This window comes from Oncorhynchus mykiss, chromosome 19 (assembly GCF_057628025.1).
Source record: "Oncorhynchus mykiss isolate SJ-2025 chromosome 19, ASM5762802v1, whole genome shotgun sequence".
Taxonomy (NCBI): Eukaryota; Metazoa; Chordata; class Actinopteri; order Salmoniformes; family Salmonidae; genus Oncorhynchus; species Oncorhynchus mykiss.
In genome coordinates this window covers 2,512,632-2,583,143 of record NC_143040.1, presented here as the reverse complement: position 1 = coordinate 2,583,143, position 70,512 = coordinate 2,512,632, and the positions used below count along the sequence as shown (strand labels likewise).

At 43.4% G+C, this 70,512-nt stretch overlaps 5 protein-coding genes and 1 long non-coding RNA gene across 8 annotated transcripts in view; 2 read left to right on the top strand and 4 right to left on the bottom strand.

Moving 5' to 3' along the window:
* The window catches only part of LOC110517048 (NACHT, LRR and PYD domains-containing protein 1 homolog), a 4,685-nt gene extending 3,357 nt beyond the window's left edge, over positions 1-1,328 (bottom strand). Inside the window, exons 1-4 of the mRNA XM_090211796.1 lie at positions 1,052-1,328; positions 705-919; positions 257-516; positions 1-90 (exon numbers count right to left, since the gene is read on the bottom strand). The exon at positions 1-90 is cut by the window's left edge and continues 39 nt beyond it. Of these exons, the coding sequence (XP_090067922.1) occupies positions 1-90; positions 257-516; positions 705-919; positions 1,052-1,200 (714 nt within the window). The 5' untranslated portion in view covers positions 1,201-1,328. The remainder of the gene's footprint in view (positions 91-256; positions 517-704; positions 920-1,051) is intronic.
* Positions 1,329-8,167: 6,839 nt separating this feature from the next.
* On the bottom strand, positions 8,168-12,116 carry LOC149974659 (neoverrucotoxin subunit beta-like). Its single transcript, XM_090211795.1, has 3 exons — positions 11,854-12,116; positions 9,051-9,097; positions 8,168-8,881 (listed from the first exon to the last, which is right to left on the bottom strand). Exons 1-3 carry the CDS (start codon positions 12,114-12,116, stop codon positions 8,319-8,321), a joined length of 873 nt encoding a protein of 290 aa, XP_090067921.1. The 3' UTR covers positions 8,168-8,318.
* A 165-nt stretch (positions 12,117-12,281) lies between these two features.
* LOC149974658 (protein NLRC3-like) lies at positions 12,282-17,428 on the bottom strand. 2 transcript variants are annotated; one of them, XM_090209792.1, is made up of 3 exons: positions 15,082-16,999; positions 12,539-12,712; positions 12,282-12,459 (listed from the first exon to the last, which is right to left on the bottom strand). In XM_090209792.1, the coding sequence occupies exons 1-3, from the start codon at positions 16,911-16,913 to the stop codon at positions 12,282-12,284; spliced, it is 2,184 nt and encodes a 727-aa protein (XP_090065918.1). In that variant the 5' UTR covers positions 16,914-16,999. The 2 variants fall into 2 exon arrangements, with proteins under 2 accessions (XP_090065918.1, XP_090065919.1); XM_090209793.1 differs by lacking the exons at positions 12,282-12,459; positions 12,539-12,712 and adding an exon at positions 17,268-17,428 and having other exon boundaries at positions 15,078-16,882; positions 16,984-17,150.
* Positions 17,429-28,210: 10,782 nt separating this feature from the next.
* Positions 28,211-59,842, top strand: LOC110530284 (protein NLRC3-like). 2 transcript variants are annotated; one of them, XM_090209850.1, is made up of 20 exons: positions 28,211-28,310; positions 40,660-40,974; positions 41,200-41,366; positions 41,468-43,268; positions 43,352-43,525; positions 46,046-46,219; positions 46,972-47,145; positions 47,225-47,398; positions 47,653-47,826; positions 48,407-48,453; positions 48,590-49,166; positions 51,329-51,372; positions 51,852-51,889; positions 52,487-52,551; positions 52,684-52,898; positions 53,071-53,327; positions 53,494-53,622; positions 58,588-58,714; positions 58,792-58,821; positions 59,254-59,842. In XM_090209850.1, the coding sequence occupies exons 2-20, from the start codon at positions 40,775-40,777 to the stop codon at positions 59,586-59,588; spliced, it is 4,902 nt and encodes a 1,633-aa protein (XP_090065976.1). In that variant the 5' UTR covers positions 28,211-28,310; positions 40,660-40,774; the 3' UTR covers positions 59,589-59,842. The 2 variants fall into 2 exon arrangements, with proteins under 2 accessions (XP_090065976.1, XP_090065977.1); XM_090209851.1 differs by lacking the exons at positions 28,211-28,310; positions 46,046-46,219; positions 46,972-47,145; ... (10 more) ...; positions 58,792-58,821; positions 59,254-59,842 and having other exon boundaries at positions 40,736-40,974; positions 47,225-47,402.
* On the bottom strand, positions 37,501-56,130 carry LOC149974657 (uncharacterized). Its single transcript, XR_016488718.1, has 3 exons — positions 55,996-56,130; positions 55,566-55,627; positions 37,501-37,576 (listed from the first exon to the last, which is right to left on the bottom strand). It is a non-coding gene; the product is annotated as an uncharacterized LOC149974657 (long non-coding RNA).
* A 6,399-nt stretch (positions 59,843-66,241) lies between the features above and the next one.
* On the top strand, positions 66,242-70,306 carry LOC149974656 (protein NLRC3-like). The gene is made up of 4 exons (XM_090209783.1): positions 66,242-66,376; positions 67,445-67,950; positions 68,211-68,377; positions 68,475-70,306. Exons 2-4 carry the CDS (start codon positions 67,472-67,474, stop codon positions 70,304-70,306), a joined length of 2,478 nt encoding a protein of 825 aa, XP_090065909.1. The 5' UTR covers positions 66,242-66,376; positions 67,445-67,471.
* The last annotated feature ends 206 nt before the right edge of the window (positions 70,307-70,512 follow it).

The following is a 70,512-nucleotide window of genomic DNA, read 5'->3' as shown; positions in this document are numbered from 1 at the left end:
AAAGGAACTCTTCAGTTTGAAGGACCGCTCTGGTCTTGTGTTGGGAAACCTTTTAGACCCTTGAAACTTTATTTCCTGTTGTTCCACAGCCTGCGAAACGAGGCATGGAATACCCAGCCAGTCAATGTATAGTCTTACTCAAACATTATTTAGAAAACTAGCAACACACTTATCTTCATGTAACAAGTGTCAACATAACTAACATAACGAACCAGTGGTGCAGTTTAAGGTCATCTCTATAATAATGGTCTCTCACCTGTATTTGGCCGGGGTTACTGGGGAACAGGTACAGGCGTGGAATTAATGTTTCCCTTTTCACTGTCAGATAGAGCATCAGCTCACAGTGGACATCTACGTTCCAAGAAAGGATATAGCTCAGTATAACAGAGATAGCTGAGAACTTGGGATGGAGAATCTTAACATGGAATCTGGTGACCTCATGCACTTCCTCTAAAGACACTCCATGTTCCTCTACATGAAGAATCTTCATCTCATTCCTCAGGGAAGGGTTGGTCCCTGAACAACACAATACAAAGGAGACAGAACGACAAATATTGTATTATTCATCCAACTAAAACACAAAGAATATGCAGTACCAGATCACAGTAAACTCAAACTCCCAGAACAGTTCATTCACTAACTCAGGAAGTGAAACTCAGTTACATGGAAACATCTTTCTGAATATTATTTCTATATGGTTTTACCCAAACAGAAACAGTGTGGCAGATGAACTTCCTCCAGTTCACCCAACTCCATAGTGATGTCCAGCAATGGACCACCTTGTGTGTACTGCATGTCTTTCAGAAGTTGACTGTAGGGTTCCCAGTTCCTGAAGTGATACTTCAGAATGACATCTCTCTCACACAGCCAGCGGAGCCCAGACACTGTGCACTCATAACTCCCTTTGGGTGTCCTGTGTCTGAGCGCAACAACAAGATATGGTAGAGAGGGTCAATCATCAAATGGAGAGGTTGGATAAGAAGACTATTCCCAAAGGTAATGAGGAAATACACTAGCAAGTGGAATGAAATGTTAAAAGTAGTTATTTTACCTGAACATTGTCACTCCCTGGACAGTGGAAGTCAAGGGTTCAATCTGATGCCAGTGTGTGGAGTCCTGAACAAGGACAAGCATGTCAGTAATACATATGGGGCCTGTTTCCTGGACACAGATTGAGTCTAGTGCTGGACTAAAAAGCATGCTCAATGGAAGTTTCAATAGAAAGTTCTTTAAGGTCCACGACTAGACCTAATCTGTGTCTGGGAAACTGGCCCATTAACCAAAGTAACTAATCTAATGTATTTATTCAATGTTACATGGAATGCTGGGGATTTATCAATTAAACTGTCTAATGATAAAATATGACAACAGGTAAAGTCCTGCATGCCTCCAAGCAGAACACAGGACTGTCTATATCCCAGTATGAATGGTTGGTCAGAACACACCTGGCTTTGAGACTGTGTTTATATTACTAAAGCAGAACACAGGACTGTCTATATCCCAGTATGAATGGTTGGTCAGTACACACCTGGCTTTGAGACTGTGTTTATATTACTAAAGCAGAACCCAGGACTGTCTATATCCCAGGCTCCCACGCTGAGGTCTGTCCAACGCTGGTCCGACCAAGCTGACTCCACACTCCAAGACTGCTTCCATCACGTGGACTGGGAGATGTTTCGTATTGCGTCAGATAACAACATTGACGAATACGCTGATTCGGTGTGCGAGTTCATTAGAACGTGCGTTGAAGATGTCGTTCCCATAGCAACGATTAAAACATTCCCTAACCAGAAACCGTGGATTGATGGCAGCATTCGTGTGAAACTGAAAGCGCGAACCACTGCTTTTAATCAGGGCAAGGTGTCTGGTAACATGACCGAATACAAACAGTGCAGCTATTCCCTCCGCAAGGCTATCAAACAAGCTAAGCGCCAGTACAGAGACAAAGTAGAATCTCAATTCAACGGCTCAGACACAAGAGGCATGTGGCAGGGTCTACAGTCAATCACAGACTACAGGAAGAAATCCAGCCCAGTCACGGACCAGGATGTCTTGCTCCCAGGCAGACTAAATAACTTTTTTGCCCGCTTTGAGGACAATACAGTGCCACTGACACGGCCTGCAACGAAAACATGCGGTCTCTCCTTCACTGCAGCCGAGGTGAGTAAGACATTTAAACGTGTTAACCCTCGCAAGGCTGCAGGCCCAGATGGCATCCCCAGCCGCGCCCTCAGAGCATGCGCAGACCAGCTGGCCGGTGTGTTTACGGACATATTCAATCAATCCCTATACCAGTCTGCTGTTCCCACATGCTTCAAGAGGGCCACCATTGTTCCTGTTCCCAAGAAAGCTAAGGTAACTGAGCTAAATGACTACCGCCCCGTAGCACTCACATCCGTCATCATGAAGTGCTTTGAGAGACTAGTCAAGGACCATATCACCTCCACCCTACCTGACACCCTAGACCCACTCCAATTTGCTTACCGCCCAAATAGGTCCACAGACGATGCAATCTCAACCACACTGCACACTGCCCTAACCCATCTGGACAAGAGGAATACCTATGTGAGAATGCTGTTCATCGACTACAGCTCGGCATTCAACACCATAGTACCCTCCAAGCTCGTCATCAAGCTCGAGACCCTGGGTCTCGACCCCGCCCTGTGCAACTGGGTACTGGACTTCCTGACGGGCCGCCCCCAGGTGGTGAGGGTAGGCAACAACATCTCCTCCCCGCTGATCCTCAACACTGGGGCCCCACAAGGGTGCGTTCTGAGCCCTCTCCTGTACTCCCTGTTCACCCACGACTGCGTGGCCACGCACGCCTCCAACTCAATCATCAAGTTTGCGGACGACACAACAGTGGTAGGCTTGATTACCAACAACGATGAGACGGCCTACAGGGAGGAGGTGAGGGCCCTCGGAGTGTGGTGTCAGGAAAATAACCTCACACTCAACGTCAACAAAACTAAGGAGATGATTGTGGACTTCAGGAAACAGCAGAGGGAACACCCCCCTATCCACATCGATGGAACAGTAGTGGAGAGGGTAGCAAGTTTTAAGTTCCTCGGCATACACATCACAGACAAACTGAATTGGTCCACTCACACAGACAGCATCTCAGGAGGCTGAAGAAATTTGGCTTGTCACCAAAAGCACTCACAAACTTCTACAGATGCACAATCGAGAGCATCCTGGCGGGCTGTATCACCGCCTGGTATGGCAACTGCACCGCCCTCAACCGTAAGGCTCTCCAGAGGGTAGTGAGGTCTGCACAACGCATCACCGGGGGCAAACTACCTGCCCTCCAGGACACCTACACCACCCGATGTCACAGGAAGGCCATAAAGATCATCAAGGACATCAACCACCCGAGCCACTGCCTGTTCACCCCGCTATCATCCAGAAGGCGAGGTCAGTACAGGTGCATCAAAGCTGGGACCGAGAGACTGAAAAACAGCTTCTATCTCAAGGCCATCAGACTGTTAAACAGCCACCACTAACACTGAGTGGCTGCTGCCAACACACTGACACTGACTCAACTCCAGCCACTTTAATAATGGGAATTGATGGGAAATGATGTAAATATATCACTAGCCACTTTAAACAATGCTACCTTATATAAATGTTACTTACCCTACATTATTCATCTCATATGCATACGTATATACTGTACTCTATATCATCGACGGTATCCTTATGTAATACATGTATCACTAGCCACTTTATACTATACTATGCCACTTTGTTTACATACTCATCTCATTTGTACATACTGTACCCGATACCATCTACTGTATCTTGCCTATGCTGCTCTGTACCATCACTCATTCATATATCCTTATGTACATATTCTTTATCCCCTTACACTGTGTACAAGACAGTAGTTTTGGAATTGTTAGTTAGATTACTTGTTATTACTGCATTGTCGGAACTAGAAGCACAAGCATTTCGCTACACTCGCATTAATATCTGCTAACCATGTGTATGTGACAAATAAAATTTGATTTGATTTGATTTGATTTGATTTGATGAATGGTTGGTCAGAACACACCTGGCTTTGAGACTGTGTTTATATTACTAAAGCAGAACACAGGACTGTCTATATCCCAGTATCAATGGTTGGTCAGTACACACCTGGCGTTGAGACTGTGCCTGACTCCTGCAGGTATGTAAAAGTAAGCATTGACATTATGACTTACCTCAACATGGTCACAAGTCTTACAGCTCTGAGGAATCCCTGAAGTCAAAAATAGTTTAAAATTGACAACATAACAATTAATTAATAATTATTATATAGACTTGTAATAAAAATGAATATAACTTATATAATATAATAATATATAATGTTTTGTAGACGTTGGGGTCTGATTTCTGGTAGATTCTAGGATGAGAGCTTAAAGGTAGAGTCAGCTAAATGATGTTGTACGAGCAGCACCACAGATATTGTGATGAGCAAGATGCCCGACTTCTCTCTCACACAGTCACACACAGTATCTGCCCAGGTGCAAGGGTTCTCTTCACTCTCTTACAGCGTGTTAGTCACGGGACCAAAACAGCAGAGAAGATTAGCCTTGCTCTCTAATGTTCTTTGTTGTTATGGAAGTTCACCCACTATGCTGTTTACCTTTGTGCGTCTACGTCGTATCGCTGACTCTACCTTTAAGTTCGTTTTGACCAAATAGATCATGATTGTGTTCCTTGTCTGGCACTCAAGTATAATGAATGCTTTTTATCGTATTTTGATTTTTAAAACAATTGTCAGTTAACTCACATGTCTCAGGTCCAGGCTTGATCCAACACTCTCCACCATGGTCGCTGGTGATGGACAAGCAGGAGGACAGTGATTAAACTAAATATAACTTATAAAGGCTTGATATAGCATACATACATATGGTCTAACTGTCTATAGGTCCAACAGAACACAATAAAACACACCACTACTACTAATATAACTGACTGTAGGTCCAACAGAACACAACACACCACTACTACTAATCTAACTGTCTGTAGGTCCAACAGAACCCAACACACCACTACTACTAATCTAACTGTCTGTAAGTCCAACAGAACACATTAAAACACACCACTACTACTAATATAACTGTCTGTAAGTCCAACAGAACACATTAAAACACCACTACTACTAATCTAACTGTCTGTAGGTCCAACAGAACACATTAAAACACACCACTACTACTAATATAACTGTCTGTAGGTCCAACAGAACACATTAAAACACACCACTACTACTAATATAACTACTACTAATCTAAGCCCATAGAAACACATTGAAGAACACATACATAGAAGACAGTCAAAAAATAAGGTTTTGAAGTGTCTTTCCTACATGTAGGAGATATAAGAAAGCTTTGGCAATATGTTTTTGGGGGGGTTAGTGAACAACACTACCTTCAAATGGAGAACACCATCGTGTTCGTGAAAATCGGCCCTTTTCATTGTGGGGTCAGATGAGTTTGTAGCCAAACCGGTTCTGACGCTACAAACACAAGTTGACGCACGTTGACAGTTCTGACAAAACGCTCTGCCACCTTTCACCGTGGATGAGGTGGATTGAAACACAGATATATCTATCGTAAACTGGCGGATGTGTCACACCCTGGTCTGTTTCTCCTGTCCTTGTGATTGTCTCCACCCCCCTCCAGGTGTCGCCCATCTTCCCCATTATCCCCAGTGTATTTATACCTGTGTTCTCTGTTTTGTCTGTTGCCAGTTCGTCTTGTTTGTCAGGTTAACCAGCGTTTTTTGTTCTCAGCTCCTGCTTTTCCCCAGTCTCTCTTTTTCTCGCCCTTCTGGTTTTGACCCTTGCCGGTCCTGACTCTTAGACCACCTGCCTGACCACTCTGCCTGCCCCTGAGCCTGCCTGCCGACCTGTACCTTCGCCCCACCTCTGGATTGTTGACCTCTGCCTCCTTGAGCTGTTTATCGCCTGCCCCTGTTGGAATATTAAACTATTGTCAATTCAATGTGTCTGCATCTGGGTCTTACCCTGATTCCTGATAATACGAACTGGCCATGACTGACCCAGCGGACCCGGGCCAGCTGCACAATGCCATCTCCACCCAGTGAGCCACCATCGATAGGCACGAGGAATTGCTTCGTCGCCTTGTGGAGGGGGGTCCAAACGTTGGCTGAATGCCATGACCGGGCGTTGGACAGTTTGCTGGAGCAATTCCACGGGTTGTCGGGGAGGCAGCCTCAGCTGCTAGCAGCGCCGTCTGATCGGTCACTCCACCTTCTCGGGAGCCCCGCTTACCTCATACAGAACATACCTCCTTACCTCCTACAGAACATTTCAATGGAGAGCCGAGCACCTGCCGGGCATTCCTAGCTCAGTGTGCCCTCGTCTTCAAACTTCAGCCTTCCTCCTTCCACTCGGATCACTCTAAGATAGCCTACCTTATCACACTGATGTCCGGGAGAGCTCTCACCTGGGATACTGCCATGTGGGAACAACAGCCGGCCAAATGCGCTAGTCTGGAGGGGTTCGTGGAAGATGTGGGGAAGGTTTTTGATGCCCCATTCTCCGGGCGAGAGGCCCCCCGGAAGCTAATTCAGCTTTGGCAGGACTCCCGCACATTGGAGGCACTGAGGCACTGTTCGATATGTTTCTGCACAATGTCTCGAAGGAGGTCAAGGACGAGCTTGCAGCCCGGGAGTTACCTACGGAGCTCAATTCCCTCATCACTTTGACCATCTGAATCAATGGGAGATTATGGAACAACGGAGGGAGAGGAAATTGGACTACGATGGTTCCGGATGTCGTCGCGTTTGTCTCCACCTGCACGGTCTGTGCTCAGAATAAGACTCCTCGGCAAGCTCCGGCTGGTCTTCTGCAACCACTGCCTGTCCCTCACCGTCCCTGGTCCCACATATCCCTGGATTTCGTAACGGGTCTCCCACCGTTTGAGGGAAACACTGCCATCATGACCATGGTTGACTGGTTTTTCAAGGCCGCTTACTTAATTCCACTCCCAAAACTACCCTGGTCCAAGGAGACGGCATAGCTCATGGACCAGCACGTCTTCCGGATCCATGGACCTCCCGTGGACATGGTTTCCGACCGGGGTCCTCAGTTCTCATCCCAGTTCTGGAAGGCGTTCTGCACCCTCATTGGGTCGTCGGCCAGCTTGTCCTCTGGGTTCCACCTCCAGTCCAATGGCCAGTCGGAGCGAGCCAAACAGGATCTTGAGACTACTCTGCGCTGCCTGGTCTCCTCTAGCAGGAGGAAGAGATCAGCGCACCTTCTGCCCAGATGTTTGTCCGCCGCTGTCGCCGTACCTGGAGGAGAGCCCGGTCGGCCCTCCTCAAGACCACCTCCAGGAATCGACGACAAGCGGGTCACCATCGGACCCCGGCTCCGCGGTATCGTCTTGGGCAGAAGGTATGGCTATCCACCCAGGATCTGCCGCTCCGGGTGGAATCCCACAAACTCTCCCGCAAGTTTATCGGCCCATTCCCAATCTCCAAGATTATAAGCCCCTCTGCTGTTCTTCTTCTGTTGCCCTGTACCCTTTGTATACATTCCACCTTTCATGTGTCCAGACTCAAACCAATGTCTCACAGCCCTTCGTCTCTGATGTTTCCAGGCCCACCCCTCTACCGGCTTACTCAGTGAGGCATCTCCTGAAGATTCGACCTTGGGTTAGGGGGTTCCAGTACCAGGTTGACTGGGAGGGTTATGGCCCAGAGGAGAGGTGATGGGTCCCTGCCAGGGACATCCCGGACCTAGGCTTCATCGCAGATTTTCAACGCTGACACCACGGTCAACCAGGTATGCCCCCAGGTGGCGCCCCTAGAGGGGGGAGGTACTGTCACTCCATGATCTGTTTCACCTGTCCTTGTGATTGGCTCCACCCCCCTCCAGGTGTCGCCCATCTTCCCTATTACCCCCTGTGTATTTATACCTGTGTTCTCTGTTTGTACGTTGCCAGTTCGTCTTGTTTGTCAAGTCAACCCGCGGTTTTGATCTCAGCTCCTGCTTTTCCCCAGTCTCTCTTTTCTCGCCCTTCTGGTTTTGACCCTTGCCTGTCCTGACTCTTAGCCAGCATGCCTGACCACTCTGGCTGCCCCTGACCCTTGACCCTGAGCCCGCCTGCCGACCTGTACCTTTGCCCCACCTCTGGTTTACTGACCCCTGCCTGCCTCGACCTGTCTATTGCCTGCCCCTGTTGGAATATTAAACCATTGTCAAATCAATGTGTCTGAATCTGGGTCTTACCTTGATTCCTGGTAGGATGATTAATGAGGATTTTGTTATTATGTTACCTAGAATGATTGTTACCTAGATCGATGACTCACCTTTGATTGTGTCGATCGTCTATCTGACACAGAGTGACTGAGGAGGAGGAAACCTCAAACCCAAACCCAGGATAGAGGGGTTCAGTGAATCTGGTGTGTTCTGTGTAAAGGTGTGTCAGTGTACCAGAGGAGGACACACTATAGAAGGACAAAGTACCAGCTGACCAGTCCAGATACACTCCAACTCTGTTAGGAACTGGATCAGAGATGGATCTTCTGACACTGACTCCGGGATGGTAAAAGTCATAACCGCTATCAGAGCAGAATAAACACCAGGACTTCCTATTGAGTCCAATCCAACTGTCATCCTCATCTCCCCTCCTCTTCATTCCTTTGTACACCACACCGATGTAAATCTGGTCACCGTCCATCTCCACCTCCCAGTAATAACGACCTCCAGATAAGCCTTCTCTGCAGAGAACTTGGAAAAGACAATCAAATCTGTCTGGATGGTCTTCATAATGTTGCTTCTCCAACACCCATGTCACCTTCCTGTTCCCCTCAGACAGTATCAGGTGTGGGTTTACTGTATTTGGGTCCAGGGTGAGATGACAAGCATCTGTAGACAAAAAGGAGAGTTTGATCAAACCACATCTTCATATAAAATGTTATAGTGCAAGTATTGATTAGTTACTATAGTTCTGAATATACAGTTAATTAAGAAGAACAAGTATTGATTAGTTACCATAGTTCTGAATATACAGTTAATTAGGATTGAAGAGACTTACATTTCCTCAGCCCTGATTTCAGCCTGCACTCTCCACCATGATCCACACTGTAGGATAGACAGGTTATTGACTGATAAAGACCTAATAAAGCAGTCAACATTTAAACCATATTGTTGTGTTCTGGTGTACTATCCAAGTTCATTACTAGAGACATACAGGTATTCTATCCTAGCTACTGCATACAGAATGGAGACATACAGGTATTCTATCCTACCTACTGCATACTGAACAGAGTACAATTCATTACTAGAGACATACAGGTATTCTATCCTACCTACTGCATACAGAACAGAGTACAATTCATTACTAGAGACATACAGGTATAGTATCCTACCTACTGCAAACAGAATGAAGAAGAGTCTTCATGTGGTGATGATGTATGCTGTGTTGGAGTGCTCAGCCTGCTGAGTAAACTTCCCCCTTAATTCTACCATCAAGTCCTCATGTTACTGAACCTACTCCACTACATACAGTGGCAAGAAACAGTATGTGAACCCTTTGGAATTACCTGGAATTCTGCATAAATTGGTCATCAAATGTAAACAACAATAGACAAACACAGTCTGCTTATACTAATAACACACAAACAATTCTACGTTTTCATGTATTTATTGAACACACCATTGTCACGATGTGGCCCTTTTGGGGTGTATATCTTGGCTCCCCTCTCACTCTCTCTCCCACATCAGGTTTTAAAACGGTCATAAACTCCTGCTAGAAACTCTCTCTCTTTGCTGCCATGGAGTATGGAGCAAGAGATCCCATGGAGTATGGAGCAAGAGATCCTATCCCATGGAGTATGGAGCAAGAGATCCTATGGAGAACATAGCATTTTTATTTAGAAACTCCTAATCCCCAAAATGGGAGAATTAAACAATATTTCAATTTTTTGGGGGAATGTGGGAATGGTCCATGGACACTTAAGAGACAGTCGTGTCATTTTATTTGGTGATCTCATGAAGGACAGGAAACACGTATCTCTTAAAAAGTGTACATTTTCCCAGCTGTCAGGTTCACTTTTGAATGTTGTATAAGATGGATGGATAAGTAGAAGAGTACTTTTGAAAAAAAGAAAACAGTGTGATTTATTCTTCTAAATGATAATTGGTTGTTTTACGGTAATTTATGCAGTCAGTAGCCACGCCCAGGTGGGCCACAAACACGATGAGACCCACCCCTTTTCTACTCAAGTATAAAAGCCCCCCTCCGTGACCCAATTCACACCAGACCACGTAAACCACGATGTGCTAAGGTTGCATAATGGTCAAATTTTCTAAGACCAAAACATGGCGGGGTACGCTGGTTAAACATTACAAGTCTACCAGAGGATAAGACTAGAAAACATGGAGCTGGTTTAAGAACTACAACTCTTACATGTTAAAATGGTTAAGAACTACAACTCTGCGGAGACCATTCAGCTGTAGTTTTGGCTGAACGGTTGGAAAAGAGTTCAACTCTGAGACTATCGATTGGATTTAATAACTGGTTGAAGCTCCTTCAATAACCTCAAACCAAATGTTTTCTGTTGTTGCAGATCAGACCTGCACAATGGTCGGGAGAAATTCTGGACCATTCATCTTTACAAAACTGTTTCAGTTCAGCAATATTCTTGGGATGTCAGGTGTGAACCGGTCTCTTGAGGTCATGCCACAGCATCCCAATCGGGTTGAGATCAGGACTTCTGTGTTTTGGGTCATTGCCCGGTTGCATCACCAATCTTCTGTTGAGCTTAAATTGGCGGAGAAGATAGCCTTCCTGCAAAATGTCTTGATCAACGGAAAAATGAATTCCCAAATTTATAATAGCAAGGTGTCCAGTCCCTGAGGCAGCAAAGCAGCCCAAAACCATGATACTCCCTCCACCATACTTTACAGTTGGGATGAGGTTTTGATGTTGGTGTGCTGTGCCTTTTTTTTCTCCACACAGTGTTGTGTGTTCCTTCCTTCCAAAAAACTAAACTTTAGTTTCATCCACAGAATATTGTGCCAGTAGCGCTGTGGAACATTCAGGAGCTCTTTTTCTTCAGATGTGCAGCAATGTTTTTTTCTGGACAGCAGTGGCATCTTCCGTGGTGTTCTCCCTTGAACACCATTCTTGTTTAGTGTTTTACATATCGTAGACTCGTCAACAGAGATGTTAGCATGTTCCAGAGATTTCTGTAAGTCTTTAGCTGACAGTCTAGGATTCTTCTTAACCTCATTGAGCATTCTGTGCTGTGATCTTGCAGTCATCTTTGCAGGACGGCCACTCCTAGGGAGAGTAGTAACAGTGCTGAACTTTCTCCATTTATAGACAATTTGTCTTACCGTGGACTGATGAAAATCAAGGCTTTCAGAGATACTTTTCTAACCCTTTCTTAATCTTAGGTCTTCTGAGATTTATTTTGTTCGTGGCATGGTTCACATCAGGCAATGTTTCTTGTGAATAGAAAACTCAAATTTTGTGAGTTTTTTTTATATGGCAACGTAGCTCTAACCAACATCTCCAATCTCGTCTCATTGATTGGACTCCAGGTTAGCTGACTCCTGACTCCAATTAGCTTTTGTAGAAGTCATTAGCCTAGGGGTTCACATACATTTTCCAATCTACACTGTGAATGGTTAAATTCTGTATTCAATATAGACAATAAAAATACAATAGTTTGTGTGTTATTAGTTTAAGCACACTGTGTTTGTCTATTGTTGTGACTTTCATGACCAACTGATGCAGAAATCCAGGTAATTCCAAAGGGTTCACATCATTGGTATTGCACCTGTATGACACGACCGCTGCTCACACTATTAGGAAATCTATTCTGACTTACTTCAGCTTCATCAGTTTATATGTGGGATCCACCAGAGCAGCTGAAAGCAGTTCCCCTGCAGAGTCTCCTGGGTGATTGTAGCTCAGGTCCAGCTCTTTCAGGTGGGAGGGGTTTGACCTCAGAGATGAAGACAGAGCAGCACAGCCCTCCTCTGTGACCAGACAGCCAGACAGCCTACAGAGAGACACAACAGATGTCTCGGTTGGTGTACTGGTGTCAATCGTCTTGTAGGACACCAATACATTTGTCCATGACACAAACATTTTGATGAAATATTAGATTTTCAGAGTATTTATTTCACTAAGCTCAGTACCGACCTGACTGAAACAGCTGTACTTACCCCAGTGTGTGTTTACAGTCTGGATCCTCCAGTCAAGCAGACAGCAGTGTAACTCAGCCCAGTACCAACCTGACTGAAACAGCTGTACTTACCCCAGTGTGTGTAGTTTATAGTCTGGATCCTTCAGTCCAGCAGACAGCAGTGTAACTCCTGAGTCCTGCAGGTCATTGTCTCTCAGCTCCAGTTGTTTCAGTTGTGAGTTGGGTGAACTCAGGACTGAGGCCAGATCTGAACAGCAACCCTCTGTCAGACCACACTGACCTAGACTAGAGGGCAGAAGAACACATGATTAACACATGTTTAAAACATCCACATAATAACTCATACTGAAGATAGTTAACTCACACTAGTGTCTGTATGTTGCAGAGTGGACTGGTTAGTCCAACACAGAGCAGCTCCACTCCTCTGTCTCCCAGGTCATTGTAGCTGAGGTCCAGTTCTCTTACGGGGGAGTTTGGTGTCTGCAGAGCTGAGGCCAGAGTCTCACAGGATTCATATATGAGTTTACAGCCGGCTAGTCTGGAGAGAGGAGATATAGTGATACACTTTTTCTAACACAGGCTGGACCTCTGCAGGCAGAATGAGAGCAAAGTACACTGACCCCAAAAATATAAACTCAACATGCAACCACTTCAAAGATTGAACTGAGGTACATTAGGAAATCAACTAATTGAAATTAATCTATGAATTTCACATGACTGGGAATACAGATATAATTCAGAAAACCAGTCAGTATCTGGTGTGACCACCATTTGCCTCATCTCCTTTCGTATAGAGTTGATCAGGCTGTTTATTGTGGCCTGTGGAATGTTCTCCCACTCCTCTTCAATGGCTGTGCGAAGTTGCTGGATATCGGCGGGATCTGGAACACGCTGTCGTACACTTTCGATCCAGAGCATCCCAAACATGCTCAATGGGTGACATGTCTGGTGAGTATGCAGGACATGAGAGAACTGGGAAATGTTTTAGCTTCCAGCAATTGTGCACAGATCCAATATCGGGCTGTGCATTATCATGCTGAAACATGAGGTGATGGCGGCAGATGAATGGCACGACAATGGGCCTCAGGATCTCGTCACTGTAGCTTTTTCAAATTGCCATTGATAAAATTCAATTGTGTTCATTGTCCGTAGCTTATTCCTGTCCATACCATAACCCTCCCGCCGCCATGGGGCACTCAGTTCGCAAAGTTGACATCAGCAAACCTAAAATTAAGTTGGATGCGGCTTATGGTAGAGAAATAAACATTGAGTTCTCTGGAAACAGCTCTGGTGGACATTCTTGTAGTCACCATGCCAATTGCATGCTCCCTCAAAAGTGTCACGTCTGCAACAGTAGGGACATGAGAAATTCATGTTCAAGTCATCAAATGCTCTGAAAAAGAACAATTATCTGCAAAAAACGAATCAATTGCTAGCTAGCTAGCTACGTCTATCTTCGCTGGACCTGTGTTCACAATGTATCCAATTGACTTCGCTAGTCCTGTGTTCACAATGTATCCAATTGACTTCGCTAGTCCTGTGTTCACAATGTATCCAATTGACTTCGCTAGTCCTGTGTTCACAATGTATCCAATTGACTTCGCTAGTCCTGTGTTCACAATGTAACCAGTTGACTTCGCTAGTCCTGTGTTCACAATGTATCCAATTGACTTCGCTAGTTCTGTGTTCACAATGTATCCAATTGACTTCGCTAGTCCTGTGTTCACAATGTATCCAATTTCGGTTTTGCTTTCTGTAACTTTGTTGCTTGTCCTCTCTGCATGTATAGGCGCTTATCGCGTCATATTATCTTTTCCAGCTGTCCCGTAATCTGATTTGAATGTGCATTCTAGAATGCCCTTCTAGCCAATCAGAAATGAGCCTTCAACAATGCTGAGGAATAACTCACGTTAAAAACATACCAACTCACTCAAGATATTTAACCTTTGTGTGGTGCCTCCAGGAATGTGGCCGGGGGATAGTCACTGTTTTGAGTGTCAGTAACACCCCACAACCAGCATTGTAGGTTGCAGCAAGCTAGGCTGCCGCAAGCTAGGCTGCCGCAAGCTAGGCTGCCGCAAGCTAGGCTGCCGCAAGCAAGCTAGGCAGGGCTATATCCACTCCTGAGTCCACTTAGCCTCGTTATGCAGCAACGCTCCTGGGACATTTAAGGTGTTGCTTTAGTTCAGCAAGGGAGAGCTCCTGGCTGCACATTGTGGTCTCCACAGGAAAACTAGCCGGACTGCAAGTGAAGCTGGGTAGTAGCCTAGCTAGTTTTCATTCAAGTTAAGTCTAACTCTAGGTTCAGATCATTAGAGCCTTTTGTTTTCAGTTACAGTTTGATAACCTTAGTGATTCTATTATTTTGAATAAATGTGCCAGACTAGCATGTTTACACTCCTATGTGTTAGACTGATATGGTTCCATCCTGCCAGCCACACCAAGAGAGTCGTAACATTTATTTTATATATTTATCACATTTTATGTATATGTAATAACTACGAATAAATAAACAATAAAGAAACAGGGGATACTGAAGATATTTAACTCACACTAGTGTCTGTATGTTGCAGAGTGGATTGGTTAGTCCAACACAGAGCAGCTTCACTCCTCTGTCTTCCAGGTCATTGTAGCTGAGGTCCAGTTCTCTCAGAGGGCAGTTTGGGGTCTGGTGAATTGAGACCAGAGTCTCACAGGATTTATATGTGAGTTTACAGCCATCCAGTCTGGAGAGATGAGATAATCTGTTAGATATACAAATCCTTCATTATAATGATACTGTATACACATCAACTCAATAACACAACTCACAGTGATCCAGTCTGGAGAGAGGATATAGTCTGTTAGATATACAAATCCTTCATTATAATGAAACTGTATACACATCAACTCAATAACAGAACTTACAGTGCTCTCTTGCAGGTTTTCACTACCGGCATTAACCTCTGATAACCTTTCTCTGATGTGTTGTATCTCTTCAGTTTAAACTTCTCCAGCACCTCCTCTGACATCAGTAACAGGTAGGCCAGGGCTGAACATTGGTCAGGTTTTAGTCTTGTTTCTGAAAGAGTTCCTGAATGCAGGGAGTTCTGCATGTCTTCAACTAGAGAGTTGGCACCAAGTTCATTCAGACAGTGGAACAAGTTGATGATCCTTTCTGGTGAGGATTCCTCCTTGATCTTGTCTGAAAGGAACCTGACTGTTCTCTCAACTGTTTCCTCATTGGTCTGTGTTGTACTTCCTGTCTGTGTCAGAAGGCCTCGTAACAGATTCTGATTGGACTCCAGTGAGAGACCCAGAAGGAAGCGGAGGAACAGGTCCAGGTGTCCATTCTCACTCTTCAAGGCCTGGTCCACTGCAGTCCTGTGTAAGTCAGACAACTGGATTGACTCCTTTTCGTCATAATCACTAGTGGGGGAGAAAACATTTTCCTTCTTGTCCAAACAAGATTCTAAAGCATGCACTGCTGCTAGAAACTCCTGAATGCTCAGATGCAGAAAGCTGTAGACCTTGTCTTGGTACAGCCCACATTCTTCTTTAAAGATCTCTGTACACAATGCTGAGTACTCTGACGCCTCTGTGACATCAAGGCCACACTCTCTCAGGTCCTCCTCATAGAAGATCAGGTTGCCCTTCTGCAGCTGTTGGAAAGCCAGCTTTGCCAGTTTCAGGATCATCTCTTTGTCTGACTGAGACAGTTCCTTGGGGTTTGTCTCTGTGGCTTTGTTGTACTTCTTGTTCTTCGCAATGATTTGGATGAGAATGAAATGTGAGTACATCTGGGTCAGAGTTTTGGGGACTTCATCCTTCTCTGCCTCTTTCAGCATCATCTCAAGGACAGTGGCTGATATCCAACAGAAGACTGGTATGTGGCACATGATGTGGAGGCTCCTTGACGTCTTCATGTGTTTGATGATTTCACTGGCCAGATTCGGATCTTTGATTTTCTTCCTTAAGTATTCCTCCTTCTGTGGATCATTGAACCCTCGTACCTCTGTCACTTGGTCAACACACTCAGGAGGGATCTGATTGGCAGCTGCAGGCCGTGAGGTTATCCAGAGGAGAGCAGAGGGAAGCAGATTCCCCTTGATAAGATTTGTCAGCAGCACATCCACTGAGGTTGGCTTCGTGACATCACAGCATTTCTCATTGTTTTTGAAGTCTAGAGGAAGTCGACACTCATCCAGACCATCAAAAATGAAAACAGTTTTGGTTTCACCATCTTCAATGCTGTCAATCTCTTTCAGCTCTGACAAGTAGTGGGAAATATGTTGCATCAGACTGTATTGGTCCTTTTTCAGGTTCAGATCACGGAAAGGAAGAGGAAACATGAAATGAATGTCTTGATTTGCTTTTCCTTCTGCCCAGTCAAGGATGACTTTCTGCACAGAGACTGTTTTGCCAACACCAGCGATTCCTTTTGTCAGCACAGTTCTGATTGGTTTGTCTTGTCCAGGTAAGGGCTTGAAGATGTCATTGCATTTGATTGGTGTCTCTTGTGTGGTTTGTTTCTTGGATGCCATCTCTATCTGTCTAACCTCATGTTCATTATTGAGCCCTCCACTTCCACCCTCTGTTATGTAGAGCTCTGTGTAGATGTCTTTGAACAGACTTTGGTTTCCATGGTGTCCAATTCCTTCAGATATGTGTTGATACTTGTGTTTCAGTTTAGCCTTAATCTCTTGTTGGACTGTCAGCAGAGTTTGACCTGAATGAAAACAATGAGAGTTGGGACTCATAAGTTAATGTGTGTGTTTTAAAAAGGCCTTTGTACCATTCTTTGTAATATTGTATGAAACACAGTCTTACTTCTTCTGTCCAGAAGGTTGTGTGTGATCTTTAATGCATCCTCACTGTCCAAACTCCCCACTTCATTATTTTCATCTGGTAATGGTTCCTGGCTGAAAGCAGGTGGCTGATCACTCCTCATTGATAGCAGGCTGGTTGTAGGTGACTCTGCTCTGGGCTTCTGGACACTGAACAAAACAGGGAGACAGATCACCTCATCAAAATCAAATCAATACCTCATCTACTTCCTTTCAAAAACACTTATATCTTTAAGAGAACTGTATATTTTACATTTAATCTCTTACCTCTTCGAACAGGTGGCTTGGGTAATTCTGGAGGCAGTGTTCCCCTCCTCTCTCTCCCCAATTAGACTCATTTTAGAGGCAGTGGTCTCCTCCTCTCTCTCCCGATATCGACTCCTTTTAGAGGCAGTGGTCTCCTCCTCTCTCTCCCCAGAGAGACTCATTTTAGGTGTAAGTCGCAGCTCACTCAGCTACAATAAGAGATAACAGAACAGTCAATATTTCTGAACATTGAAGAACCATTAACAATGACAACACATTTACTGTCTTTGGTCAAAGAGTTAAATCAGAGAATTCATGTTGCATTTAAACATACGCCTTCCAATATGTTATTAATTTGATTTGACTTGGATCCCGATAAGCTGAGTCCATAACAACAGCTAGTCTACCTGGTTGGATCCCCTGACTCCATAACAGCAGCTAGTCTACCCGGGGTACACACAACTAAAAGAACATTACAGTTTAGACTGAAAGACGTTAGTAGACATTATGAACATTTACCAAGGATACATTACAAACAGTTAAAATAGCTGGCAGGTATTTGTTCTATACCAAGTGTAAGGTTCTGCTTTTTCTTTGTGTTCTGGAACGTATCCCTGTTTCTTTGTGGTCTGGAACGTAGCCCTGTTTCTTTGTGTTCTGGAACATAGCCCTGTTTCTTTGTGTTCTGGAACGTAGCCCTGTTTCTTTGTGTTCTGGAACGTAGCCCTGTTTCTCTGTGTTCTGGAACGTAGTCCTGTTTCTTTGTGTTCTGGAACTTAGCCATGTTTCTTTGTGGTCTGGAACATAGCCCTGTTTCTTTGTGGTCTGGAACGTAGCCCTGTTTCTTTGTGGTCTGGAACATAGCCCTGTTTCTTTGTGGTCTGGAACGTAGCCCTGTTTCTTTGTGGTCTGGAACATAGCCCTGTTTCTTTGTGTTCTGGAACGTAGCCCTGTTTCTTTGTGTTTTGGAACTTAGCCCTGTTTCTTTGTGTTCTGGAACGTATCCCTGTTTCTTTGTGGTCTGGAACGTAGCCCTGTTTCTTTGTGTTCTGGAACTTAGCCCTGTTTCTTTGTGGTCTGGAACGTAGCCCTGTTTCTTTGTGTTCTGGAACGTAGCCCTGTTTCTTTGTGGTCTGGAACGTAGCCCTGTTTCTTTGTGTTCTGGAACGTAGCCCTGTTTCTTTGTGGTCTGGAACGTAGCCCTGTTTCTTTGTGTTCTGGAACGTAGCCCTGTTTCTTTGTGGTCTGGAACGTAGCCCTGTTTCTTTGTGTTCAGGAACGTAGCCCTGTTTCTTTGTGGTCTGGAACGTAGCCCTGTTTCTTTGTGTTCTGGAACGTAGCCCTGTTTCTTTGTGTTCTGGAACGTAGTCCTGTTTCTTTGTGTTCTGGAACGTAGCCCCGTTTCTTTGTGGTCTGGAACGTAGCCCTGTTTCTTTGTGTTCTGGAACGTAGCCCTGTTTCTTTGTGTTCTGGAACGTAGCCCTGTTTCTTTGTGGTCTGGAACGTTGTCCTGTTTCTTTGTGTTCTGGAACGTAGCCCTGTTTCTTTGTGGTCTGGAACATAGCCCTGTTTCTTTGTGTTCTGGAACGTAGCCCTGTTTCTTTGTGTTCTGGAACGTAGCCCTGTTTCTTTGTGTTCAGGAACGTAGCCCTGTTTCTTTGTGGTCTGGAACGTAGCCCTGTTTCTTTGTGGTCTGGAACGTAGCCCTGTTTCTTTGTGTTCTGGAACGTAGCCCTGTTTCTTTGTGTTGTGGAACGTAGCCCTGTTTCTTTGTGTTCTGGAACGTAGCCCTGTTTCTTTGTGTTCTGGAACGTAGCCCTGTTTCTTTGTGTTCTGGAAAGTAGCCCTGTTTCTTTGTGTTCTGGAACGTAGCTCTGTCTTTCATTTATCTTCATTGATTTCACCTCTGTTCGTTTCTCATCTGGTCTCATCAGCTCCCTATTTAGTTCAGTTCTTTCTGTTTGTATGTTTGTGAGGTAGTGTTTGATTTTTTTGACTTTCTACCTGTGTTTTACCATTGACTGCTTGTGACCATGATTCCTGCCTCCTGCCTTCAGGCTTAATCAACATCTGCTGTGCTCTGCGTGTGAATATTCTCCCTGAATGTTCATTACCGCTCACCTAAAAACGGAATGGATTCAGTGGTGCTACTGCGGCGCCTAACCCAGCAAGAGGAGTTTATGGAGGAAATGTGCCATCTTCTCCGCCAGCCTATCCCTTCTCCCCCGATGCCAGGTATCGTAACCCAGCAAGAGGAGTTTATGGAGGAAATGTGCCATCTTCTCCGCCAGCCTATCCCTTCTCCTCCGATGCCAGGTATCGTAACCCAGCAAGAGGAGTTTATGGAGGAAATGTGCCATCTTCTCCGCCAGCCTATCCCTTCTCCTCCGATGCCAGGTATCGTAACCGATAGCCTCCTTCGTTCATACACATGCCTGGAAAATATGACGGTTCACCTGGTAAATGTCAGGGATTTCTGATGCAATGCAGCAAACACATTGAGCACAACCCCACTAATTTCGCCATCGATAAGAGCAGGGTGGATTTTGTTGTGTCTCTACTCACAGGCAAAGCCCTGGATTGGGCCACCGGCATATGGACTGCCAACAGCACAGAACTCAGATCCGAGACCCATTTCCACAAAATCTTCAAAGAGGTATTCATTTGATCGCTCTCCCTCCTATAGGAGACCTCATAGAACTTCAACAAGGACGCAATTCAGCTGCCGAGTATGCCTTCGAGTTCCGCACCATGTCTACAGGGAGTGGATGGAATCCAACTGTTTTTAATTGGCATCTACTGAAGAGGGCTCAACATGGAACTTCTGGCAGAGCTGGCCTGTAGAGGTGACCTTCAGGATTTAAATCAATACATTTGTTTCGCCATCGACCAACTAATCGCCGACCTCCGAAGAACAGGAACCCGAAACCTTCTCTTTCCATGATTCCGTCATCCTGTCAGTCTTCCAGAGCCCATGCATCCTGTCAGTTTTCCAGAGCCCATGCATCCTGTCAGTTTTCCAGAGCCCATGCGTCCTGTCAGTTTTCCAGAGCCCGTGCATCCTGTCAGTTTTCCAGAGCCTGTGCATCCTGTCAGTTTTCCAGAGCCCGTGCATCCTGTCAGTTTTCCAGAGCCCATGCATCCTGTCAGTCTTCCAGAGCCCAGGCAGTTGGGCCGTGCTCCTCTCCCGTGTATCGAACGTCAAAAGCGAATCCAAGAAGGGCTATGCATATACTGTGGAGGGAAAGATCATCTACTCAGACATTGCTCTGTCCCCCCACGGAGAGATGAGAAGGGTCCCTCCACTGCCATGCAGGTAGGTGTGTCCTTTTATCTAAATATCTCCCAGAACCAATTCTCCGTCCCAGTATTGATGACAGTGAAGGGGGTTACCAAGTCCGTAGAGGGCTCGATAGATTCGGGAGCAGCAGGTAAATTCATCAATCACCAGCGAGTAGAAGAGCTTGACATTGATCTAACACCTGTCACCCTCCCTTAAGGATTAACACCCTGGACTGGCAGCCATTGGGCAAGGGGTTCATCATGCACCTGACCACAGAGCGTCACCCTCCAGATTGGAGTCTTCCACACTGAAACCATTCAACTCATGGAACTCTCATCCCCCATATAGCCATCCATCCTCGGACACCCCTGGCTTTGTCATCATGACCCTGCCATCTCGTGGCAATAAGGTGAACTACTATCCTGGACTTCTACTTGCTTCTCCAGTTGTCTCAGCCTGAAGAGCCACCACCATGCCTCGGCAGTGCCACCCACCATGCCATCTGCATACGCCCAGTACAGCAACGTCTTCAGCAAAGTCAAGGCCTCCACTCTGCCACCACATTGTCCAGGAGACTGTGCTATTGATTTACTCCCTGGAGTGTCCCCACAGAATGGCCATGTTTAACCCCTGCCTATCCCAGAAAATGAGGCAATGGAGAACTACATTGATGAATAACTCAAAAGGTTTCATTCGTCCTTCTTCCCGGACTGCGTCCAGCTTCCTCTTCGTTGGAAAAAAAGAACGGTGGTCTCCGTCCATGTATTGATTATCGTTCCCTGAATGATGTCACGGTCAAGAACTCTTCCTTTGTACCCAGCGACCCTTGAACAAGTGGGCCGTGCCGACATCTATACTAAACTCGACCTGCGACGTGCATATAACCTTGTCCGTATACGTGAAGGTGACGAATGGAAGACGGCCTTTATCACCACACGAGGACACTATGAATACCTGGTCATGCCCTACGGCCTTACGAACGCCCCCGCCATCTTCCAATCCTTTGTGAACGAGGTTTGCCAGGAAATGATCAATCGCTTTCTCATCATCTACATTGATGACCTCCTGATATACTCCTACTCCCTGAAGGAACTCATAAAGCATGTGCAAAAGGTTCTTCAACGGCTCCTTGACCATAACCTTTTATGTGAAGACTGACAAGAGCGCCTTCCATGTGAGCTTCCTCGGCTTCGTGCTGACACCTGGACGGGTCAGCATGGATGAGAACAAAGTCATTGCCGTCAGCAACGGGCCCAAACCGCTAAGGACCCAAACCGCTCCCCTCACTGCCCTTACCAGACAAAAGACCGGGACCCTTCAATGGACTGATACAGCCCTGACTGCGTTCAGCTTGAAACGCCTCTTCATCTCAGCTCCTGTCCTTCTCCAACCTGATCCGACCCTTCCTTTTACCCTGGAGGTGGATGCCTCTTCACCTCAGCTCCTGTCCTTCTCCAACCTGTTCCGACCCTTCCTTTCACCTTGGAGGTGAATGCCTCTGAAGTAGGAGCCATACTCTCTCAGCGGGTGGGAACACCTTCCAAATCAAAACTCTCCAGGAAGTTATCCCCCGCTGAGAGGAATTACGATGTGGGGAACAGAGAACTCCTCTCCATCAAGCTGGCTCTCGAGGAGTGGCGCCACTGGTTGGAGGGCGCACAACATTCCCTTTCTTGTCCTAACAGATCATTGTAATATGGAATATATCAGAGGGGCCAAGAGGTTAAACTCCAGACAAGCTGGGCTCTTCACACACTTCCATTTTCATGTTACTTACATCCCTGGAAAAGAAAAACGTACAAGCTGATGCTCTCTCTCGCCAGTTTGACCTTCCGACCAGTAACTAAGACCCTACACCCATTCTTCCTTCTTGCATTATGGGACCAGTACAGTGGGAGGTTCACTCTGCCGATACAAGAGACCCAAACCTTAGACCAGGCTCCTCCTGAGACACCAGCTGGTGCAATGTTGTCACACGTCCTTGGGGTCAGGACATCCAGACATTACACAAACCACTGAACTTCTAGCCCAGAAATTCTGGTGGTCCACACTGGCATCCGACGTAAGGGATTACTTACTCACCTGTCCAGTCTGTGCCCAAACCAAACGCCCCCCATCATCTTCCTTCTGGGAAGCTTCAACCTTTGCCAATCCCTCACAGACGTTGGTCCCACAAATCTGTTGACTTCATCACAGACCTTCCTGAATCGTCTGGCAATACCACAATCCTTGTCATAGTAGACTGTTTTTCAAAAATGTGTCGCCTGGGTCCTCTTCCTCATCTACCTAATGCCATGGAATTGGCGGAGTGCATGTTCCAGCAGGTGTTAAGGGTGTATGGGATTTCAGAGGACATCGTCTCTGACCAGAGGCCCCAGTTTGTCTCCCGGGTGTGGCGAGCCTTCTGTGACTGATTGGGGGTCGCCCTCAGTCTCTCCTCCGGGTAACACCCCCAGACCAACGGGCAGACGAACGTCTGAACCAAGAAATAGGGAAGTACCTCCGCCAACAATCTTCTGCCTCTCCACACAACTGGAGTCGGTATATGTCCTGGGTTGAATACGCTCAGAACTCACTCATGCACTCATCCCTCTACATTACTCCATTTCAGTGTGTCCTTGGTTAACAACCACACGTTTCCCTGGGAGGTGGAGCCTGGTACTGTCCCAGCTGTCGACGACTGGTTTCGGCGTAGTGAGCGGGTATGGGAAACCGCTCACTGGCATCAGCAGGAAGCCTCTAATAACCAGAAATGCTTTGCTGACAGACGCCGCTCTTTCACCCCGGACAGCGTGTGTGGCTTTCTACCAGAGACATCCGGCTCCGCCTCCCCTGCAAAAAGTTCTGTCCTCGCTTCATTGGTCCCTTCAAGATAACCCATCGCATCAACCCTGTCACGTACATCCTCCAGTTACCCTGTCAGTATAAAATCTCCTCGTCCTTCAATGTCTGTTAACTGGTCACCTACAGTCCTCTTCATCCTCCAGTCTACCCTGTCAGTATAAAATCTCCTCGTCCTTCCATGTCTGTTAAAACTGGTCACCCACAGTCCTCCATCCTCCAGTCTCAACCCGCAGTGCGCCCCCATGTGTCTCTGTTAAACCAGTCACCTACAGTCCTCCATCCTCCAGTCTCAACCCCCAGTGCGCCCCCATGTGTCTCTGTTAAACCGGTCACCTACAGTCCTCCATCCTCCAGTCTCAACCTGCAGCGCGCCCCCATGTGTCTCTGTTAAACCGGTCACCTACAGTCCTCCTTCCTCCAGTCTCAACCAGCAGCGCTCCCTCATGTGTCTCTGTTAAACCGGTCACGTACAGTCCTCCATCCTCCAGTCTCAACCCGCAGCGCGCCCCCATGTGTCTCTGTTAAACGGGTCACCTACAGTCCTCCATCCTCCAGTCTCAACCCCCAGTGTCCCCCACCGTTGAACATCAGAGGGGAACCTGCTTACGCCATACAGGCCATCCTTGATTCCAAACGCCTGAGAGGTCTCATCCACTACCTATAGTGGACTGGGAAGGTTATGGGCCTGAAGACCGGGCCTGGGACCCCGACCAAGAGGGGAGGGGCTACTAGTTAAAATTGTCCCTTTCCTAAATTAGCCATGGATTGAGAGAGGGATTCTAACTTGTGGTTCAACTTAATTCTCCATACTGGCCAATGATTATAATTGCGAATCTGATCCAAAGATTTATTCATACATTGTTTTGTTCTGGCCTGAGAGGATAGAAGTTAAATATGTAGACGGCTAATGTTAACTAGGAAACGTTACCCATGAATGGAAGTAAGGCCAGCGAGCAAGCATATTAGCCATGTAGCCTATGACAACAAACAAGAAAAGTGTGTACTGTATGACAGAGTGATAGACCGTTTTGTCTACATGACAGAGAGGAGGATGTCATTGGTGTTTCTCTACGATTAGGGTGAGTCAACATGTTTTTTTTCTACTTGTATGAACGTGCACACAGACACCATGAACCGTTCTTTGCAACGTGCAGTAATTCTCTGTGGTTCTAAATTAATAGTTGTTTAGTGGTCCAGAAATGTCGGAAACATGAACTTGCTTGACCCTGCTGTAGGTCATGTAACTGTCTGTTAAATACAATATGCTGTGTGGACTTAACCGGACAGATGTTGCGCTCTGGTTCTGTGATAAAACAAAGGTGTGGTTGAATTCTTATTGTCCCGGGACATAGTAATTATATATTAATAACAGTGATTTTACCCACGCACCGATACTGGTGTGACCTCATAATTGGCGCGGATGTAATGTGGACACCCCCGCTTTAGGCTTCTGTAGGACTGAACCGGCCAAGTTGATGTAAGAGCTACGGAATGTTTTAATTATAGGCTATGTCCGGGCGTTCTCCGTTTTTATATTTTTTAATTTGTATCATGTCATTAATTAATTATCAGCCACTATCGAGAACCAGGGTCAGTAATACCCACGTACATTTATAACTGTCACTTGAGTGTTCGTTTCCTTCTAATTGTATCTTCCATTGTTGCATCATTCCATTCCGTTCACCTTTCTGTCCTCTGTCACGTCAGTGTAAGTTGTTCCTGAGGGTCGTTAGCATCAGGCTAAAGTTGTGCAACAATGTGGAACATATCGCCTGTTTTGAATCATTATGGAACTCAGACCCCACGGAGCGGGTTAAACCTGTCGCCTGGTGCTCGGTTCGCGACGACTGGACCGTTGTCATACGGTTCCTTTATTAGTGAGAATTAGGGGTAGATGTACAGGACCCCTCCCTATTCAACCTCTTTTGTACACCTTCCAATGTTTCATGTATTCAACTTGAATATGACAACTTTCAGGATGAATCAAATCGCTGTATTTATTATTTATCAATATATTTCGTGTGAAAACGCTGTTGAATGATAACTGCAAGTGGGTGTTTTCAGTGATTAAATTACATGCATTTAGCGCACGTAAGGTAACCACGCCTGCAAAGCCCGTTATGCAACTTAATAAGGTAAACTGTATAAACTGATGACAAGTGCGTAGGAAAGGCGTGAATAATCAGGGCGTCATTTCATACAATTGGAATTGTGCCCTTAGTGAATACACACATGCACTGCTTGAGTTCACAATGAGGTGCGATCAGTTAATCTCGCCCGTTGTACTGGGTCTTGTATTCAGAAGAAGAAAGGTGTGCCGACAACGATTGAACCAGTGGGTAACATTACGCAACGGTGCACCGGCCAATTTATCGAGCGCACAGCAGTCAGCAAAACGGACAACCACTTTCCTGATCGGTGTCGCCAGAAAGCATTTTCAACTTTGATTTAGCCCTACATTCAAATAGTTTCTATGCCCATTGTTGCTCGTCACTTTCTCTTGACTGACTTGACGAAAGAGAGTGTTTTCTTTAGTGACAGCTTCACATAATTCCGATGCGCGTCTTCTAACGTAGTTTCATCATGCGGATAATAATCACGATAATGCGCTGTCCGTCGCCTTTACCAATAATACCCTACCTCATAGCCCTGTAGCCTATAACATCATATTGGATCATATTGATTAGGCTAATTAATATGAATCAACACCAATGCAAATAAGACTAAACTTGCCATTCTTGAAAGCTGAAATCTATGTATTGTATAAAACTTTACAATTCTTCAGACGTCTTTCCCTTAAATCATCTGTCTCTTTATGAAAGCCTAGCTTCTCCACAACACTTTTCTACATTAAATTATAAAAGAACGTAACAAACCTCACATGTTTTTGTCTTCTACCCGTAAAGTCAATTTCTTCCTCTACTTCCTTAAACATGGACTACCTGTGTTTGGACATGAGGTGTAGGGAGGATGGAGGTGGAGAGAGGTGGAGAGAGGGAGGGGAGGATGGAGGTGGAGAGATGGAGAGAAGGAGGTGAGAGGTGGAGAGTGGGAAGGGAGGAGACGGAGGGAGAGGGAGAGGTGGAGGGAGGAGAGAGGGGGAGAGGTGGAGTGTGAGAGCGGGAGGAAACAGGTGGTAAGGGAGAGACCTTGAGAGGATCTGCAGAGAAGAATGGAGGAAACTCCCCAAATACAGGTGTGCCAAGCTTGTAGCATCACACCCAAGGCTGTAATCGCTGCCAAAGGTGCTTCAACAAAGTCTGAATACTTATGCAAATGGAATATTTCCGGGTAGTTAACATAATATGTTAAAATGTCTAAAAACCTGATTTTTGCTTCTGTCATTATGGAAAATAAAAATGATAGAAAAGGCCCAAGGAGTTGGTGGAATTGTCCTTTAATTCATGCTCAGGGACGCTTTAATTAGGTCAGGTGGAAATGTCCAATAGCTGTGGTAATTAATGCACTGCCAAGGTGGAGAGAAGGTGGACTTTGTGGCCTTTATAGCTGTGGTAATTAATGGCACGACTTTGTGGCCTTTATAGCTGTGGTAATTAATGGCACGACTTTGTGGCCTTTATAGCTGTGGTAATTAATGGCACGACTTTGTGGCCTTTATAGCTGTGGTAATTAATGGCACGACTTTGTGGCCTTTATAGCTGTGGTAATTAATGGCACGACTTTGTGGCCTTTATAGCTGTGGTAATTATTTGCACGACTTTGTGGCCTTTGTAGCTGTGGTAATTAATGGCACGACTTTGTGGCCTTTATAGCTGTGGTAATTAATGGCACGACTTTGTGGCCTTTATAGCTGTGGTAATTATTTGCACGACTTTGTGGCCTTTGTAGCTGTGGTAATTATTGGCACGACTTTGTGGCCTTTATAGCTGTGGTAATTAATGGCACGACTTTGTGGCCTTTATAGCTGTGGTAATTAATGGCACGACTTTGTGGCCTTTATAGCTGTGGTAATTAATGGCACGACTTTGTGGCCTTTATAGCTGTGGTAATTATTTGCACGACTTTGTGGCCTTTGTAGCTGTGGTAATTATTGGCACGACTTTGTGGCCTTTATAGCTGTGGTAATTAATGGCACGACTTTGTGGCCTTTATAGCTGTGGTAATTAATGGCACGACTTTGTGGCCTTTATAGCTGTGGTAATTAATGGCACTGCCAAGGTGGAGAGAATGTCCAGATAGATAGAAATTATAGTGATTGTGGGCAATAAGATTTCACAGCATAAGAGTTACATGGAATATTGGCACAAGCCGTACCACCCTCTCAGGTCCTAGAGCCGTACCACCCTCTCAGGTCCTAGAGCCGTACCACCCTCTCAGGTCCTAGAACCGTACCACCCTCTCAGGTCCTAGAGCCGTACCACCCTCTCAGGTCCTAGAGCCGTACCACCTTCTCAGGTCCTCGAGCTGTACCACCCTCTCAGATCCTAGAGCCGCACCACCCTCTCAGGTCCTAGAGCCGTACCACCCTCGAGCCGTACCACCCTCTCAGATCCTAGAACCGTACCACCCTCTCAGATCCTAGAGCCGTACCACCCTCTCAGGTCCTAGAGCCGTACCACCCTCGAGCCGTACCACCCTCTCAGATCCTAGAACCGTACCACCCTCTCAGATCCTAGAGCCGTACCACCCTCTCAGATCCTAGAGCCGTACCACCCTCTCAGATCCTAGAGCCTGAGAAGGGATATATGGAGAACTACAACAATGAAGTGGGAGTTGTGTTTGTTTTGGCAATATACTATTTTTATTAGGGTGGATGAAGTTAGTTTCACTGTTACGCATTGATTTTATTTTTAATTTTTTGTTTCAAACCGTCCAGTTGGTGGCGGCAATACACCTTTTGGGGCGCAGTCCTCCATAAACCCCACAGAAGAAGAAGAGGAGGAAGAACGTTGTCGACCAAGAGGAATGTTTAAAAGGTTTGTAGCGTTCTTTTACAATTTTATGTAGAACTCGAGAGAGTGATGATTTAGGGGGTAAGACATCCGCCATGTTATTACGATATTGATTTAAACTTTCAAGAATGATTATTTTAGTCTTATTTGCATTGGTGTTGATTAATAGTGATAAGCTTATTCAATAAGATCCGATGTGATGTGATATAGGCTACAGGGCTATGAGGTATGGTATTATTGTTATCGGCGATTGACAGCACATTATTAAGGTGATTATTATACGCACAAAAGAACTGGAAACTGGCTTACTTTCACTTCCTGAAAGAAGACGTGCATCGGAATTCTGTAAAGCTGTCATTAAATAAAATAGTCTGTCTCGTCAAGTAATTGTGAAGTTCAACAATGTGCATATAAACTATTTAAATGTGAGGCTAAATCAAATATTAAGTTTAAAGCTTTCTGACGACAGATCAGGAAGGCGGTGGTCCGTTTGGCGAACTGCAGATGCGCTCGATATTACGTCACCGGCTCATCTATGCGCGTTGTGAACCACGGGTTGAATCATCAGCACGCCTTTTCTCAGAATGAAAACCCCGGTGCGCCGGACGAGATAAACGGATCGCAACTCAAATGAACTCAATCAGTGCATGGGTCTATTCACTCAACCAGGGATGGGCAGCTGGCGGCCCGGTACCAATAATAAAAAACATTGTTTTCCTGTTGACCGGTATAATAATAGAAAACACACAGTGCAGTGTGTAAATGTGGTTGAGCATCAGCAGTCAGTCTATTAGCCAATGTTAGCTACATGTTTTTTAGATTGGTAAATTAGTCTAGCGGCTAAAGTTGTAGTAAGCATGGTTGAATTACCAACCGGGATGGGGCCCGTTGATCATCAGTTAACATATTAAAAGCTGGTCAAATTTGCCTCCACCCCATGGCAACATGTCCCCATGGCAACGCGAGTAGAATTATCTGTAAAACTGAAAATGTTTTCTTTGAATTGCAGAAAGTTAGAGTTAGAAAATTGCTATTTCATTTGTGCAGGAGAAAGGGGTATGGTTGTGGGTTACTGATATACATTTGTATTTATTCATTATTAAATGATTAAAAGTCGTAATTATGTTACCAAATCTGAAACTAAAATAATTAAGAAAGTAATTTGAAAAATTCAAACTATAATCATTGATTCCAAAACAAAAATAAAATATAAACCATCATAAATTATGTTCAGTTAGTTTTTCCTTCTATATATTGTCTGGTAAATGTTGCCAGGAGTTGGTGACGTTTCAAATAGGCCCAACTTGTTCATCACTAGTCTCCCTAGACAGACATGTTCCCTCCCATAATGTTCCTGCATGCAAGCAAAGATTGTCTATTATATTGAGAAGATACTCAAGTGACCACTCCAACAATGGAAATGCATGGCCTCAAAGATGGAAGGCAGGCGGGAGGAGGTGAGATCCGGTGAGACCATCTAGCCATTATAGCCTCTGTGACAGCATGGGCAGTGCCATTGAGGAAATCTCCATTTTTAAAGTAGTACATTTTCTTCTTCATTGGCTGATTGCTCCCAACTCATAGGAATCCCTACCCAGTTGACTACTTTAAAATGGTGGGAGGCCTCAAGAGCAATGTCCATGCTGAAACAGATTATATCCATGAGTCCTCCATCTCTATGACAACAGGATAGAGGATCTACTCCGCCCTAAATCTGTCCTTGTGAGATAAGCCCTTTTTTTTGTGTATAATTTTCGTGGACAGAGTTTGCGCTGAGTAACATCTCTCGCATCGCATCTTCTTCTCTGATACATGTCTGGAGAAGTTTCTGCGGTCAGTTGGGGAAGAGACAGAGAGGAACAGGCGAAGTGAGAGGATCTACTCCGCCCTAAATCTGTCCTTGTGTGATGAGCCCCCTTTTTTTGTATGGAGGTCTTTTCTTTGTATAAATTTCCCCTTTTATTTAACCAGGTAGGCCAGGTGAGAACACCTTTATTTAACCAGGTAGGCCAGGTGAGAACACCTTTATTTAACCAGGTAGGCCAGGTGAGAACACCTTTATTTAACCAGGTAGGCCAGGTGAGAACACCTTTATTTAACCAGGTAGGCCAGGTGAGAACACCTTTATTTAACCAGGTAGGCCAGGTGAGAACAAGTTCTATGAGAGTGTGGAGTTCCGTGAGGCTTATTAGATCTAATAGAAGGTTTGTAATGTTTAGGCTGTTACAGATGTGCTGATATAAAGTGGATGGATGTTGCATTCCGGTGTTGTGATACTGATGATTTGTCTCCATAGATGTTTTTTTTTATGTTTCTACGGTTGTGGCTTGATGGAGTGGAGCTGTAGGCCTACAGCTCCATCTAGTGGTTGAGTTGGGGACAACACATGTTAACAAATGTAGCACTTTAGCTAAGCCTAACCCTTTCCTAAATTTAACCTCAGTCTCCTGTGTTAGTGTTAGTTCTCCTCTTAACCTGCCGTGTTAGTTCTCCTCCTATCCTGCCGTGTTAGTTCTCCTCCTATCCTGCCGTGTTAGTTCTCCTCTTAACCTGCTCCCTTAGTTCTCCTCCTATCCTGCCGTGTTAGTTCTCCTCCTATCCTGCCGTGTTAGTTCTCCTCCTATCCTGCCGTGTTAGTTCTCCTCCTATCCTGCCGTGTTAGTTCTCCTCCTATCCTGCCGTGTTAGTTCTCCTCCTAACCTGCCGTGTTAGTTCTCCTCCTAACCTGCCGTGTTAGTTCTCCTCCTAACCTGCCGCGTTAGTTCTCCTCCTATATTATATTATATTGACCAGGTACTATAGTGGCTCCACTATCAGATTATCCATTATATTGACCAGGTACTATAGTGGCTGCTGTATCAGATTACCCATTATATTGACCAGGTACTATAGTGGCTGCTATATCAGATTATCCATTATATTGATCAGGTACTATAGTGGCTGCTGTATCAGATTATCCATTATATTGAATAGGTACTATAGTGGCTGCTATATCAGATTATCCATTATATTGACCAGGTACTATAGTGGCTGCTGTATCAGATTATCCATTATATTGACCAGGTACTATAGTGGCTGCTGTATCAGATTATCCATTATATTGACCAGGTACTATAGTGGCTGCTGTATCAGATTATCCATTATATTGACCAGGTACTATAGTGGCTGCTGTATCAGATTATCCATTATATTGACCAGGTACTATAGTGGCTGCTGTATCAGATTATCCATTATATTGACCAGGTACTATAGTGGCTGCTGTATCAGATTATCCATTATATTGACCAGGTACTATAGTGGCTGCTATATCAGATTATCCATTATATTGACCAGGTACTATAGTGGCTGCTGTATCAGATTACCCATTATATTGACCAGGTACTATAGTGGCTGCTATATCAGATTATCCATTATATTGACCAGGTACTATAGTGGCTGCTATATCAGATTACCCATTATATTGACCAGGTACTATAGTATAGGCTCTATCAGATTATCCATTATATTGACCAGGTACTATAGTGGCTGCTGTATCAGATTATCCATTATATTGACCAGGTACTATAGTGGCTGCTATATCAGATTATCCATTATATTGACCAGGTACTATAGTGGCTGCTGTATCAGATTATCCATTATATTGATCAGGTACTATAGTGGCTGCTGTATCAGATTATCCATTATATTGACCAGGTACTATAGTGGCTGCTATATCAGATTATCCATTATATTGACCAGGTACTATAGTGGCTGCTGTATCAGATTATCCATTATATTGACCAGGTACTATAGTGGCTGCTGTATCAGATTATCCATTATATTGACCAGGTACTATAGTGGCTGCTCTATCAGATTGTCCATTATATTGACCAGGTACTATAGTGGCTGCTCTATCAGATTATCCATTATATTGACCAGGTACTATAGTGGCTGCTGTATCAGATTATCCATTATATTGACCAGGTACTATAGTGGCTGCTGTATCAGATTATCCATTATATTGACCAGGTACTATAGTATAGGCTCTATCAGATTATCCATTATATTGACCAGGTACTATAGTGGCTGCTATATCAGATTATCCATTATATTGACCAGGTACTATAGTGGCTGCTGTATCAGATTATCCATTATATTGACCAGGTACTTTAGTGGCTGCTGTATCAGATTACCCATTATATTGACCAGGTACTATAGTGGCTGCTATATCAGATTACCCATTATATTGATCAGGTACTATAGTGGCTGCTGTATCAGATTACCCATTATATTGACCAGGTACTATAGTGGCTGCTGTATCAGATTATCCATTATATTGACCAGGTACTATAGTGGCTGCTGTATCAGATTACCCATTATAATGACCAGGTACTATAGTGGCTGCTATATCAGATTATCCATTATATTGACCAGGTACTATAGATAGGTTATATCAGATGATCCATTATATTGACCAGGTACTATAGTGGCTGCTCTATCAGATTATCCATTATATTGACCAGGTACTATAGTGGCTGCTCTATCAGATTACCCATTATATTGACCAGGTACTATAGTGGCTGCTATATCAGATTATCCATTATATTGACCAGGTACTATAGTGGCTGCTATATCAGATTATCCATTATATTGACCAGGTACTATAGTGGCTGCTGTATCAGATTATCCATTATATTGACCAGGTACTATAGTGGCTGCTGTATCAGATTATCCATTATATTGACCAGGTACTATAGTGGCTGCTGTATCAGATTACCCATTATATTGACCAGGTACTATAGTGGCTGCTGTATCAGATTACCCATTATATTGACCAGGTACTATAGTATAGGCTGTATCAGATTATCCATTATATTGACCAGGTACTATAGTGGCTGCTATATCAGATTATCCATTATATTGACCAGGTACTATAGTGGCTGCTATATCAGATTATCCATTATATTGACCAGGTACTATAGTGGCTGCTGTATCAGATTATCCATTATATTGACCAGGTACTATAGTGGCTGCTGTATCAGATTACCCATTATATTGACCAGGTACTATAGTGGCTGCTGTATCAGATTACCCATTATATTGACCAGGTACTATAGTATAGGCTGTATCAGATTATCCATTATATTGACCAGGTACTATAGTGGCTGCTGTATCAGATTATCCATTATATTGACCAGGTACTATAGTGGCTGCTATATCAGATTATCCATTATATTGACCAGGTACTATAGTGGCTGCTGTATCAGATTATCCATTATATTGATCAGGTACTATAGTGGCTGCTGTATCAGATTATCCATTATATTGACCAGGTACTATAGTGGCTGCTGTATCAGATTACCCATTATATTGACCAGGTACTATAGTGGCTGCTGTATCAGATTACCCATTATATTGACCAGGTACTATAGTGGCTGCTGTATCAGATTATCCATTATATTGACCAGGTACTATAGTGGCTGCTGTATCAGATTATCCATTATATTGACCAGGTACTATAGTGGCTGCTCTATCAGATTATCCATTATATTGACCAGGTACTATAGTGGCTGCTGTATCAGATTATCCATTATATTGACCAGGTACTATAGTATCGGCTGTATCAGATTACCCATTATATTGACCAGGTACTATAGTGGCTGCTGTATCAGATTATCCATTATATTGACCAGGTACTATAGTGGCTGCTGTATCAGATTATCCATTATATAGACCAGGTACTATAGTGGCTGCTATATCAGATTATCCATTATATTGACCAGGTACTATAGTGGCTGCTGTATCAGATTATCCATTATATTGACCAGGTACTATAGTGGCTGCTGTATCAGATTATCCATTATATTGACCAGGTACTATAGTGGCTGCTGTATCAGATTATCCATTATATTGACCAGGTACTATAGTGGCTGCTATATCAGATTATCCATTATATTGACCAGGTACTATAGTATAGGCTGTATCAGATTATCCATTATATTGACCAGGTACTATAGTGGCTGCTGTATCAGATTACCCATTATATTGACCAGGTACTATAGTGGCTGCTCTATCAGATTACCCATTATATTGACCAGGTACTATAGTGGCTGCTGTATCAGATTACCCATTATATTGACCAGGTACTATAGTGGCTGCTGTATCAGATTACCCATTATATTGACCAGGTACTATAGTGGCTGCTGTATCAGATTATCCATTATATTGACCAGGTACTATAGTGGCTGCTATATCAGATTATCCATTATATTGACCAGGTACTATAGTATAGGCTCTATCAGATTATCCATTATATTGACCAGGTACTATAGTGGCTGCTGTATCAGATTATCCATTATATTGACCAGGTACTATAGTGGCTGCTGTATCAGATTATCCATTATATTGACCAGGTACTATAGTGGCTGCTGTATCAGATTATCCATTATATTGACCAGGTACTATAGTGGCTGCTGTATCAGATTATCCATTATATTGACCAGGTACTATAGTGGCTGCTATATCAGATTATCCATTATATTGACCAGGTACTATAGTGGCTGCTCTATCAGATTACCCATTATATTGACCAGGTACTATAGTGGCTGCTGTATCAGATTACCCATTATATTGACCAGGTACTATAGTGGCTGCTGTATCAGATTACCCATTATATTGACCAGGTACTATAGTGGCTGCTGTATCAGATTATCCATTATATTGACCAGGTACTATAGTGGCTGCTGTATCAGATTATCCATTATATTGACCAGGTACTATAGTGGCTGCTGTATCAGATTATCCATTATATTGACCAGGTACTATAGTGGCTGCTGTATCAGATTATCCATTATATTGACCAGGTACTATAGTGGCTGCTGTATCAGATTATCCATTATATTGACCAGGTACTATAGTGGCTGCTATATCAATTAAAATAAATGTCTTCAAAAATGGAAGGCAGTTGAGAGGAGGCAAGATCAGGTGGGAGCATTCTAGCCAATGTGAGAGCAGATCAGGTGTGAGCCTTCTAGCCAATGAGAGGGCAGATCAGGTGTGAGCCTTCTAGCCAATGAGAGGGCAGATCAGGTGTGAGCCTTCTAGCCAATGAGAGGGCAGATCAGGTGTGAGCATTCTAGCCAATGAGAGGGCAGATCAGGTGTGAGCCTTCTAGCCAATGAGAGGGCAGATCAGGTGTGAGCCTTCTAGCCAATGAGAGGGCAGATCAGGTGTGAGCCTTCTAGCCAATGAGAGGGCAGATCAGGTGGGAGCATTCTAGCCAATGACAGGGCAGATACACGCATGTGAAAAACAGGCATACCGGTTTCCGCTAGTTACCAAGGCCACAAAGTCTAAATTTGCTATATCATAAAAATGAATAAAAACAACTTATCTTTTTGGTCTTAATTTAAGGTCATGCTTAGGCACAAGGTTAGCAGACTGGTTAAGGTTAGATTTAAAATCCTATTTAAAAAAGATATATTCCGATATGAAGTTGCCGGGCTGTCATGTGTCCAATTCATATCAGTACACGTGTAACAACCGGATCACTACAAAACTTCTATTTGATCAAATAAACCACATGCAGCAAATCAGCCATAGGATTTTTTTCCGACCAAATTCACCACTCTTTCATTGACCTCCATACAAAAAATCCTTGATTGGTGGAAGGGATTTTACCAAATTACCCCTGTCGATTCATCTCTTCTTCTCTGCTTAATGTAAACATCTCTGCCGGACACAAAGTAAGCCAGTAAGATGGAAAACACAGGAGAAATTAACTCCTGAAATATAACTCAAGCGGCCAGTTTCCATCATCTACCTTGAACCACCGCAAATGTTTTGCCTTGTAAAACTTTGGTTTCGTATCACAACGTCAAAAGGAAACATCTAAAGGAAGTCCGTTCTGGAGTGTTAACGTCAAAAGGAAACATCTAAAGGAAGTCCGTTCTGGAGTGTTAACGTCAAAAGGAAAAATCTAAAGGAAGTCCGTTCTGGAGTGTTAACGTCAAAAGGAAACATCTAAAGGAAGTCCGTTCTGGAGTGTTAACGTCAAAAGGAAACATCTAAAGGAAGTCCGTTCTGGAGTGTTAACGTCAAAAGGAAACATCTAAAGGAAGTCCGTTCTGGAGTGTCTGTCCTCTATCTGAGAGAGATAAGAACGATCAGGAGACGTGTATCTTTTTACAATGTATTTATCGCCTTAGTTTAGGCACTAAAATATCTCCATTTATACTTCCATTCATTTTAAAACTGGTTCTGAGGCTTGAGGGCGTCCGAGAGGAAAACAGAGAACACCATCATGTTCTCCTAGAGACTCTCATCTTTCAATGTGGTCATAATAAACTCGGCAAAAAAAAAGAAACGTCCCTTTTTCAGGACCCTGTCTTTCAAAGATAATTCATAAACATCCAAATAACTTCACAGATCTTCATTGTAAAGGGTTTAAACACTGTTCCCCCATGCTTGTTCAATGAACCATAAACAATGAATGAACATGCACCTGTGGAACGGTCGTTAAGACACTAACAGCTTACAGACGGTAGGCAATTATGGTCCCAGTTATGAAAACTTAGGACACTAAAGAGGCCTTTCTATTGACCCTGGAAAAACTCCAAAAGAAAGATACCCAGGGTCCCTGCTCATCTGCGTGAACGTGCCTTAGGCATGCTGAAAGGAGGCATGAGTGTGGCAGTCCACGTATAACAACACCTGCACAGGATCGGGACATTCAAACATCACCTGAGGGACAGGTACAGGATGGCATCAACAACTGCCCGAGTTACACCAGGAACGCACAATCCCTCCAGCAGTGCTCAGATTGTCCGCAAAATAGGCTGAGAGAGGCTGCACTGAGGGCTTGTAGGCCTGTTGTAAGGCAGGTTCTCATCAGACATCACTGGCAACAACGTCGCCTATGGGCACAAACCCACCGTCGCTGGATGAGACAGGACTGGCAAAAAGTTCTCTTCACTGACGAGTCGTGGTTTTGTCTCACCAGGGGTGATGGTCGGATTTGCGTCTATCGTTGAAGGAATGAGCGTTACACCGAGGCCTGTACTCTGGAGCGGGATCGATTTGGAGGTGGAGGGTCCGTCATAGTCTGGGGCAGTGTGTCACAGCATCATCGGACTGAGCTTGTTGTCATTGCAGGCAATCTCAAAGCTGAGCTTTACAGGGAAGACATCCTCCTCCCTCATGTGGTATCCTTCCTGCAGGTTCATCCCCACATGACCCTCCAGGCTCATCCTGACAAGATCCTCCAGCATGACAATGCCACCAGCCATACTGATCGTTCTGTGCGTGATTTCCTGCAAGACAGGAATGCCAGTGTTCTGCCAAGGCCAGAGAAGAGCCCGGATCTCAATCCCATTGAGCACGTCTGGGACCTGTTGGTTCGGAGGGTGAGGGCTAGGGCCATTCCCCCCAGAAATGTCCGGGAACTTGCAGGTGCCTTGGTGGAAGAGTGGGTTAACATCACACAGCAATAACTGGCAAATCTGGTGCAGTCCATGAGTAGGAGATGCACTGCAGTACTTAATGCAGCTTGTGACCACACCAGATACTGACTGTTACTTTTGATTTTGACCCCCCCCCCCCCCCTTTGTTCAGGGACACATTATTCCATTTCTGTTAGTCACATGTCTGTGGAACTTGTTCAGTTTATGTCTCAGTTGTTGAATCTCATGTTCATACAAATATTTACACATGTTAAGTTTGCTGAAAATAAACGCAGTTGACAGTGAGAGGACATTTCTTTTTTTGCTGAGTTTAGTTTGTAGGCCAAACCGTTCTGATGCTACGTAGCATTATGCGTGAGAAACTATTTTTGGGACGTCTCATGGTCTGAGAAACACCGCTCTAGACTAGCTGTTATTATGGAATCAGGGGATCCAACCAGGTAGACTAGCTGTTGCTCTAGCTCTGCCACCTTCCACCGCAGATGCTGAAGGGCGATATCGGCGGATGGTGTGGATTGAGACGCAGCCCATGCAAAAAATCGTTTTTCGATGGGGATTGTTTTATGATAATTTGATTTCCGCGAGAGCGCGACCATTGTAGGCTAAGGGTTTTTAAATTCATAGATGGAGCTAGGATGCTAGGACTGACCATACATGATATCAACATTAAATGGTGTTTTTACTAGCATTGGAGTTAAACAAGCTTATATTTTGGGTTCTGATGGAGGACAACAGTGGAACTGAGGTCATGAGAAATGTATAAGTTATACTGATTCATTCTTGAAGAATCTATCATTCATTTATACGTCCAAAAATGGATGCAGCAACTAAGGATTCTAGCTTTAAAGACCCAATGCATCAATAACAAATAATTTCTGGTTAACAATTAATGAAGTACTTTGCTGTAATGGATTTCCCCCCCAAAACGGGGCTGTTATGGAGTCAGGGGATCCAACCAGGTAGACTAGCTGTTGTTATGGAGTCAGGGGATCCAACCAGGTAGACTAGCTGTTGTTATGGAGTCAGGGGATCCAACCAGGTAGACTAGCTGTTGTTATGGAGTCAGGGGATCCAACCAGGTAGACTAGCTGTTGTTATGGAGTCAGGGGATCCAACCAGGTAGACTAGCTGTTGTTATGGAGTCAGGGGATCCAACCAGGTGGACTAGCTGTTGTTATGGAGTCAGGGGATCCAACCAGGTGGACTAGCTGTTGTTATGGAGTCAGGGGTTCCAACCAGGTGGACTAGCTGTTGTTATGGAGTCAGGGGATCCAACCAGGTGGACTAGCTGTTGTTATGGAGTCAGGGGATCCAACCAGGTAGACTAGCTGTTGTTATGGAGTCAGCTAATGGGGATCAAAGTCAAATCAAATGAATAACATATTGGACTGTGTATGTTTGAATACAAAAAGTGTGATTTTACTCTTTGACCTCAGACAGTAAATGAGTTGTTACATTTCTTATGGCTGGGAGCAGTTTTGAGTAGCTTGGATGAATAAGGTGCCCAGAGTAAACTGCCCGCTACTCAGGCCCAGTTGGTAATATATGCATATGATTTGTAGATTTGGATAGAAAACACTCTGAAGTTTCTAAAACGGTTTGAATCATGTCTGTGAGTATAACAGAACTCATATGGCAGGCAAAAACCAGAGAAAAAATCCAACCAGGAAGTGGGAAATCTGAGGTTTGTAGTTTTTCAACTCTTTGCCTATCGTGTGTGTGTGTATGTATATGTATATATATGTATATATGTATATTAGTGGAATTTTGGTCATATTGCATTTCCTAAGGCTTCCACTAGATGTCAACAGTCTTTAGAACCTTGTTTGATGCTTCTACTGTGAAGGGGTGGGGGGGGTGGGAGCTGATTGAGTAAGGGGTCTGGCAGAGTGCCACGAGCTCAGTCTCGCGCGCACCCGTGAGAGTTAGCTCTGTTCCATTGCATTTCTACAGACAAAGGAATTCTCCGGTTGGACCATTATTGAAGATTTATGATAAAAACATCCTAAACATGGATTCTATACTTCGTTTGACATGTTTCTACAAACTGTAATATGACTTCTCATCTGAACTTTTGCCTGGACTTGCCTGCGCATCGTGAGTTTGGATTGTGTACTAAACGTGCAAAAAAGGAGGTATTTGGACATAAATGGACTTTAGCTAACAAATCAAACATTTATTATAGAACTGGGATTCCTGGGAGTGCATTCTGATGAAGATCATCAAATGTAAGTGAACATTTATAATACTATTCTGACTTCTGCTGACTCCACAACATGGCGGATATCTGTATGGTTGTTTTGGTCTCTAAGCGCTGTACTCAGATTATTGCATGGTGTGCTTGTTCCGTAAAGATTTTTTAAAAATCTGACACCGCGGTTAAATTAAGCAGAGGTTTGTCCAAAGTTCCATGTATAATAGTTGTATATTTTATCAATGTTTATTATGAGTATTTCTGTAAATTGATGTGGCTCATTACTGAACATATAGCGCCAATGTAAACTGAGATTTTTGGATATAAATATGAACTTTGTTGAACAAAACATACATGCATTGTATAACATGAAGTCCTATGAGTGTCATCTGATGAAGATCATCAAAGGTTAGTGATTAATTTGATCTCTTTCTGCTTTTTGTGACTCCTCTGCTTGGTTAGGAAATGGCTGTGTTTTTCTGTGACTAGGTGCAGACCTTTCGTCGTAAAGCCTTTTTGAAATCGGACACCGTGGTGGGATTCACAAGTTGATCTTTAACATGGTGTAAAATACTTGTATGTCTGAGGAATTTGAATTATGAGATTTCTGTTTTTGGTGCCTTGCACTTTCACTGGCTATTGTCATATCGATCCCGTTAACGGGATCTCAGCCATAAGAAGCTAATGGTTCTTCAACAATGTTCAGAAATATTAACTGTTCTGCTATTTCTTATTGCAGCTGAGTGAGCTGTGACTTACATCTAAAACCAGTCTCTCTGGGGAGAGAGAGGAGGGGACCACTGCCTCTAAAATGAGTCTCTCTGGGGAGAGAGGAGGGGACCACTGCCTCTAAAATGAGTCTCTCTGGGGAGAGAGAGGAGGGGACCACCACCTCTAAAATGAGTCTCTCTGGGGGGAGAGAGGAGGGGACCACCGCCTCTAAAATGAGTCTCTCTGGGGAGAGAGAAGAGACCACTGCCTCTAAAATGAGTCTCTCTGGGGAGAGAGAGGAGAACACTGCCTCTAAAATGACTCAAGACACCAGTTCTAAGAGGTAAGAGATTACATGTAAAATATACAGAAAAGTGTTCACAAATGACATAAAATGGAGGTCTATATCATTGATTTAAATGGCCAAAAATGGATTTACCAATTGCAGACTGTAGCTTTAAAAGAAACATCATAACTTCTTGAAGTTCCATTATACAGTTGTTAAAAGGAAGTAGATTAGGTATTGATGTGATATTGATGAGGTGTTCTCTCTCCCTGTTTTGTTCAGTGTCCAGAAGCCCAGAGCAGAGTCACCTACAACCAGCCTGGTATCAATGAAGAGTGATCAGCCACCTGCTTTCAGCCAGGAACCATTTCCAAATGACAATAATGAAGTGGAGAGTTTGGACAGTGAGGATGCATTAAAGATCACACACAACCTTCTGGACAGAAGAAGTAAGACTGTTTTTCATACAATATCACAAAGAACGGTACAAAGGCCCTTATAAAACACACACATTAACTTATGAGTCCCAACTCTCATTGTTTTCCTACAGGTCAAACTCTGCTGACAGTCCAACAAGACATCAAGGCTAAACTGAAACACAAGTATCAACACATATCTGAAGGAATTGGACACCATGGAAACCAAAGTCTGTTAAAGGACATCTACACAGACCTCTACATCACAGAGGGTGGAAGTGGAGGGCTCAATAATGAACATGAGGTTAGACAGATAGAGATGGCATCCAAGAAACAAACCACACAAGAGACACAAATCAAATGCAACGACATCTTCAAGCCTTTACCTGGACAAGACAAACCAATCAGAACTGTGCTGACCAAAGGAATCGCTGGCATTGGAAAAACAGTCTCTGTGCAGAAGGTCATCCTTGACTGGGCAGAGGGAAAAGCAAATCAGGACGTTCATTTCATGTTTCCTCTTCCTTTCCGTGATCTGAACCTGAAAAAGGACCAATACAGTCTGATGCAACTTCTTTCCCACTACTTCTCAGAGCTGAAAGAGATTGACAGCATTGAAGATGGTGAAACCAAAACTGTTTTCATTTTTGATGGTCTGGATGAGTGTCGACTTTCTCTAGACTTCAAAAACACTGAGAAGTGCTGTGATGTCACGAAGCCAACCTCAGTGGATGTGCTGCTGACAAACCTCATCGAGGGGAATCTGCTTCCCTCTGCACTCCTCTGGATAACCACACGGCCTGCAGCAGCCAATCAGATCCCTCCTGAGTGTGTTGACCAGGTGACAGAGGTACGAGGGTTCAATGATCCACAGAAGGAGGAGTACTTCAGGAAGAAGATCCCAGATCAGAATCTGGCCAATGAAATCATCAAACACATGAAGACATCAAGGAGCCTCCGCATCATGTGCCACATGCCAGTCTTCTGTTGGATATCAGCCACTGTCCTTGAGATGATACTGAAAGAGGCAGAGAATGATGAAGTCCCCAAAACTCTGACCCAGATGTACTTACACTTCATGCTCATCCAAATCATTGTGAAGAACAGGAAGTACAACAAAGCCACAGAGACAAACCCAAAGGAACTGTCTCAGTCAGACAAAGAGATGATCCTGAAACTGGCCAAGCTGGCTTTCCAACAGCTGCTGAAGGGCAACCTGATCTTCTATGAGGAGGACCTGAGAGAGTGTGGCCTTGATGTCACAGAGGCATCAGAGTACTCAGCATTGTGTACAGAGATCTTTAAAGAAGAATCTGGGCTGTACCAAGACAAGGTCTACAGCTTTGTGCATCTGAGCATGCAGGAGTTTCTAGCAGCAGTGCATGCTTTAGAATCATGTCTAGACAAGAAGGAAAATGTTTTCTCCCCCACGAGTGATGATGAAGAGAGAGAGTCATTCCAGTTGTCTGACTTACACAGGACTGCAGTGGACCAGGCCTTGAAGAGTGAGAATGGACTCCTGGACCTGTTCCTCCGCTTCCTTCTGGGTCTCTCACTGGAGTCCAATCAGAATCTGTTACGAGGCCTTCTGACACAGACAGGAAGTACAACACAGACCAATGAGGAAACAGTTGAGAGAACAGTCAGGTACCTTTCAGACAAGATCAACCAGGAATCCTCACCAGAAAGGATCATCAACTTGTTCCACTGTCTGAATGAACTTGGTGCCAACTCTCTTGTTGAAGACATGCAGACCTCCCTGCATTCAGGAACTCTTTCAGAAACAAGACTAAAACCTGACCAATGTTCAGCCCTGGCCTACCTGTTACTGATGTCAGAGGAGGTGCTGGAGGAGTTTGACCTGAAGACATACAACACATCAGAGAAAGGTTATCAGAGGTTGCTGCCCGTAGTGAAAACTTGCAAGAGAGCACTGTAAGTTCTGTTATTGAGTTGATGTATACAGTATCATTATTATGAAGGATTTGTATATCTAACATATTGTCTCCTCTCTCCAGATTGGATGGCTGTAAACTCACATATAAATCCTGTGAGACTCTGGCCTCAGCTCTGCAGACACCAAACTCCCCGCTGAGAGAACTGGACCTCAGCTACAATGACCTGGGAGACAGAGGAGTGGAGCTGCTCTGTGTCGGACTAACCAGTCCACTCTGCAACATACAGACACTAGTGTGAGTTAAATATGCTGGGAAACGGAGTAAAGGGCTGTTTGAATGAATGTTTACGAGCCTGCTGCTGCCTTGCTCAACCTTCAATGTTATGTCATGATTATGTAAAACTTGGGCAAATTAATTCCGGTCTTTGTTAGGAAGAAATGGTCTTCACACAGTTCGCAACGAGCTAGGCGGCCCAAACTGCTGCATATACCCTGACGCAAGAGAAATGACTCAATTTCCCTAGTTAATATGTCCCACTAACATGAATTTCTTTCAACTAAATATGCAGGTTTAAAAAATATATATACTTCTGTGTATTGATTAAGAATGGCATTGATGTTTATGGTACATTTGTGCAACAATTGTGCTTTTTTCGGCAATGCGCTTTTGTTAAATCATCAGCCGTTTGGGGAAGTAGGCTGTGATTCGATGATAAATTATAAGGCACCGCATTGATTATATGCAACGCCTAACCTAGTAATATCATCAACCATGTGTAGTTAGATTGTTTTTTATAAGGTAAGGTTAATGCTAGCTAGCAACTTACCTTGGCTCCTTGCAGCAACAAGGTCCTTTTGATGCTGCACTTGTGTAACAGGTGGTCAGCCTGCCACGCAGTCTCCTCATGGATTGCAATTTAATCAGCCATAATCGGCATCCAAAATTGCTGATTACTGATTATGAAAACTTAATTAATCGGCCGACCTCTAATCGACATATCTCCTCTCTCCAGACTGGTTGACTGTAAAATCACACATGAATCCTGTGAGACTCTGACCTCAGCTCTGCAGACACCAAACTCCCCCCTGAGAGAACTGAACCTCAGCAACAATGACCTGGGAGACAGAGGAGTGGAGCTGCTCTGTGTTGGACTAACCAGTCCACTCTGCAACATACAGACACTAGTGTGAGTTCAATATCTCAAATCAAATCAAATGCATTTGTCACAAACACATGGTTAGCAGATGTTAATGCGAGTGTTGCGAAATGCTTGTGCTTCTAGTTCCGACAATGCAGTAATAACCAATGAGTAATCTAACCTAACAATTCCAAAACTACTACCTTATACACACAAGTGTAAAGGGATAAAGAATATGTACATAAAGATATATGAATGAGTGATGGTACAGAACGGCATAGGCAAGATGCAGTAGATGGTATCGAGTACAGTTTATGAGATGAGTAATGCAGGGTATGTAAGCATTATATTAAGTAGCATTGTTTAAAGTGGCTAGTGATATATTTTACATCAATTTCCATCAATTCCCATTATTAAAGTGGCTGGAGTTGAGTCAGTGTGTTGGCAGCAGCCACTCAATGTTAGTGGTGGCTGTTTAACAGTCTGATGGCCTTGAGATAGAAGCTGTTTTTCAGTCTCTCAGTCCTTGCTTTGATGCACCTGTACTGACCTCGCCTTCTGGATGATAGCGGGGTGAACAGGCAGTGGCTCGGGTGGTTGTTGTCCTTGATGATCTTAATGGCCTTCCTGTGACATCGGGTTGTGTAGGTGTCCTGGAGGGCCGGTAGTTTGCCCCCGGTGATGCGTTGTGCAGACCTCACTACCCTCTGGAGAACCTTACGGTTGTGGGCGGAGCAGTTGCCGTACCAGGCGGTGATACAGCCCGACAGGATGCTCTCGATTGTGCATCTGTAGAAGTTTGTGAGTGCTTTTGGTGACAAGCCAAATTTCTTCAGCCTCCTGAGGTTGAAGAGGCGCTGCTACGCCTTCTTCACGACGCTGTCTGTGTGGGTGGACCAATTCAGTTTGTCCATGATGTGTACGCAGAGGAACTTAACTTACTACCCTCTCCAATACTGTCCCATCGATGTGGATAGGGGGGTGCTGCCTCTGCTGTTTCCTGAAGTCCACAATCATCTCCTTTGTTTTGTTGAGTGTGAGGTTATTGGGGAGATGTTGTTGCCTACCCTCACCACCTGGGATCGGCCCGTCAGGAAGTCCAGTACCCAGTTGCACAGGGTGGGGTCGAGAACCAGGGTCTCGAGCTTGGTGACGAGTTTGGAGGGTACTATGGTGTTAAATGCTGAGCTGTAGTTGATGAACAGCATTCTCACATAGGTATTCCTCTTGTCCAGATGGGTTAGGGCAGTGTGCAGTGTGGTTGCGATTGCGTCGTCTGTGGACCTATTTGGGCGGTAAGCAAATTGAAGTGGGTCAACGGTGTCAGGAAGGGTGGAGGTGATATGGTCCTTGACTAGTCTCTCAAAGCACTTCATGATGACGGAAGTGAGTGCTACGGGGCGGTAGTCGTTTAGCTCAGTTACCTTAGCTTTCTTGGGAACAGGGAGAATGGTGGCCCTCTTGAAGCATGTGGGAACAGCAGACTGGGTTAAGGATTGATTGAATATGTCCGTAATCTTCAGTATCCACTGTGTGTTTATATATTTTGTATATAGTAAGTATGTGTATGTTTTTAACATTGTTTAATCATTTCCTCCTGTTATTGTCTTAATGAATAACATTATTCTTAAATCTTTGCATATTTAACAGTGTGTCAACATATCTCCTCTCTCCAGACTGGTTGACTGTGAACTAACATATGAATCCTGTGAGACTCTGGCCTCAGCTCTGCAGACACCAAACTCCCCCCTGAGAGAACTGGACCTCAGCTACAATGACCTGGGAGACAGAGGAGTGGAGCTGCTCTGTGTTGGACTAACCAGTCCACTCTGCAACATACAGACACTAGTGTGAGTTCAATATCTTCGGTATCCACTGTTTTTATAGTGTTTATATATTTTGTATGTAGCTAGTATGTGTTAGGTTTTTAACATTATTTTAACATCTTGGTAAATATGCTGAAACATTCATCAAACGTGATAAATATATCAAACTAAGGTTAAATATCTTGTGTGAGTTAGTATGTGTTTTTAGAGAAAAAAAATGTTTTACTATTGGAACCAAGACTTAAAAATAACTGAAATTGGCACAAGATGGAGGGAATGTTGGAACATAACTAATGAAATTAAAGTCAGAAAAAATGTATGGTTAATCCAGTATAAAGTAATGTATAGAATTTGTTACACAAGACAAAATTAACAAATTCTACAGCACAACGACAGAGCCATGTCTTAAGTGTAAAACTAACAATGAGTCAATAATTCATGCTTTCTGGGAATGCTATAATTCCTAAAGTTATGGGCGGAGATAGAAGTTGTCTGTCAGAAGTATTACAATGTAAACATACTTTTAATCCATCTGTCTGCATATTTCATGACATGGCATATAGGGGGTGTAGAGAGAGACCCAATGAGCTGGACGATTCTCTTCTCATCACTCATCTTGTAAAAACGTACACTAAATATATATAAAATAATTAAAAGGGTAAAAAGTATTTTTTTAACATTGGTAAATCATGTCCTTCTGTTATTGTCATAATGCATCTCATTATTCTTAAAGCTTTGCATATTTAACAGTGAATCAACATATCTCCTCTCTCCAGACTGGCTGACTGTTACCTCACATATAAATCCTGTGAGACTCTGACCTCAGCTCTGCAGACACCAAACTCCCCCCTGAGAGAACTGGACCTCAGCTACAATGACCTGGGAGACAGAGGAGTGGAGCTGCTCTGTGTTGGACTAACCAGTCCACTCTGCAACATACAGACACTAGTGTGAGTTAAATATCTTCAGTATGAGTTATTGTGTGGATGTTTTAAAGATGTGTCAATCATGTGCTCTTCTGCCCTCTAGTCTAGGTCAGTGTGGTCTGACAAAGGGTTGCTGTTCAGATCTGGCCTCAGTCCTGAGTTCACCCAACTCACAACTGAAACAACTGGAGCTGAGAGACAATGACCTGCAGGACTCAGGAGTTACACTGCTGTCTGCTGGACTGGAGGATCCAGACTGTAAACTACACACACTGGGGTAAGTACAGCTGTTTCAGTCAGGTCGGTACTGAGCTGAGTTACACTGCTGTCTGCTGGACTGGAGGATCCAGACTGTAAACTACACACACTGCGGTAAGTACAGCTGTTTCAGTCAGGTCTGTACTGAGCTTAGTAAAACAAAAACATCTAATGTTTCATCACAATGTTTGTGTCATGGACAAATGGATGGGTGTCCTATAAGATGATTGACACCAGTACATCAACCTAGACAGCTGTTGTGTGTCTCTGTAGGCTGTCTGGCTGTCTGGTCACAGAGGAGGGCTGTGCTGCTCTGTCTTCAGCTCTGAGGTCAAACCTCTCCCACCTGAAAGAGCTGGACCTGAGCTACAATCACCCAGGAGACTCTGCAGGGGGACTGCTTTCAACTGCTCTGGTGGATCCCACATATAAACTGACGAAGCTGAAGTAAGTCAGAAAAAAGGTCCCAATAATGTGAGCAGCGGTTGTGTCATATGTAGTGTAGTAGGGTCAGTAACATGAGGACATGATGGTAGAATTAAGGGGAACTTTACTCAGCAGGCTGAGCAGTCCAACACAGCATACATCATCACCACATGAATACTCTTCTTCTGCATCTCTGATTGATATCCTGTTGGAATTGTACTCTGTTCTGTATGTAGTAGGTAGGATATAATACCTGTATGTCTCTAGTAATGAATTGTACTCCGTTCTGTATGTAGTAGGTAGGATAGAATACCTGTATGTCTCTAGTAATGAATTGTACTCTGTTCTGTATGCAGTAGGTAGGATAGAATACCTGTATGTCTCTAGTAATGAATTGTACTCCGTTCTGTATGTAGTAGGTAGGATAGAATACCTGTATGTCTCTAGTAATGAATTGTACTCTGTTCTGTATGCACTCTGTTCTGTATGCAGTAGGTAGGATAGTAATGAACTGGGATAGTGCACCAGAACACAACAATATGGTTTAAATGTTGACTGCTTTATTAGGTCTTTGTCAGTCAATAACCTGTTTCTCCTACAGTGTGGATCATCGTGGAGAGTGCAGGCTGAAATCAGGGCTGAGGAAATGTAAGTCTCTTCAATCCTAATTAACTGCATATTCAGAACTATAGTAGCATAGTAACTAATCAATACTTGTTCTGTACCTACAAAACAACATTTTATATGAAGATGTGGTTTGATTAAACTCTCCTTTTGTCTACAGATGCCTGTCATCTCACCCTGGACCCAAATACAGCACACCCAAACCTGATACTGTCTGAGGGGAACAGGAAGGTGACATTGGTGGAAGAGAAGCAGCATTATGAAGACCATCCAGACAGATTTGACTATCATCCCCAAGTTCTCTGCAGAGAAGGCTTATCTGGATCTCGTAATTACTGGGAGGTGGAGATGGATAGGTACCTGCATGATGGCATGACTGTCTTTGGTGTGGTGTACAAAGGAATGATGAGGAAGGGAGCTGGAGATGACAGTAGCGTTGGACACAATAAGGAGTCCTGGTGTTTAGTCTGCTCTGACAGTCATTATCACTTTTTCCAAGCTGGAGTCCGTAGGAGATCCATCCCTCGTCCTGATTCTATGAGAGTTGGCGTGTATCTGGACTGGCCAGCTGGTACTTTGTCCATCTATAGTGTGTCCTCTGGTACACTGAAACACCTATACACAAGACAGACAACATTCACTGAACCCCTCTATCCTGGATTTGGGTTTCTGTTTGGGGTTTTCTCCTCCTCATCCTCAGTGACCCTGTGTCAGATAGATGACCAAAACATTCAGAGGTGAGTCATAGCAATGTTTCATCATTTGTTTTCCTCTGGAATCATTCCCACAATTAGATTAGTAGTAGTGGTGTGTTTTAATGTGTTCTGTTGGACCTACAGACAGTTAGATTCGTAGTAGTGGTGTGTTTTAATGTGTTCTGTTGGATGTTCAGACAGTTAGATTAGCTCTCCTCTCTGTAATGTCAGTCTCACTCTAACCACGAGAGGGCATCAGAACCTATTAAATAGGACATCCTCACTGTTAGGCCAGTCTCACTCACTCATTTCCAAATAAAATTTCATTATTCACATGTGCTGAATACAACCTTACAGCGAAATTCTTACTTACGAGCCCTTTAACCAACAATGCAGTTGGAAAAAACGTATGGATAAGAATAAGAAATAAGAGGAACAAGTAATGAAAGATCAGCAGTAAAATAACAATAGTGACCTCCATCCAATAGTCAATGTGTGGGGGAACCGGGTAGTTGAGGTAATATGTACATGTAGGTAGAGTTATTAAAGTGACTATGCATAGATGATAACGACAGAGAGCAGCAGCGGTGTAAGGGGGGTGGGTGCAAATAGTACCACTGTTGTGTCATTTGTAAACTTAATGATGGTGTTGGAGTCATGCCTGGCTATGCAGTCATGAGTGAACAGGGAGTACAGGAGGGGACTGAGCACGCACCCCTTGTGGGGCCCCTGTATTGAGGATCAGCGTGGCGGAAGTATTGTTACCTACCCTTACCATCTGGGGGCGGCCCGTCAGGAAGTCCAGGATCCAGTTGCAGAGGGAGGTGTTTACCTTAGCTTATTGATTAGCTTTGAGGGCACTATGGTGAGTTCCTTTTGTCCAGGTGGGAAAGGGCAGTGTGGATTGCAATAGAGATTGCATGATCTGTTGTGGCGGTATGCAAATTGGAGTGGGGTCTAGGATTTCTGGGATAATGGTGTTGATGTGAGCCATGACCAGTCTTTCAAAGCATGTCATGGCTACAGACCTGAGTGCTACGTGTCGGTAGTCATTTTGGCAGGTTACCTTAGTGTTCGTGGGCACAAGAACTATGGTGGTCTGCTTAAAACATGTTGGTATTACAGACTCGGACAGGGAGAGGTTGAAAATGTCAGTGAAGACACTTTCCAGTTGGTAAGCATGTGCTCGTAGTACACATACTGGTAATCCATCTGAATGTTGACCTTTTAAAGGTCTTACATCAGAGAGCGTGATCAGTCTTCTGGAAGAGCTGGTGCGCTCATGCATGGTTCAGTGTTATTTGACTCGAAGCGAGCATAGAAGTACAGTGCCTTGCAAAAGTATTCATCAACCCCTTGGCATTTCCTATTTTGTTGCCTTACAACCTTGAATTAAAATAGATTTTGGGGGTGGTTGTATAATTTGATTTACACAGCATGCCTATCACTTTGAAGATGCAAAATATTTTTTATTTTGAAACAAACAAGAAATAAGACAATAAACTGTGCTTGAGACTATTCACCCCCCAAAGTCAATATTTTGTAGAGCCACTTTTTTTGCAGCAATTACAGCTGCAAGTCTCTTGGGGTATGTCTCTATAAGCTTGGCACATGTAGCCACTGGGATTTTTGCCCATTCTTCAAGGCAAAACTGCTCCAGCTCCTTCAAGTTGGATGGGTTCCTGCTGGTGTACAGTAATCTTTAAGTCATACCACAGATTCTAAATTGGATTGAGGTCTGGGCTTTGACTAGACCATTCCAAGACATTTAAATGTTTTCCCTTAAACCACTCGAGTGTTGCTTTAGCAGTATGCTTAGGGTCATTGTCCTGCTGGAAGGTGAACCTCTGTCCCAGTCTCAAATATGTTAGGTCAGAGCCAAATCACAAAAACAAAAACGCAGCCATTTTCCCAGCCAAAGATAGGAGTCACAAAAAGCAGAAATATAGATAAAATGAATCACTAACCTTTGATGATCTTCATCAGATGACACTCATAGGACATCATGTTACACAATACATGTATCTTTTGTTCGATAATGTGCATATTTATATCCAAAAATCTCAGATTACATTGGCGCGTTACGTGCAGTAATGTTTTGATTCCAAAACATCAGGTGATTTTTATATAGCCACATGCTATATAAAGCCTTTATAAGTTGTATTTAGTTTAATCAGTCTATCCTTCTGCTTTACCAACACCAGAGACCATGGTGGAGAGTGTTGTATCAAGTCTGGACCTGAGAAATGTGAGTAAACTAATTTAATTGTTTTAAAATCCAAATACGATGAAAGCAATCATTACAGTTGATTCCCAGGCAAGGAACACAATCATGGTCTATTTGGTCAAAACAAACTTAAAGGTATTGTCAGCGATATGACGTAGATGCACAAAGTAAATGGTATTGTGGGCCGATTTCCGCAACAACTAAGAGCTTTGTAACACGATGCTAAACTTCTTGGCTGACACTCTGTTAGAGAGTGAAGAGATCATCCTAGGATCTAGCAGAAATCAGACCCCAACATCTACAAAACACAGACCAGAACGATGTTGTTTCCTGCTTCCACAAACATGAATTCATATAACACTAATGTCAGATTATGGTATGCTAATGAGTATACATTCTGAGACTGTTGCTTAGGTATATTCATTTTTATTACAAGTCTATTTAATAATTATGAATTCAGTATTACATTGTCAATTTTAACCAACTACTTTTGACTTCAGGGATTCCTCAGAGCTGTAAGACTTGTGACCATGTTGAGGTAAGTCATAATGTCAATTCTTACTTTTACATACCTGCAGGAGTCAGGCACAGTCTCAAAGCCAGATGTGTACTGACCAACCATTCATACTGGGATATAGACAATCCTGTGTTCTGCTTTAGTAACAGTCCTGTGTTCTGCTTGTAGGCATGCAGGATTTTAGCTGTTGTCATATTTTGTCTTTAGACAGTTTAATTGATAAATCAGCTCGGGGATTTGAGCTTGCAACCTTCCGGTTACTAGTCCAACGCTCTAACCACTAGGCTACCCTGCCGTCCCCGCGCCTAATGAGGTTGACTGGGGAATATGTTGGAAAGGGAAGCTTTTACACATTTTTTGCTGTTTGGGGTTTTAGGCTGGGTTTCTGTTCAGCACTTTGGGATACCAGCATTCCATGTAACATTGAATAAAAATATTAGATGAGTTACTTTGGTTTAATGGGCCAGTTTCCCAGACACAGATTAAGTCTAGTCCTGGACCGTAAAGAACTTTCTACTGAAACTTCCATTGAGCATGCTTTTTAGTCCAGCACTAGACTCAATCTGTGTCCAGGAAACAGGCCCCATATGTATTACTGACATGCTTGTCCTTGTTCAGGAATCCACACACTGGCTTCAGATTGAACCCTTGACTTCCACTGTCCAGGGAGTTATAATGTTCAGGTAAAGAAACTACTTTTAACATTTCATTCCACCTGCTAGTGTATTTCCCCATTACCTTTGGGAATAGTCTTCTTATCCAACCTCTCCATTTGACCATTGACCCTCTCTACCATATCTTGTTGTTGCCCTCAGGCACAGGACACCCAAAGGGAGTTATGAGTGCACAGTGTCTGGGCTCCGCTGGCTGTGTGAGAGAGATGTCATTCTGAAGTATCACTTCAGGAACTGGGAACCCTACAGTCAACTTCTGAAAGACATGCAGTACACACAAGGTGGTCCATTGCTGGACATCACTATGGAGTTAGGTGAACTGGAGGAAGTTCATCTGCCACACTTTGTCTGTTTAGGTAAAACCATATAGAAATAGTATTCTTTCTGAACTGAGTTTCACTTCCTGAATGAATGAACTATTCTGGGAGTTTGAGTTTACTGTGATCTGGTACTGCATATTCTTTGTGTTTTAGTTGGATGAATAATACAATATTTGTCTTCCTGTCTCCTTTTTATTGTGTTGTTCAGGGACCAACCCTTCCCTGAGGAATGAGATGAAGATTCTTCATGTAGAGGAACATGGAGTGTCTTTAGAGGAAGTGCATGAGGTCACCAGATTCCATGTTAAGATTCTCCATCCCAAGTTCTCACCTATCTCCCTGATACTGAGATTACTGTCTTGGAACGTAGATGTCCACTGTGAGCTGATGCTCTATCTGACAGTGATAAAGGAAAAACTAATTCAACGCCTATACCTGTTCCCCAGTGACCCCGGCCAGATACAGGTGAGGTTTCATTATTATAGAGATGACCTTAAACTGTACCACTGGTTAGTTATGTTAGTTATGTTGACACTTGTTACATGAAGATAAGTGTGTTGCTAGTTTTCTGAATCATGTTTGAATCAGACTATACATTGACTGGCTGTGTATTCCGTGCCTCGTTTCACAGGCTGTGGAACAACAGGAATCCAAGTTTCAAGGGTCTAAAAGGATTCCCATCACAAGACCAGAGCGGTCCTTCAAACTGAATAGTTACTTCAGACTGAACATTCCCTGTTCTACCTCCATCACTCCACCGGTACAGTTTTAGTAGACTAAGAACATGAATCTGACATTTAAGTCAAAAGTCACATATCTCTCTCTCTCTCTCTGTTCATGCTGGCAGTGTTTGGTGCATGCTGGGTATTGTATGAGCGAGTGTGAGTGTTGTCTGGAGTTAGATCGCCTGTGGTTTCTTTCTTGTTTACTTCTCTGGGTGGTTTTCCTTTTAACCGCTGATTTCGTTTTTTTTCAGTGGTAGAATTAGATATATTGTATTTCTTGTTGAATTGTCCTGGTTTTGGTTGGGATGGCGACCCACATGGGGATGTCACTGGAGATGGGGATGGCAGTGGGGGAGATGCCCGGTACAAGTGGGGAGTGTTGAGAGGGATGTGGCAGAGGGTAGTCACGTGTCTGTGGCCTCAGTTGAGGAGGATCAGGAGAAGGATATGGACATTTCTGATATGATAGCAGCTGGCGATGACTCAGTGGATAATCTAGGTAAATGGGTTTCTGGACCAGACTTTGGGGAAATCTGTTAAATTGGCTTGGGTATTAGAGGTAATAAAACAGAAACGGCTTCATGTAGTTTTTCAACAGGAGATACATCATGAGGCTAATGATGTTGACTGGGGAATATGTTGGAAGGGGCAGCTTTTACACATGTTCTGCTGTCTGGGGTTTTAGGCTGGGTTTCTGTTCAGCACTTTGGGATATCAGCTGATGTACGAAGGGCTTTATAAATACATTTGATTTGATATACTCAGTCATGGTACTACTTTCAGTGCTGGGACGGCAATTTTGTTTTCCTCAGGCTTAAGGGTGACTGGTATCTAGAGATTGTCAAGGGTTGGGTTTTATTGGTCAATGTTTTTTTGTAATGTTTCTGCTCCTGATGAGGGTACAGAGCCTATTGCTGTATTTGATCAAGTAATGGAAACCTTAAGACAGTGTGACCAAGAGGGGTGTATGGTTTGGAGGAGGGGGACTGGAACGGTACACTGGATTTTATTGTTGCTCAAACTGCTGAAGAACCTCACCTGCAGTCAGCCTCTTGCCTGTCTGGTCTACTAACTGAGTTTAAGATTTCTGATATGTGGAGAGTAAAGAATGCAAAAGTTAGTCAGTACACATGGTTAAAAATGAATGAAGGTGGTGTCGGTGCAGCAAGGTTAGACAGGTTGTATGTATCTGATCACTACTGTAGTATTTAATGAAGGTGGTGTCGGTGCAGCAAGGTCAGACAGGTTGTATGTATCTGATCACTACTGTAGTATTTAATGAAGGTGGTGTCGGTGCAGCAAGGTTAGACAGGTTGTATGTATCTGATCACTATTGTAGTAGTTAATGAAGGTGGTGTCGGTGCAGCAAGGTCAGACAGGTTGTATGTATCTGATCACTACTGTAGTATTTAATGAAGGTGGTGTCGGTGCAGCAAGGTTAGACAGGTTGTATGTATCTGATCACTATTGTAGGAGTTAATGAAGGTGGTGTCGGTGCAGCAAGGTCAGACAGGTTGTATGTATCTGATCACTACTGTAGTATTTAATGAAGGTGGTGTCGGTGCAGCAAGGTTAGACAGGTTGTATGTATCTGAGCTCTACTGTAGTATTTAATGAAGGTAGTGTCGGTGCAGCAAGGTTAGACAGGTTGTATGTATCTGAGCTCTACTGTAGTATTTAACCTTTCTGATCTCCCCATCCCGGATCCGGGTTCGTGAATACAGACTCAAGCTCATTACCATAACGCAACGTTAACTATTCATGAAAATCGCAAATGAAATGAAATAAATATGCTAGCTCTCAAGCTTAGCCTTTTGTTAACAACACTGTCATCTCAGATTTTCAAAATATGCTTCTCAACCATTGCAAAACAAGCATTTGTGTAACAGTATTGATGGCTAACGTAGCATTTAGCATTAGCATTCAGCTGGCAACATTTACACAAAAAAACAGAAAAGCATTAAAAAAAATCATTTACCTTTGAAGAACTTCAGATGTTTTCAATGAGGAGACTCTCAGATAGCAAATGTTCAGTTTTTCCTGAAAGATTATTTGTTTAGGACAAATCGCTCCGTTTTCTGCGTCACGTTTAGCTATGAAAAAACCCCTGTATCCAGGATTGTGTAAATCTATCAGCAAGCTCATTAGCATAACACAACGTTAACTATTTATGAAAATCGCAAATGAAATGAAATAAATATGCCATCTCTCAAGCTTAGCCTTTTGTAAACAACACTGTCATCTCAGATTTTCAAAATATGCTTCTCAACCATAGGAAAACAATAATTTGTGTAAAAGTAGCTAGCTAGAGTTAGCATTTTGCGTTAGCATTTAGCGTTAGCATTAGCGTTAGCATCCAGCACGCAACATTAACAAAAACATAAAAGCCTTCAAATAAAATCATTTACCTTTGAAGAACTTCTGATGTTTTCAATGAGGATACTCTCAGTTAGATAGCAGATGCTCAGTTTTTCCAAAAAGATTCCTTGTGTATTAGAAATAGCTCCGTTTTATACATCACATTTGGCTACCAAAAAAAATCCATAAATTCAGTCCTCAAAACGCAAACTTTTTTCCAAATTAACTCCATAATATCGACTGAAAACATGGCAAACGTTGTTTAGAATCAATCATCAAGGTGTTTTTCACATATCTCTTCATTGATACATCGTTCTTGGACACATGCTTTCTCCCCTGAATCAAATGGTAAAGTGGAAGCAGCTGGCAATTGCGCACCGAATTCGACGCAGGACACCAGGCGGACACTTGGAAAATGTAGTCTCTTATGGTCAATCTTCCAATGATATGCCTACAAATACGTCACAATGCTGCTAAGACCTTGGGCGAACGACAGAAAGTGTAGGCTCATTCGTTGCGCAATCACAGCCATATAAGGAGAGAATGGAAAACAGAGCTTCAGAAATTCTGCTAATTCCTGGGTGATGCATCATCTTGGTTTCGCCTGTAGAATGAGTTCTGGGGCACTTACAGACAAAATCTTTGCAGATTCTGAAACTTCAGAGTGTTTTCTTTCCAAAACTGTCAAGAATATGCATAGTCGAGCATCTTTTCGTGACAAAATATCGCGCTTAAAACGGGAACGTTTTTTATCCAAAAAATGAAATAGCGCCCCTAGAGCTCTAACAGGTTAATGAAGGTGGTGTCGGTGCAGCAAGGTTAGACAGGTTGTATGTGTCTGAGCTCCACTGTAGTAGTTAATGAAGGTGGTGTCAGGTTGTATGTATCTGAGCTCTACTGTAGTATTTAATGAAGGTGGTGTCGGTGCAGCAAGGTTAGACAGGTTGTATTATCTGAGCTCTACTGTAGTATTTAATGAAGGTGGTGTTGGTGCAGCAAGGTTAGACAGGTTGTATGTATCTGATCACTACTGCAGTAGGGTTGTAAGGTGACATTACTCCTGAGGGTTTTTCTGATCACCATATTGTTACTGTTGATATTCACTTGTCATGTCAATGAAGGTCATCACCTTATTGATATTTTAACATGAAGATATTACATGACGCAATGTTTTGGGAAAGGTTTTTGGTGTTTTGGGAAAAATTGAGGGTTATTCATTTGAATTTTGAATCCTTGAGACAATGGTGGGTGGTTGGGAAGGCCCAAATACGTGTGTCTTGTCAACAGTATACTGCTCTGTCTAGTATTGAAGTTAAAGAGACTATCAGGGCCCTTAAACAGGACATCAAATCTATTGAATTGAAGTTGCTCACTCAGAGGGACCCCGGAGCCCCTGGCATCAATGTTTTACCATCTGAGTTCTATAAGCACTAGGGTGCTACCCCAGCTGTCTATTGGGGGGGATTTTTATGAAGTGGTGTGTGAATCTTGTCGTGAGTATTCTCTTCCTGTATCCTGTCAACGTGTTGTGCTTTCATAGTTGCAAAAAGGGGGGATTTGGCCCTTTAAAAAAAACTGCCGACTTGTTGCATTGCTGTGTGCAGAATATAAAATATCTAAGTGTCTCTCAAACAGGTTGAAAGAATATCTGGGGCTGTTGGTCCACAAGGACCAGTCGTACTGTGGACCTGACCGCTCTATCGTTGAGAACTTGTTTCTGATAAGAGATGTTTTAGACATTTTAAACTGTCTGATGTGACTGTGGGTTTACTTCCTTTGGATCAGGAGAAGGCTTTTGACCGTGTGGACCACCATGTTTAAAACAATGAAAGCCTTTGGGTTTGGGGATGTTTTTTTTGTCTTGGATGAGTTTACTGTCTGCTGGGGCCTCGTGTATGGGGAGGGTGGGTTGAGCTGCCCCATCCCCATCCAAAGGGGCATCAGGCAGGGATGCCCAATTTCAGGACTGATATATTGTCTAAAGTTAAACTGTTACATTGGTGCCGTGACACGGATCACTGGTTGCTGCGGAAAAGGAGGAGGTCAAAAGGGAGGTGAGTGTAACTGGTGTGAAATGGGTAGCTAGTTAGCAGTGGTGCGCGCTAATAGCATTTCAATCGGTGACGTCACTTGCTCTGAGACCTTGAAGTAGTGGTTCCCCTTGCTCTGCAAGGGCCACGGCTTTTGTGGAGCGATGGGTAACGATGCCAAGAGGGTGACTGTTGACGTGTGCAGAGCGTCCCTGGTTCGCGCCTAGTTTGGGGCGAGGGGATGGGCGTAAAGTACAGGTTTAGTAGAAGGGGTATAGTTCTCTTACTTAACTTTGTGTCAGGGGGCAGCTAAATTATCAATTTGATAGACATGAAAGAACAGTATTCGGGGACAGGGGTCTGTGGACGTGGTGGGAATGCTGGAGGGGATGTTGACAGCCAGATTGAGGGTTGAGTTTGCCTGTTACAAAATGGTTAACATTGATCTGTTTGAGTATGTGGGTTATTCAGAGGCTGTTATATTTAGTTACTGTGGCGGAAGATTTAGAGTTGTGTTTTTAATTAATGTTTAACCATGTTTTTGTTTAACCTCTCTCTCTCTCTTGCTCTCTCTCCCCCTCCCTCACTCTCTCTCCCCCTTCCTCCCCCCAGAGGATTCATCTCATACATAGAGTCACCACACCAAGCTTTTTCAAGGTGGATATGGAAATTACAGGGATTGAGATGGAGTTAATCGGTGATGATGAGAGTATAGTATGGAAAGAAACTCTACAAAAATGTAGGAGAATATGTCAATTATAACTTTTTCTGACAGATGCTATTTAGAGTGATAAAACATATTTTTGTTTCTTTCAGATGAATTCATCACTGAAACCCATTCAACTAGTAAGTAAACATGAGAGATACAAACCAATGACTTGAGGGTCAGTCAACATGGTTTACTGTAGGACCTGGACTAGTCCTGATTATAAAATACTGTCTTCAAGAACAATGACATCTCCTCCAGGACTTGATGTAGATTAGCCTGGTTCTGAATGCCCCAATGGCATCTCCTCCAGGACTTGATGTAGATTAGCCTGGTTCTGAATGCCCCAATGACATCTCCTCCAGGAGTTGATGTAGATTAGCCTGGTTCTGAATGCCCCAGTCTGTTTTTCTATGTCTGTGAAACCGTACCTAAATGTGAATATGTGATATGTTCAGGTCATTATTGTAAAATATTATGTTTTCTCAAGACTTGTTATTTTAGGAGTCTGCTTCTAAATGACTGAAATGTAAATGTACAAATGTAATTATTTTGTAACCTGACTCTCTCAGGTGCTGTGTTGGGGGCAGGAGGTCCGGCTGAGAGTAGTCTGACTGGTTCTGCAGAGCAGCAGCTGCGTTCTGTACGGACAGAGTTTGTGAAACGAGTATCAGGACCTGTCCTGGATGGTCTGCTGGACAGACTCCTGCAACACACAGTCATCAACCAGGAGGAAATGGAGTCAGTGAAGGTGATAGCTGAGAGGGCAGAGAAGGCACGTGACATCATCGACATGGTGTTGAGAAAAGGAAATGAGTCGTGTTCCAGGATGATCAACCTTCTTCGGGAGATTGACCCCTGTCTTTGTTCACAGCTTCAGATCAACAGTGTTGGGGTACCAACATAATGGTAGAATGGATAGTAACAGTGTTGGGGTACCAACCTAATGGTAGAATGGATAGTAACAGTGTTGGGGTACCAACCTAATGGTAGAATGGATAGTAACAGTGTTGGGGTACCAACCTAATGGTAGAATGGATAGTAACAGTGTTGGGGTACCAACCTAATGGTAGAATGGATAGTAACAGTGTTGGGGTACCAACCTAATGGTAGAATGGATAGTAACAGTGTTGGGGTACCAACCTAATGGTAGAATGGATAGTAACAGTGGTGGGGTACCAGCCTAATGGTAGAATGGATAGTAACAGTGTTGGGGTACCAACCTAATGGTAGAATGGATAGTAACAGTGTTGGGGTACCAACCTAATGGTAGAATGGATAGTAACAGTGGTGGGGTACCAGCCTAATGGTAGAATGGGTAGTAACAGTGTTGATCCTGATCCTAGACCAATTAAATATAGTTTTTGGTTCCTAACATGGTTCCATAGTGCTCTTGTTTGAGTTTTAACATGATAAAGAGAAAGTATTCTGTTTCTGGGTAGTTTACTGTACACACACCTGTTACAAAGATACCTGTTACATACACACCTGTTACAAAGATACCTGTTACATACACACCTGTTACATCATTCATACACACCTGTCACATACACACCTGTTACATATACACCTGTTATGTGATCATTCATACACACCTGTTACATACGCACCTGTTGCATACGCACCTGTTACAAAGATACCTGTTGCATACACACCTGTTACATGATCATTCATACACACCTGTCACATACACACCTGTTCCGTGATCAGTCATACACACCTGTTACATAAACACCTGTTATGTGATCAGTCATACACACATCTGCTAGGATCATAACACACCTGTTCAGAAATACCAGACAAAGAATATAAAAGGGGTGACCAAGATCCAATCATGGACTGAGATTACAGTTGAAATCTCAACGGAAATCTGCTTATGGCATTAAATTAGCTTTATATGTGAGGTAACCAATCAGAAAGCTAGTTGATGGCCGGTAAACCAATCAGAAAGCTAGTTGATGCCGTATGAACCCAAAGTGGTCTTGGTGATATCAACCCTCCTCCCAGAGAGCTACTGGGTCTGCAGGCTTTTGCTTCAGCCCTGCTCTAACACACCTCATTCTGCCAGTCAAGGTTCTGATTAGACTGATTAGTAGAATCAGGTGTGTTAGAGCAGGGTCGGAGTAAAGGCCTGCACGGCCAGTAGTATCTCTCCAGGAGTAGGTTTGGCCGTCCCGTTTTAATTCTACATATTCCTCTATCTCCATGGCAACCCCCTGAACATGACCCTCGACCTTTACTGATCAGCCAAAGCTGTCCCAAATGGCATCCTATTCCCCATAGAGAGCCCTATGGGCCCTGGTCATATTAGTGCACTCCATAGGGAATAGGGCGAAGCAGTACATTATATAAGGAGGAGGGTGCGATTTGAGGGTGTGACCGTAGACAACAGTCAGAGTTTGTGTGATTGTCTCTGGTTTAGAGGTGACAGTCTTGTGTGCCAAGATGAGGGGGTAGAGGAGTCTAGAGCTGTGTTTGAATACCCATACTCACATACTGTATATTACATACTTAATGAGTATATACTACATAGTATTAGTTCATTTTAATATACTGTATACTACATACTATTAGTTAATTTTAGTATACTGTATACTACATACTATTAGTTCATTTTAGTATACTGTATACTTAATGAGGATATATTACATACTATTAGTTCATTTTAGTATACTGTATACTACATACTTAATGATTTATATACTACATACTATTAGTTAATTTTAGTATACTGTAACCAACCAGCTCGTTGCCTTCTCTACCGGAAGTTGATGCTGTTGCTATGCAACCTCTTGCTAGCTAGTTAGCGTAACAAATTACTAGTTAGACATTGTTCGACTTTGGGTGTGTTATTAAATTAAATCTGGACGCTCAGACAGAGGAGTAGGGTTGATTTGAGCTTTCTGGTGCTGCTGGAAACAATTTAATTACGTTTTTCCCCCCGATGTTTACTGACACTGGTCATATTCAACGGGTGTTGAGCGCCTCGTAAATTCACTATTCTGCGCTCTGGTCTCTCAGGCGAGATGCTCTGAAATCGGAGTAGAAACAGAGAGAATTTACGAAAACACAACGACTATACCATTTAGCTAAGCTAAGAATGACGGGAATAATCAAGTCAATAAACGTTGAGTAGTTAGTTGGCCTGTAGTTAATATACTGACACGTTTGATGTATAAGTAGCCAACTACTGTAGCGTTAGGTAGGTAGCTAACATACCGGTACATACAGCTGTAATGATATGCTGTGTGGTTCGTAAGGACAGCGTAGCTAGCAAATTATCAGCCAACATTACGTGTAAGGTAGCTTATTTGAAAAGTAATTACTTTCTTACATTGCTCAACATTTTCTTAACATTTGTCATAATTAGTTAAAGCAATGACTTTGTATCCGCTCTCGTTGGACTTCAGCAACATACTTTCCACTAATTTCTTCAAATCTGAAAACTATGTGAAGCCCCGCCCATTTCATGAAGAATTGCATTATCGGCCCAAAAGTATGGAATTAGTGTGTTCTGCGTGTAAACTTCATATTTTGGCGAATATGTACGACATCCGGGAACTTTTGGCATACTAAACTATATCATACTATGACCAATAAGCATACTATATACTCAAACACACAAATAGTACGGTTAGTGTGGTTAGTATGAGTATAAGAAAACGGACTACCATCTGAAATGACAACCTATTGGAGAAGATGAGGGGAGACTAAGATTACCATCTGAAATGACACCCTATTGGAGGAGATGAGGGGAGGCTAGGATTACCATCTGAAATGACACCCTATTGGAGGAGATGAGGGGAGTCTAGGATTTCCATCTGAAAATGACACCCTATTGGAGGAGATGAGGGGAGTCTAGGATTACCATCTGAAATGACACCCTATTGGAGGAGATTGTAAACATGTGTTATATATGGATTGTAAACGTGTATTGTGATGTTATTGGAATGTACTTACTGTATTTGCATAATCACTGTAAATGTGTCTGGGAAACTGGCTCTGAGAATTTGGCATTCAACTTAAAACCACAAATGTATTTGATGAATATATTGTACAGTGTTGGCCTGTTAGAGGTTCATGAGAGAGGCTGAATATCAACACAACCACCTCAGTCTATCAGCAGTTTTCTCAGTGAGAGCCTCATGTCTGGAACACATTGACCATTGAAGGACATATAAGGAGCTGTGTGACCTGTCACCCCTTTACCAATGACTTGAGAGTGTCTGAAGGACACATAAGGAGCTGTGTGACCTGTCACCCCTTTACCAATGACTTGAGAGTGTCTGAAGGACATATAAGGAGCTGTGTGACCTGTCACTCCTTTACCAATGACTTGAGAGTGTCTGAAGGACATATAAGGAGCTGTTCAACCTACGTAGATCTACCTGCCCAGGGACTACAGTTAAACTAGCTAGCTGGCTAAATCTGTCACATTTACAGAAATTATGATTGATGTGAAGTATCTCTGTCAAATACATTTTCAATAAATGACAGGAAAAGTAATGGAATGTATTTGTCTGTGCATGTCTATCTCTGAATGTGTGTTGGTCTCTGTGTGTGAATGTGTCTTTGATTAGTGTGATTAGTTCAATGTAACTTCACATTATAAATAGTCTATTTTTTAACTTCATGTGCTATACATTATAAGCAATATTTTGGGGGGTTTGCAGAATCATTGTCTGTCATTGGTTACCCATCCTATCATGTTACCATAACAACACAGATATGACCGTCTTGCGTCCTTCTGCCGAACCTGGTTGTTGTCACACTGCCCTCTGCTGGTAGCACTGTAAAACATCACTCAAACAAATCCTGATATAAAATAATACAAAATGCACTTGTACCAGATAGAATATGAATTTATGGGCTGAATTCTGGCATTAAGTGTATGAAAACGTTACATGACATGAATGTGAATATATAATATAATCATATACATGTTGAACCAGCCCTCTGTGTTGAAATAGGAAGTACATTTATAAGGAAGTGAAGGAAGAAATGGACAATATCGTTAGAAGAAAAATGTTTCTAAGGTTTGTACTGTACCGTTCTTTTACAATTTTATGGAGAAAAGTGGTTCGGAGAAGTTAGGCCATCGCAGAGAGGGGTAAGACATCTGCAGAATTGTTAAGTTATTACAATACTGATTTAAACTTTCAATAATGATTATTTTAGGCTTCCTTACATTGATGCTGATTCATATTGATCAGCCTAGTCAATATGAATCAATGTTATATTGCAGTCTACAGGGCTATGAGGTAGGTAGGGTGTGGGCGATTGACTGCACATGAACGTGATTATTGTCTTTGCGCTCTTTCACTTCCCGGAGGAAGACGTGTATCACGTAAACTAGTTTCTTTGAAAAATAAAAGTAATTCTCGTCAATTCGGGCAAGTAAAAGTGACGTGCGGCAAAGGGTATTGAAACCAAATGAAGGGCTCATGTGAAAAGTTTTTGCCGCGATCACAACAACTGGGAGCTCTGAAAAATACGATGTCAGCTCTCGAGAAAGAGGACGGTTCAAATCGATTTTTCCCAGTCAGATTTAGTTTTTTACCGAGATCCCTGTGGTTTTGAATGCGACATTAAGTTGATAAACTCAGAAAGGTGGTGATCTGCTTTGCTCACTAGTTACCACATCCACAAAGTCAGAAGGTCCGCCTACCCGACCAATCAGATGAGGGAGTGTGATGACGCATTAGCTTACCCGACCAATCATATGGTTCCGGGAAACGCTGCAATCTCCAAATGGTAAATCTCGAGTTCAAGTTTTGAGGACCAAATAACGAAACACATTCAGGAACAAGAACTGGCAACGTCACTAAAATTCATACATAAGGAAAATACAAAAGTTTTGGCCAAAGAATTAAGTGGGCGTTTTTCTTTTTTTCAATAACTAGTATTTAAATGATTAGATCAACTGTTTGTTTTTTACGCACTACAAAGCCTTGACAAGAATGACGCGCTCGGCCCACTATTTATTGTTTCTGCAGTAAGGATTCACCCTCTTCAGAGAATTATTGTGTAACTTATCTGCAGGTAATCGTTGTTTTGAGCTCAAAAAGCACCTCGTAGCTGTATGTAAACCAGGGAGCGAAATGAACGGCTCTTTCACCGATGCAATTCGGTTACCGACGTTCACCAAAAAGATCCGTTCAAAAACAACCTGTCGTTATCGAACGACCCATCACTAGTTGAAACAGGAAATATTTGTATAAGGAAGTAGAGGAAGTAACGGACGTTATCGTCGAAGAAAAATGTTTCAGATGTTTGTAGCTTTCTTTTACAATGTAATGTAGAAAAGTATTTTTGAGAAGTTAGTTCATCATAAAGAGAGAGATGATTTAGGGTTTAAGACATCCGCCAAGTTAATACAATATTGATTTAAACGTTCAAGAATTAATATTTTAGGCTTATTTACGTTGGTATTGATTCATAGTGATTAGCCTAATCAATAAGATCCAATGTGATTTGACAAAGGCTACAGAGCTAGGAGGTATGGTATTATTGTAATCGGTGATTGACAGCACATTAAGGTGATTATTATCTAAAGTAGTTTTTTTTTAGGAACAATAGTCCCTCTCATCAATTCGGTAAAAAGTGACGCGCGGTAAGGGGCATTAAATCTTTACGTGACCGACCTCCTTGATTCAGTCTTATATAGCAACATTTGAAAATGTGTTTTTTACATTGGAAAAAAATCAGAGACAGAGATACAAAAATGTATATCATACTCTGCATTTGAGGAACAATGGCAAAGTAATTCTGCTTTGAAAGTTGAAACCCCACCATTGAGAAAATGGCCCCTGAATTTTGGTGCACCTACTGGAGAGCTCTCCTTTGTCACCACCCATTCAGCATTGTTCACACCCCCTTTAAGTCTTAGCCCCACCCATCAGTTTAAGGATTCACATGTGAGGTCATGTGATAAACAGTGAGTAGTGTAGCAAAGATTACGACTAAAAGTAGTAGCTTAAAATAAGGAACAATTCCAGATCAACAGAAAGTGTCCAGATATAAATATTGTATAAATGTTAGATGATGCTAATCCAGACACTAAACTGATGGGTCATGTGATAGAAATGCTATACCCCCCAGCCACATCTAGCAACGTGGATGGGTCATGTGATAGAAATGCTATACCCCCCAGCCACATCTAGCAACGAGGATGGGTCATGTGATAGAAATGCTATAACCCCCAGCCACATCTAGTAACGTGGATGGGTCTCTACAGAAACCTGGTCCCGACTGAGTCCCAATGCTCCTTGCTGACAACAACACCAGGCTTCAGAGCATCAATGCTGCAAAACAGGAAATAACTAAACCAATTGAGACAGACATTACAACCTTGCATAACATCAATTCACCTCCCGAGTTTAGATATGAAGAATAACCTCATACAATGCAATGAAAATGATATTCACCTGAAGTACTGGTTCTGCTTTATCTGTGGCAGTGGCCTGAAGACCGGAGTCAGGTGTTGTTGCCAGCCATAGCTTTCCACCTGCACCGTACCATCCTCCAGTCCAACCAGCTGTGGGATGGTGACCCCTGTCACTGTGCTGTTCTTCACAACACCAGCAATCTCAGACAAAGTGTTCACTCTGATCTTTCGGAAGAGCTGCTTGATGAGGCCGAAGGGTTAGGAAGAAATACCTGTCAGCTATTTTAACAGTCTGTAATGTCTACTTGGTAAATGTTTATAATGTCTACTACCTTCTTTCAATGTAAACTGTAAAGTCGATGTCTGTAATGTCTTTTAGTTAGTTGTGTTTGGACCCCAGGTGTTATGGAGTCAGCTAATGGGGATCCAACCAGATAGACTAGCTGTTGTTATGGAGTCAGGGGATCCAACCAGGTAGACTAGCTGTTGTTATGGGATCAGCTAATGGAGATCCAACCAGGTAGACTAGCTGTTGTTATGGAGTCAGGGGATCCAACCAGGTAGACTAGCTGTTGTTATGGAGTCAGGGGATCCAACCAGGTAGACTAGCTGTTGTTATGGAGTCAGGGGATCCAACCAGGTAGACGAGCTGTTGTTATGGAGTCAGGGGATCCAACCAGGTAGACTAGCTGTTGTTATGGAGTCAGGGGATCCAACCAGGTAGACTAGCTGTTGTTATGGAGTCAGGGGATCCAACCAGGTAGACTAGCTGTTGTTATGGAGTCAGGGGATCCAACCAGGTAGACTAGCTGTTGTTATGGAGTCAGGGGATCCAACCAGGTAGACTAGCTGTTGTTATGGAGTCAGCTAATCGGGATCCAAGTCAAATCAAATGAAAAACATATTGGACTGTGTATCTTTAATAACATAGTGGACTGTGTATCTTTAATAACATAGTGGACTGTGTATCTTTAATAACATATTGGACTGTGTATCTTTAATAACATAGTGGACTGTGTATGTTTAATAACAGTGGACTGTGTATCTTTAATAACATAGTGGACTGTGTATCTTTAATAACATAGTGGACTGTGTATCTATAATAACATAGTGGACTGTGTATCTTTAATAACATAGTGGACTGTGTATCTTTAATAACATAGTGGACTGTGTATCTTTAATAACATAGTGGACTGTGTATCTTTAATAACATAGTGGACTGTGTATCTATAATAACATAGTGGACTGTGTATGTTGGATACAATATGAAGTCGCTGATTGAACTCTTTGACCACAGACAGTAAATGTGTTGTCATTGTTAATGGTTCTTCAACAATGTTCAGAAATATTGACTGTTCTGTTTCTTCTTATTGTAGCTGAGTGAGTTTTGACTTACATCTAATATGAGTCTCTCTGGGGAGAGAGAGGAGGAGACCACGGCCTCTAAAATGAGTCTCTCTGGGGAGAGAGAGGAGGGGACCACTGCCTCTAAAATGAGTCTCTCTGGGGAGAGAGAGGAGGGGACCACTGACTCTAAAATGAGTCTCTCTGGGGAGAGAGAGGAGGGGACCACTGACTCTAAAATGAGTCTCTCTGGGGAGAGAGAGGAGCGGACCACTGCCTCCAAAATGAGTCTCTCTGGGGAGAGAGAGGAGCGGACCACTGCCTCCAAAATGAGTCTCTCTGGGGAGAGAGAGGAGGAGACCACTGCCTCCAAAATGAGTCTCTCTGGGGAGAGAGAGGAGGAGACCACTGCTGCCTCTAAAATGAGTCTCTCTGGGGAGAGAGAGGAGGGGACCACTGCCTCTAAAATGAGTCTCTCTGGGGAGAGAGAGGGGGGGACCACTGCCTCTAAAATGAGTCAAGACACCAGTTCAAAGAAGTAAGAGATGAATTGCAAAATATACATTGCTATTAAAAAAATCTAACTAATGAAAACTAATGAAAAGTGTTCCCAAATGACATGGAATGTAGATCTACATAATTCGTTTAAATGGCCAAACATGGATTTACCAATTGCAGACTGTAGCTTTAAAATAAATATCAGGACTTCTAGAAGTTCCATTATACAGTTGTTAAAATGAAGTAGATGAGGTATTAATGTGATATTGATGAGGTGATCTGTCTCCCTGTTTTGTTCAGTGTCCAGAAGCCCAGAGCAGAGTCCCCTACAATCAGCCTGGTATCAATGAAGAGTGATCAGCCACCTGCTTTCAGCCAGGAACCATTACCAGATGACAATAAGGAAGTGGAGAGTTTGGACAGTGAGGATGTATTAAAGATCACACACAACCTTCTGGACAGAAGAAGTAAGACTGTGTTTCATACAATATCACAAAGAACGGTACAAAGGCCCTTATAAAACACACCAACTTATGAGTCCCAACTCTCATTGTTTTCCTACAGGTCAAACTCTGCTGACAGTCCAACAAGACATCAAGGCTAAACTGAAACACAAGTATCAACACATATCTGAAGGAATTGGACACCATAGAAACCAAAGTCTGTTCAAGGACATCTACACAGAGCTCTACATCACAGAGGGTGGAAGTGGAGGGCTCAATAATGAACATGAGGTTAGACAGATAGAGATGGCATCCAAGAAACAAACCACACAAGAGACACCAATCAAATGCAACGACATCTTCAAGCCGTTACCTGGACAAGACAAACCAATCAGAACTGTGCTGACAAAAGGAATCGCTGGTGTTGGAAAAACAGTCTCTGTGCAGAAGGTCATCCTTGACTGGGCAGAGGGAAAAGCAAATCAGGACGTTCATTTCATGTTTCCTCTTCCTTTCCGTGATCTGAACCTGAAAAAGGACCAATACAGTCTGATGCAACTTCTTTCCCACTACTTCTCAGAGCTGAAAGAGATTGACAGCATTGAAGATGGTGAAAGCAAAACTGTTTTCATTTTTGATGGTCTGGATGAGTGTCGACTTCCTCTAGACTTCAAAAACAATGAGAAGTGCTGTGATCTCACGAAGCCAACCTCAGTGGATGTGCTGCTGACAAACCTCATCGAGGGGAATCTGCTTCCCTCTGCACTCCTCTGGATAACCACACGGCCTGCAGCAGCCAATCAGATCCCTCCTGAGTGTGCTGACCAGGTGACAGAGGTAAGAGGGTTCAATGATCCACAGAAGGAGGAGTACTTCAGGAAGAAGATCCCAGATCAGAATCTGGCCAATGAAATCATCAAACACATGAAGACATCAAGGAGCCTCCACATCATGTGCCACATGCCAGTCTTCTGTTGGATATCAGCCACTGTCCTTGAGATGATACTGAAAGGGGCAGAGAAGGATGAAGTCGTCAAAACTCTGACCCAGATGTACTTACACTTCATGCTCATCCAAATCATTGTGAAGAACAGGAAGTACAACAAAACCACAGAGACAAACCCAAAGGAACTGTCTCAGTCAGACAAAGAGATGATCCTGAAACTGTCAAAGCTGGCTTTCCAACAGCTGCAAAAGGGCAACCTGATCTTCTATGAGGAGGACCTGAGAGAGTGTGGCCTTGATGTCACAGAGGCATCAGAGTACTCAGCATTGTGTACAGAGATCTTTAAAGAAGAATCTGGGCTGTACCAAGACAAGGTCTACAGCTTTGTGCATCTGAGCATTCAGGAGTTTCTAGCAGCAGTGCATGCTTTAGAATCATGTCTGTCCAAGAAGGATATTGTTTTCCCCCCCGATGATGAAGATGAGGAGGAGAAGGATGTTGAAGATGATGAAGAGAAGGGGTCAATCCAGTTGTCTGACTTACACAGGAGAGCAGTGGACCAGGCCTTGAAGAGTGAGAATGGACACCTGGACCTGTTCCTCCGCTTCCTTCTGGGTCTCTCACTGGAGTCCAATCAGAATCTGTTACGAGGCCTTCTGACACAGACAGGAAGTACAACACAGACCAATGAGGAAACAGTTAAGAGAACAGTCAGGTACCTTTCAGACAAGATCAACCAGGAATCCTCACCAGAAAGGATCATCAACTTGTTCCACTGTCTGAATGAACTTGGTGCCAATTCTCTTGTTGAAGACATGCAGACCTCCCTGCATTCAGGAACTCTTTCAGAAACAAGACTAGAACCTGACCAATGTTCAGCCCTGGCCTACCTGTTACTGATGTCAGAGGAGGTGCTGGAGGCGTTTGACCTGAAGACATACAACACATCAGAGAAAGGTTATCAGAGGTTGCTGCCGGTAGTGAGAACCTGTAAGAGAGCACTGTAAGTTCTGTTATTGAGTTGATGTATACAGTATCATTATAATGAAGGATTTGTATATCTAACATATTGTCTCCTCTCTCCAGACTGGAAAGCTGTAAACTCACATATAAATCCTGTGAGACTCTGGCCTCACCTCTGCAGACACCAAACTCCCCCGTAAGAGAACTGGACCTTAGCTACAATGACCTGGGAGACAGAGGAGTGGAGCTG

What these genes read in the sequence shown, in the direction of transcription:
- LOC149974659 (XM_090211795.1), bottom strand. Translation starts at nt 12,116, where the DNA reads ATGTTTGTGTCATGGACAAATGTATTGGTGTCCTACAAGACGATTGAC. An exon ending in TATAAACTGATGAAGCTGAA is followed by an intron (nt 9,098 to 11,853) that starts GTAAGTCAGAAT and finishes TCTATCCTACAG; the next exon opens with TGTGGATCATGGTGGAGAGT. An exon ending in GAAATCAGGGCTGAGGAAAT is followed by an intron (nt 8,882 to 9,050) that starts GTAAGTCTCTTC and finishes TTTTGTCTACAG; the next exon opens with ATGCTTGTCATCTCACCCTG.
- LOC149974658 (XM_090209792.1), bottom strand. Translation starts at nt 16,913, where the DNA reads ATGAGTCCCAACTCTCATTGTTTTCATTCAGGTCAAACTCTGCTGACA. An exon ending in AAAACCTGCAAGAGAGCACT is followed by an intron (nt 12,713 to 15,081) that starts GTAAGTTCTGTT and finishes TCCTCTCTCCAG; the next exon opens with ACTAGCCGGCTGTAAACTCA. An exon ending in TGCAACATACAGACACTAGT is followed by an intron (nt 12,460 to 12,538) that starts GTGAGTTAACTA and finishes TCTGCCCTCTAG; the next exon opens with TCTAGGTCAGTGTGGTCTGA.
- LOC110530284 (XM_090209850.1), top strand. Translation starts at nt 40,775, where the DNA reads ATGAGTCTCTCTGGGGAGAGAGAGGAGGGGACCACCACCTCTAAAATG. An exon ending in AGACTTGTGACCATGTTGAG is followed by an intron (nt 51,890 to 52,486) that starts GTAAGTCATAAT and finishes GTCCTTGTTCAG; the next exon opens with GAATCCACACACTGGCTTCA. An exon ending in CACTGAAACCCATTCAACTA is followed by an intron (nt 58,822 to 59,253) that starts GTAAGTAAACAT and finishes TGACTCTCTCAG; the next exon opens with GTGCTGTGTTGGGGGCAGGA.
- LOC149974656 (XM_090209783.1), top strand. Translation starts at nt 67,472, where the DNA reads ATGAGTCTCTCTGGGGAGAGAGAGGAGGAGACCACGGCCTCTAAAATG. An exon ending in CAAGACACCAGTTCAAAGAA is followed by an intron (nt 67,951 to 68,210) that starts GTAAGAGATGAA and finishes TGTTTTGTTCAG; the next exon opens with TGTCCAGAAGCCCAGAGCAG. An exon ending in CAACCTTCTGGACAGAAGAA is followed by an intron (nt 68,378 to 68,474) that starts GTAAGACTGTGT and finishes GTTTTCCTACAG; the next exon opens with GTCAAACTCTGCTGACAGTC.